Source organism: Ambystoma mexicanum, chromosome 4p, assembly GCF_040938575.1.
Source record: "Ambystoma mexicanum isolate Mex_15411 chromosome 4p, UKY_AmexF1_1, whole genome shotgun sequence".
Taxonomy (NCBI): Eukaryota; Metazoa; Chordata; class Amphibia; order Caudata; family Ambystomatidae; genus Ambystoma; species Ambystoma mexicanum.
Genome location: NC_090927.1, coordinates 1140055722 through 1140127810, shown reverse-complemented (window position 1 = coordinate 1140127810; position 72089 = coordinate 1140055722).

Sequence of the window (72089 nt, the reverse complement as noted above, 5' to 3'; positions counted from 1 at the left end):
CTCTGAAAACTGTCTTTTTGGTGGCAATTACATCAGCCCAAAGGGTGAGTGAGCTACAGGCTTTATCCTGCAAGACTCCTTATACTGTCTTTCATAAAGACTGAGTGGTACTAAAAGTGAAGCCTACTCTTCGCTCCCAAATTGTTTCTGAGCTTCATATTACTCAGAAGATAACATTGCCATATTTTTATTCTCCACCTCATCCGGGGAAAGAATAAGAAAGACTTCACAGGCTTGACCCTAGACGTGCACTGAGCTTTTACATCTCTAGATTGGAAAAATTGCAGCAGAATGACCAATTATTTGTGGGCTATTCAGGTCACAAATGAATACTGGCCATCACTGAGCAAACCATCTCCAAATGGATTATACGAACTATATCAGAATATTACAAACTGGCAGGTAAAGACCCTCCAGAACATCTAAGAGCTCATACGACCAGGGGTGTTGCAACTTCATCTGTGTTGCAGAGGGGAGTTTCGATAAAGGATATATGTGCAGCTGCCACATGGTCGTCTGTGCACACCTTTACTAAATACTACAGTTTAGACTCTTCCACAAGCCAAGATTCTGCTTTTGGGAAAGCAGTGTTGCACTCTGTGCATACATAACCACACTCATTTCTACTCCCTCCTCCAAATTATGTAAACTGCTTTGGAAGTGTATCAAACATAAAGAACACGTGGAAGGACACAATCCATTCAAAGAACAAGTTACTTACCCACTGTAACGTTCTTTCGACTGGATGTTCCTCCCAGACCCCTCCCAACCTACCCTGCAGTAGAACATCCCTTGCGGTTGCAGTCAATGCTCTCTCAGGGGAGTAACCGCTGAACACAAGGCAAAGCTCCACTCATCAAAACGGAACTGATCCCAACGGGTGCTGCTCGTGCTATATATATATACCTGGGGTGACGTCGACGTCGAGACGGAGGCGTCCGAGGGACATCAACTCGACCAGGCATCGACGCACAGTGCCCCCTGCTGAAAATAATTTTCAAAGGCAGCAAGCTGGATATTGGAAATATCTAAGATAAGGAATACGTGGGAGGAACATCCAGTCAAAAGAACATTACCGTGGGTAAGTGACTGTGATCCGCCCCATGTTGCATTGCCACACCTACCCATGTTCATAAGATGAATCCTGTTAGTATTTCACGGAACAACACACCTATGGCCCATATGTCAAGACAAAACCCTCATGTCCAACTCACCCTGTATCTTACCAGCTCACAGAAAGAAAAGCATGTATATCCCCATCTGTACTAATTAACACTTCAGGATTTGCAGATCACATTTGCTCTGCTCCACCAATCCCCACCTTCCTCCATTTCAGTACGTAATGCCAAGAAGCCACCGAAATAGCTTAAGCCACATCATACAAGATCCATTTACCACACATTGTTATAAAAAATCTATGACTTTAACATTGTCGCACATCATCTCCATGCAGATGGTAACATTTAAATGATCCTACTCTACCACAAGAATTTAATAGCACCCTTATCAAACAAATGATATCTGTGAGGACTAAAACATCAATATAATCAAATACCATCTCTGTGGGGTCTTCAAACTCATTTTTATCACACACCATCTCTTTGGGGACTTGAGCACCCTTATAAACACACACCGTTGCTGTGGATACTTGAACATCACTATATTCAAACACCATCTCATTGGGTCTTTAACAGCATTATCATCACACACCATCTCTGTGGGGACTTAATCATCACCATTATCACACACAATCTCTGTAAGAACCTTAAAGCCATTATAATCACATGCCATTTCTATGGGACTTCAACATCATTTTCACACTCAATACATGAACTGAACTGTGGTCTTCAATGGTGAACCTTTTGCATTTTGGTGGTTTAATTGCATGCACATTTTCTACAAAACTGGTGTGGTTGGGGTCTTAGTGTGTTAGAGGGTGAATCAAATTCAAAACCAGCATTGTTGATGTGTGGAGGCCAGAGGCAGTGCCTGAGTCCTCAATGCCTGTATTGTTCGGTGTGGTTTCTGACAGTGGCACTTGGATTTCTCTTTTATCCAGACAGGAGAGCCCAACATCTATTAAATGACAGCACTGTGACTTGATTTTCCTCTTCCTTAGGGGGTAAGTCAAATAAATAGAGATTAGAGCTTTGGCAAGTCTGCATCAGGTTAATTTGGTATTAATAGACATAAGGCTGCCATGTGTGGGGTGGAATATGTGTGTGTAGTGTAAGGTAGCAGGAGAAAGAGGGGTATATCATTTTAGATGGGGAAGGGGTGGTGATTCATTAGGACAACCACTGTGTAGTTTAATACTAGACTCAAATGTTTCCGTTGCAGTTGTTTGTTGACCTCTGTGTGGCCCCTGGGTGGACTGTAACAATATTTTTATCACACACCATCTATGTGGGGACTTTAGTGTTATCATTATAGCATACCATCTCTGTGGGGACCTCAACATCTTAGAAATGACACAACATCTCTGTTGGACTTTAGTGTTATCATAATCACTTGCCATACCTGTGGGGATCTTGTATTATATTTATAAATGCTTAGTATTTTATCTAGATATCTATAGCGGCTAATGCCTGAGTACTTAACAGCATCATAATTACACACTGTCTCTGTGGGGACTTCAATATAGTCTTACTCACACACCATCTCTATGGGGACCTTATGATCATTGTAATCACACACCATCTCTGTGGGGACCTTATCATTGAAATCACACACCATCTCCGTGGGGACCTTATCTTCATTGTAATTACACCCCATCTCTGTGGGGACCTTATCATCATTTTAATCACACACCATCTCTGTGGGGACCTTATCATCATTTTAATCACACACCATCTCTGTGGGGACTTTAGTGTTATCATAATCACTTGCCATATCTGCGGGGACTATATTTTCTATTTGTATTTTTTGTATTATATTTAGATTTATATAGCGGCTAATGGCCAAGGGCTTAACAGCATCATAATTACACACAGTCTCTATGGGGACTTGAGTATAGTTCTAATCACACACCATCTCTATGGGGACCTTATCATTGTAATCACACACCATCTGTGTGGGGACATTAGTGTTATCATAATCACTTACCATACCTTTGGGGACTATATTTTCTATTTGTATTTTTTGTATTATATTTAGATTTATATAGCGGCTAATGCCCAAGGGCTTAACAGCATCATAATTACACACAGTCTCTATGGGGACTTGAGTATAGTTCTAATCACACACCATCTCTATGGGGACCTTATCATCATTGTAATCACACACCATCTGTGTGGTGACTTTACTGTTATCATAATCACTTACCATACCTGTGGGGACCACATTTGGTATTTGTATTTTTTGTATTATATTGAGATTTATGTAGCGGCTAATGCCCAAGCGCTTAACAGCATCATAACTATACACTGTCCATGTGGGGACTTGAGTATAGTCCTAATCACACACCATCTCTATGGGGATCTTACCATCATTGTAATTACACACCATCTCTGTGGGGACATCAACATGATTGCAAGTACACACTGGGCCTCATTCCGACTTTGGAGGTAACCACGCCGCTATTTGCGACATGGCTGCCTCCAAAATCATTCCGACTCCGCCCTGGTGAATGGAGTAATTACCGGTCCATTCCAAGGTTGGAGGGACCGGTAATTCCCCATTCACCAGTGCCCTTCGCCATTCCCAATTGAGCCCCCATAGGGCTCAATGGGAATGGGGAAGGCGCTAATAACGGTACCGTAAATTACGGTACCGTTATTAGCACTAAAGTCCCTTTGCGGGTCCCGTCCTTAACGCCTGCTAAAAGCAGGCGTTAAGGAAGGACCCGCAAAGTGAACTCATAGTAGAGCGGTAAGGGTTTAACGGCACTGGTCTCGTTACCGGTGACCATTAACCCTTATCGCCCTACTCGGAATGAGGCCCACTGTCTCTGTGGGGACTGTTGATTATCACACACACTCTCTGTGGAAAATGTAACTTTTCTAAAATCAAACATGAGTCCTATAGGAAAGTTAATTCCACTATTATTATACACATTCCAAAAGATGAAAGCAACATCATTTCCATTAAACCATTTCTAAAGAGGAGATATGAGTTTGCTGGGTAGATGATGCCTGTGAAAGAATGAGATCTGAATTTGAATGTTTTTTTTCGTTTTCCCCACAGTGTGTCAGCCTGGGTCAATCAAGTCATCTCCTGTGTCGCAGTTATCTTTTCTGGAACATTTTGAGTGCTTATAATAGTGTTTAATGCCAGAAAATAAGTACCTTTTTAAGTTTCACATGCAAATAAAAAATCTTGTGGGAAATGCCAAACCAGCAAAATCCATCTGGTGTGATGCAGGCAGGTACTCACATGTAGCAATACAGTTGTATAATGTATATGGAGTACTATAAAGTAAGCATTTTTCCATTTGCTTTTGGAGCAATCAACCCAAGTAAGAATAATAAAGTAAGTCCCCACAAGGATGGTAACACGCGTTCAAGTCCCCGCAAAGATGGTACCGAACACGCGAGTAAAAATACACATTTTTGCAAATATGAAGTTGGATTCTGTATTATGAATTTTTTCTAGATATAGTTTTGCTATTAGCCCATTTCTAAAACATTGGGAAGGGTTAGTCCCCACAAGGTAGGTATCCACACATAGTCCCCACAAGGTAGGTAAAACGTGTGTGTGTGTGTGTGTGTGTGTGTGGGGGGCCTGGGCCAACTGAGCTGGTTGGTCTTCAGAAGGGCACAGGGAGTCAGGAGGGAGGGGCCGCGTGCCGGTGGCACTGTCTGCAGACTGCGGTCTGCACACAATCTTCATTGCAAGGTAACACTAGATGTTACCTTGCTTTGATGATTGCATCTGCATCATAATTCATGATGCATGCAGATGCATGTGCATAATTCATCACGGACATGGCCCACCGGGCCGGAGACCCTGCCGCCACTGCAGGGGGCCGGTGCCTTGTGTGCTCGGCTCGCGCTCCATGCTCGGGCCGGCGCCGCAACGGCGAGAATGTTACTTTGATCTGTGGGAGGGAGGCAGGCTGAAGCAATTGACACTACTAAAGCAATTGTAACACCTGCTTCCCCCTCCCTCCGAGTCCTGACCCTGGGTGGGGCTGAGGGGCAGGCAGCCTTCCTGCAATGCTCACACTGCAGAGAGCTGTGCCAGACTGAAGAGGGAGGGAGGAAGGAGGCAGCAAGGCGCGCAGCCACAGCACTACTGCCGCTGCCGAGCACTAACACAGGCCGGGAAGGACACTTGCGAGAGTCTGGTTCCCGGGAAGCGCAGCCAGGTGCAGCCAGGCACAGGGGGACATCGAGCCACAACTTTGCACCGCTGACCAGGGAGGCCGAGTGAGTCCTGGACCGAGGACACCTCTCCGGGGCAGCTGGCTGCTTCTATGAGTCGCTGCCCCGCAGCACCCTCCGGGCACCATCATGAGCCCCTTGACGCTGCCCTGAGAGACCGGCAGCCCGAGGCGAAAGGTAAGTGGCCTTCTCATGAGTTCTGCGTGGTGTGCTGCCTGGCCTGCTGGCTGCTGGTGGTGGCAGGAAGCACCAGTCCGGTGAGGCGTGAAGAGACTGATCATGCTGTTGTGGTGAGCGCATGCAGTGCCAGTCGGGGGTGAAGTGTGGTGCAGGGGTGCAGAGGTAGGCGACTGAGACACACTGCACTCTGTCAGGACTCTGTGGTGGTGTGCGGTGGTGGCAAGTACAGCCATTCCTGGGTGGCGCGGTAGAGCCTGCGATGGTGCACTGAGGTGTGAGGGTAGCATGGTGACACACTGGCAACTCCTGAAAGCAGGTGGAGGGGGCTGAGTGTGGTGCGGCGGAGTCGGGGCAAGGCAGCCAGTCGCGCCGTAACACTTATACCCGGGCCTCCCTTCTGCAAGCCCCGTGGCCGGTATGAAGGGTCGGTGCTTCCCCGCCACCCCCTCAGGGGAGTTGGAGGGCGGTCGTTACGGGATGTCCCCGCAGATGAAGTGATGTTTTGATACCTGATTGAACCCTCGGCCCCTGTGAGTGTTCCAGCTTCTGGCTGCCCCCTCAACACCGCACATCTGCTTCTCTTGTGAAAGACTGTCCGCTCCAGGGCGAAGGCTGCACGCTTATAACGCGTTCCATATAACAGAGCTTGCGCAGGGATAGCGTGACTTGCCACCCTTGTGCAATTCACCACAATAGTGCAATGCCTTGGCAACGCAGCAGTGCCCCTCTGCGCTGAAATAGCCAATACCGTGATTGTTGTTACAGCAAAAAGCCTAACACCTTTGAATGTGTTAAAAAAACACGAACATCAGTAACTTTGCAGAAATCTGGGAAATGGCGTGACTTTCTGCACACACGTTTTACACTGCAATACACGGGTTGAAAACACGCTCCTGAAAAGGCCATTGGTGCGTGCAGAGGGGTCTTGTGCCCTACACACGGCCCTCTCGTCTGCGAAGCGTCTGCCTGCCGCCCTGCCCCCAGGAGCCTCCCTTTCCCGGGCAGCCGAGGTCTAGGTTCCACGCTGCCCCATCCCAGCTTGGCATGAGCCATGAGAAGCTCTCGCGCCGCCACACCTGGCCTGTCGCCTTGGCTAGCTGGTGTCTTGGCGCTGCAGGGCCGAGGGGCGAGGGCCTGAGGCTGAGCTGGGGCCGGCAGAGTGACATATTTCACACTAGTTGCTTCACTTTGCAACTGCTGGCTTCAACTTGTGCCTGGGGGCTGGGGCAGCCTCGGACTGGCCTGTAGGACAATAGGCCCAGGGCCAGGGCCAACCAAAAACACAAAATGCTGGTGTGGGCACGTTTTTTTGGCCAAAGTGGGACCCTTATTGGCCCATGTGGGCCAGTTTGATGAGTTAATTTACACTGCAACTAGTAGTTTTGACCAGTGTTGCTGAATAAATATTCTTTAAAATTTACAATTTGCATGTCACTTTATCTAAAAGCTCCCCCTGGGTACTATTCAAACAGTATCACGAAAGGAATGAAAAGCCATTTGCAACTGCGGGCCACTTTTTCTTTGGTGCCTGAGACAATTGCATGGCCCAGCCTGACCCCGGATGATAGCTAGCCTTTGTTGCTGACTGTGTGCACTTCGGAAGCCCCCCATAGTGTCTTTGTCGAGGGCATAAGGGCATTGGTATCCCGAAAGGGGCCAGGGACAGGCGGTGATGTGTAAGTTGGCTGTAGAGGCATTGTCTGGAGGGAGGGGTCCGATGTTACTCTGTGAGATGCAGTAGTTGTTCTTTCGAAGAGTGTGATTGGATGTGAAGTGTTGGGGCACACAATTAAAATAGGGTGCCAAGGGGAAAAACTAGTGGCACAACCATTACACCAGGGCAATGAATTCATACAAGCCCACATCAGTAGCCCACAGTTTGGGATCAATCCGGATTCCTTCTACCGCTATAGCCCTCTCAGTCTTGCCCGGCCGACACAGTACCAAACTTTCTGCTACTGCAGGAAATGTGGAACACAGGGAAGGCGTTTTTTGGTGTAGTACCTCAGGCTTTATTTATAATTTTTTTGTATTTATTTTGCATTTTTAAAGCGCTCACACCCATGGGGCATCGAGGCGCAGGCGCTGTTAAAGGAATATGTCTCTTAGTTACGTATTTATAACGCGCTTAATACCCGTAGGTTTCTAAGTGAGGACCCGGGGATCGAACCTGTGTTGCTTCGTGTGGTCTTGTTTCCAAGGCGGGGTTGCTAACTTAGTAACCTCTCACTAAACCTCATTCTGGTTTCCCTACCACCCCCTCCTATCCAACCATTGTCACCCTAACCCTCCTTACCTTCTGGGGTTGCGGAGCCCTGTATAAGCATTGACTTGAAGCAGGCCCAAAACCGCAGTGAGGGTGGTTGGTTCATGCCACTTCTGCGCCTCGGAGCTGTGGACGGATGCTGTCACAGAACTGCATGCAAAGTAATGTTATTTTATGAGTTGTGTTGTAATGTAACAGACACATGAACCCTCCATACGTAGCATTTTCTGACCTCTCCCTAAACCTCATTCCGGTTTGGTTACCCTCCTCCCCTCCTGTCCAACCATTGTCACGCTAACCCTCCTTCCCTGCTGGTGTTGCGGAGCCCTCTATAAGCATTGACTTGCAGCAGGTCCCAAAACCGAAGTGGGGGTGATTGGTTCATGCCACTCATGCGCCTCGGAGCTGTGGACGGACCCTGTCACATAACTGTATGCAAAGTAATGTTATTTTATGAGTTAGTTGTAATGTAACAGACACATGAACCCTCCATACGTAGCATTTTCTGACCTCTCCCTAAACCTCATTCCGGTTTCCCTACCCCCCTCCCCTCCGATCCAACCATCGTCACCCTAACCCTCCTTCCCTTCTGGGGTTGCGGAGCCCTGTATAAGCATTGACTTGCAGCAGGCCCAAAACCGCAGTGGGGGTGGTTGGTTCATGCCACTCCTGCGCCTCGGAGCTGTGGACAGACCCTGTCACAGAACTGTATGCAAAGTAATGCTATTTTATGAGTTGTGTTGTAATGTAACAGACACATGAACCATCAATATGTACCATTTTCTGTAAAAGTCATGAATTAACGCGATTCACGGATGATGGTCTGAGGGCCACTTTTTTGGAGGCGAGGGGTGGGCCACTTTTTTGAGGCGAGGGGTGGGCCACTTTTTTGTTGTTGTCCGGGCCTATTTCTTGTCCCAGTCTGACCCTGCTCTCCAATCTGATCACCTGCTCATCTTGTAGATGTACGTGCCTGCTCCTCACTGAGTGGTCGATCAGTTGGACAGGTCGACCTGTTTACAGGGTCTACCAGTCCAAACTGGTGACCACTTATTTAGGAGCTGCTGCAGCAATGAGCAGTTAAGGCAGAGCAATAGATCCAGTACCGTGATTTCACAATCAGTGTGGAGCAAGACAGGTCTACCAGTTCCAGCAGTCCAGCCAGGACAGGACTGTGACAAGGAAGAAATGGCTATGAGAATATCCCCTTGACCTTCACACTCCAGGCAGCTGTTAAGTCATGCACATTGCATACACTACATACCTTCCCTATCATTCATTAGATTACCATTACATCAATGTTCCTCGTAGAATATACTTATGTCCTATAGGTTCTTTAGGTAGAACCATGTCAGCTTTAGGGAAAGCAATTCAGTCAGGGACAGTTACAGTAGCTGGCAGTGTGGATGTAACTGTGCTAGAGGTAATAAAGCTTCTACAACCAACTTAAATCCCTTCAGTGTTACCCCTGCAGCTGAGCCGCAAACCTCGCTCCTCTCCCAGCCAACCAGCAGCCAGCAGCTCACGCATACACACACACACACACACACACACACCCACCCCCACATGCTCGCACACCCAACAACAAAAGCATGAAGAAAGGAGGTGTGGGAGTTAACAAGGAGTACAAAACCCACATGGACCAACACTCAGTATGGTGTCATCACAGACCATTTTTCCAGTTAACAGTAATTTTTAATGTGCCACAAACAACAACTTCAGTACCCCCTGTTTTCCAAATCCTCTCCTTGATGTTCCACGGGCACGTCAGCCTGCTTGGGGCCTTTAAAATCATCAAATGCTCGACCTTCAATGGTTGCCACAAGACATTGAATAGTCAGGATTTGGTGATTGATTTGGTAGGCTGCACCCAAACATGTGGTTGGGGAGGAATTGTCAGGGCCTGGAACTGGGACTCACCTGTCAGTCAGGGAAAGGTAACATTGCCATGGGTAGTATAGGAGTACTGGCTCGTACATAAATGTATATTCCCTTTCCTGATGATTCTGTCAGCAAGTGCCTCTCTCTCGACCCAGAACCTTGGAGGGCTGAACGCACTGGTAAGCATGTACTTGCTGGACCGTTCGGCCAAACTGACGATGACGCAGCCCTCACTTCTGTTGCTCCACTCTCAGGAAATGCCGGACCAATTGGAACCCTCCTCCTGCCTCTTCCAGCCCTGCTTCATCCACCTCATTTGAGTAACACACCCTCCCAAATATCTAGCCCTCACCCATCTCAACCCTCAACCCCCTCTACATCCCACAACAAAGAACATCATGCATAGCTCATCCATGTGAGTGAGTCAATTGAATACCAAGGGGTAGTCCAGCTAGCATCCTTGTAACCTGTGCCTCATCATCAAAATATCCTGAAATGGTGCAGATCTAGGGCAACAAGCAGCATGATTTTACATTGGCACTGCTGGTATATATTATTAATGTAAGTGTTTTTTTGGGCACAGTCACCATGAACGTATGTTTTCCATTGGCAATGATGGCATATATTGTTGAATAAGGCATTAGGATATTGTTACTCACCACTCTGAAATAGGCCCAAGATGTGGATGAGTGACCTTGGAGATGATGGTTGTACAAGAATCGATATTCAGGCTTCCATCCCAGCTCTGCTGAGTACAAGACTCAGGCTTCCTCAAAGAGGGGCTCTTTTCTACAATGTACCCCTCTGCTGTTTCGATTGGGACGGACAGAGGTGTCAATTGAATAGAAGAGCAGGGAGAACACACACCGCCAATACCAATGCTGCAAAGGAATACAAAGATATTAGACAGTGTTGAAAATAAACCAAGTAATCAGAACAGTTGTATTTTACAGGAAAATACCTAGGTAAGTATTGGAGTGGAGCTTCCCTGGGGTGAATCTACAAAAATATGAATAAGCACAATGAGTGGGAATAATTCTAAAGAGACTTCCTAAAGTATCGAACCAATAACAACTAACCTGAATATGGATATTTTGAGGATGGAAAGTAGTCCATGAAACAGAAGACAACGAGACGAGAAAATAACAAACAGGAATGTTAGTATAGGGAAATAGCCCCGAACGGCACGAGGGTCGCACCAGTGCCGGGTTGGTGCAGTTTCAGCAAGCGTTTATATGCACTTGAAGACAAGTTCACAATATAGTCACTCAATGTCCCAGAATCCAACAAAAGGCAAAGATCCAAACAAGGCCGTGGAGAAAATTAATAGCAGAGTTGGAATTTCCAATTACAAGTATGTACCTGAGCACACAGATAAGGCATAGAAAAGTTCTGGATGGTTGATAGCAAGTCACCTGCGAGGAAGGCAAAGTGGTTCCGCGTCCAGTAGCAGCTAGCTGGAATAAAGTACCGCAAGAGACAGCAGGAAGCAGGATCCAATAACGTTCCGGGTCAAAAGCCAGACGAGCACGACAGAAATAAAGGAGGAGGCAAGCCAATCCAGAAGCCAGGCAAGGGTCAAAACCAGGTAAGCAGATTAGGAATTTGTGCGCAGAAGACACGAAGGAGTAAACGGATGTAACCGCTGTAGCATGCAACGCTAATTAGCAGCAACGAGCCCCTTGAAAGACGATGGTTTTAAAACCGTATGGGGGCGTGTCTTGCCGTACGTCTTCCACGTACAGGACGTGTCAGCTGACACGGACTCCGTCGTAGTTTGTACAGGCGCCATGGCAACCTGTATCTGGTCCACAGAGGGGCTTGGAAAGGAGTCGTATTCTGCAAGGAAGCCCGAAGTGTAACAGCATCCTCCCCCAAAGACACCGGCAACCCCCTGGTGGAATGGAAACTCCTCGGAAGCTCCGGACAATGTAAATTGGACAAAGGCTCCCAGGTACGGTCCTCAGGCCCATAACCTTTACAATCCACAAGGTAGAACAACGTACCCCTAGACGCCCTGCAGTCCAGGATGCGGGAAACCTTGTACTCCTCCTCTCCATCCACCAAGATCGGTGAGGGATGTCAAGGTAGACGAGTTCCCTGGATGAAAGGCTTGATCAGGGAGACGTGAAAAACTGGATGTATATGCCATAAGCGCGGCAGGGAGAGCTTGACCGCCACAGGGTTTATAACATCAGTAATGGCATAGGGTCCCACGTATTTAGGCAAAAGCGAACGTTTGCCTGCAATTCGTAAATTACGGGACGACAACCACACCTTCATGCCGCTCCGATAGACCGGTGCCGGGGATCGATGCACATCGGCATATTTTTTGGCACGGTCTTGAGCTCGGAACAAATGACAGTGTACATCCCGATGAATCTTATCGAGATCTCTCATGCAGTCTCTTGCTGCTGGGTTGACAGCCGGCAATACCAGATCAAGTGGGAGTGCCCTAGGATGACCACAATACAGGCCAAAAAAGGGAGAAACCCCTGTTGACGTATGCATAGAGTTGTTATATGCAAACTACGAGTAAAGGCAGAGAAGTAAACCAGGACTGTTGGAACTGAAGGCATAAACAGCGTAGGTACTGTTCGATAGTAGCGTTAGTTCTCTCAGTCAGCCCATCCGTCTGAGGATGGTATGCCGAGGAATACCTGTCCTCGATGCCCAGGGAAGCTGTGAGAGCCTTCCAGAATCATGAAGTAAATTGTGTACCACGGTCGGAAACAATGACCGAGGGTAAGCCAAAGAAACGAAACACATTCGTCATGAACAGTCTCGCCAATTCCGGAGCCGAAGGCAAGCTGGAACAAGGTATGAACAGTGCATATTTTGTGAAATAATCCACAATCACCCAAATGGTGTCATGACCCTGGATATCGGGGAGTTCCACAATGAAATCCATTGACACCATCTGTCAGGAACTTGGATTGGAGGGTCTGGAAACGCTGGAGGCATTGATCGCCGTACGCGCGTTTCAGTCCTCACCCAAGATGGCGGACGTGTCCTTAAATGCTGACTCCTCCCACCAACCGACACGTTGTATCTGTTTACCAACGCTACGGTTCGTGTGGAAACTTCGTCCGTGAATTTCTCTTGCCTCTTCCCTTCTTTTGCCTTTTCAGCCCTCCTGTTCCTTCTTCGTCGGAACGTCTACTTCCCTGCAGCCTTTTGTAGCCTCTATTCCCTGCTTCTCCCTAGTCCTCATCTGTTGCTATCCTTGCCGCCTCCTGACTTTCCTGCCTTGTTATTGTTTCTTACTTCCTACTTTTCTACTTCCTCACATCCTCCTTTTCTGTCCGGTTCTATTCCTACGTTTGTTTGGCCACTATTCCAGGTTTTCTGTCTTCTTGCCTTATATTTTGCTAAGGGTTACTTTATTTTACAACGCCCTTGCTATTTCTGCAGCCGGTCCCGGCACCTCAATTTCATTTACTGAGCAGTCTTCTGCTCCGTAAGCATCTTCCTGTCGTCTTACCTTATTGCTTCTAGTTCCGTAGTTCTACAAGTCCTGACTGTCTCTCTCTAAACCACATCCTTGTCACCTTCTCTATCGGATTTTTCTTTGGCTCCTTTCTATTTTTTGGAGCCTCCATTTCCAGCAATTCATCAAACTCCTGTCCTAACTCTAAGGATTTTTATGGCCACAAACAAACATTCCCTTGAATTCTACCTACGCCGGCTGGCTTCCGGTCATCAAGGAAGCGAATTACAGCCAATTGAACCCATCTGAACTTACAGGGTTTTTTCCGCCTTTGTGCTTTTTCCCTGGATTTAGGGCTGGCGCCCCGGGGTTCCCCACGGTTAGGGTTCTTTCTCTGCCAAGGTGGCCTCCGGAGGGGCCAGACCCTACTTGCACAAAAGAAGATCAGGACACCCAAGAAAGAGACTCCCACTACACGGAAGGAACGAAAGAAGACCGAGACCATCCCAATAGAGTATACCTCTGAGGAGCCAGGTGAGGAGGAGGGGGAGGAAGTTCTTAAACTTGACACCATCTGCCAAGGTTTGTACGGAACAGGCAGAGGTTGTAATAAGCCTACCATTTTGGCTCTAGAGGTCTTACATTGAGTGCATATGGAACAGGTCAAAATGTAGTCCTTTACATCGCGAGCCATGGAAGGCCACCAAGCCCAACGCCGTAAGGCCTCAAGAGTTTTTTGAATTCCTGGATATCCTGCAACCAAAGAATCGTGGGACCACTGGAGAGCTAAGGTTCTAGCTTGACCTGAGGGTACATAGACGCGCCCTTGGATAAATGGCATACCCTGAATTACTTCTAGGTTGAAATCAGCGATTTCTTTTGGATGGGTTGAGACCCAATCAAGGATGATTGAACGCAAAGAGGGCTGAACCGAACACCCGCAAACACCTTTGTTCTGTAGGAGAGGAAGTGCTTCGACCTGTTGGGACTGGCCACCCGCATGGAGGCGAGAGAGAGGAGTGTCAGCCGAAACTTGAGCTTTAGCAGGACGGTATGTGATAACAAGTTGGTACTGTGAAAAGAATAAATGACACCTCGCCTGTCTAGCTGTAAGGCATTTCGTAGATTTGAAGGCTAACAGACTACAGTGATCCAAGTATACTGTTACAAGGTGTTTGGCCCCCAGAAGGTGATGTCTCCATTCCAAGAATGCGTCTCTGATGGCTAAGAGTTCGCGTTCCATGATGGAATAATTCCTTTCGTAAGGTGTCAATTTACGAGAGAAGTAGGCAACAGGATGAATCTCGCCCGAATGAGGACAGGTTTGTGACAACACTGCCCCAAGAGCATAACCCGAAGCGTCAGCCTCAACAAAAAAAGGGAGATCGGGATCGGGATGTTTGAGGACAGGGGCGGAAGTGAAGGTGGATTTTAATTGACCAAAAGCCTTCTGAGCTTCAGAAGACCATACAAATGGCACCGTGGCACTTGTCAGGGAGGTAAGAGGTGCAGAGATTTCAGAAAAGCCATTGATGAAGCGTCTATAGAAATTTGCAAATCCCAGGAATGATTGCAAAGATTTGACTGAATTGGGCACAGGCCATTCCAGGATAGCCCTAATTTTGGACTGGCTCATGCGCACCCCATTGTTAGTAAGGTCATACCCCAAAAATTCCACCTCTGAGGTGTGAAATATGCACTTTTTGGCTTTTACAAACAATTTGTGATCCCTCAGACGTTGGAGCACTGTTTTGACATGTATTTCGTGGTCTTCCTGGTTTTGTGAATAGATCAAAATGTCATCCAGGTAGACTACAACAAACTGGTCAAGGATGTCATAAAACAAATCGTTCATGAATGCCTGAAAGGTGGCCGGGGCATTACATAGCCCAAAGGGCATAACAAGGTATTCAAATAGACCGTAACATGTTTTAAAAGCAGTCTTCCATTCGTCCCCCTGTCTCATACGGACCAGATTATAAGCTCCTCTGAGATCGAGCTTAGTAAATACTTTGGAGGATCCCAACTGATCAAGGAGGACAGAGATCAAGGGACGAGGGTACCGGTTTTTTTATGGTAGCTGCTTTCAATGCACGATAATCAATACAGGGACGTAAATCCCCTTCCTTCTTAGGAACAACGAAAAGCGGTGATGCAATTGGTGATTTGGATGGACGAATAAATCCCATGGCCAAGGCCTTGTCTATGTACTCTTTAAGTACTTCGTCTTCTTTGAGAGTGAGTGAATACACCCTGCCGGATGGTATCTTTACCCCCGGTATTAGGTCTATTGGGCAATCACAGACTCTATGTGAATGTAGAGTCTCTGCCATCCCTTTGTCGAAGACATCCGCGTAGTCGCATATTGAGAAGGTACCATAGAGACAACGTTGTTAGAAACGGCTCCAATATGCATAGTAGGAGAAACCAGTGTCCTGACAGGACTATCCTGGGTAATTCCAAGCAATGTAGTGCATCGGGTATCGCATATATTGGAAGGGAACTGAATCTGAGATGTCGACCAATCGATGGCAGGGTTATGAAGCTTCAGCCATGGAATACACAGAATGACTCTGTAGGCCGGCGCTTTGATGATATTATCTCTTCAGTATGGCCTTCGTCGGTACTCATATGTAATGGAACCGTCTGGTGAGTTACCATTCCAGATACAAGGATTGAACCGTCCACTGCATTCACTGTTTTAGATATAGCTTTGCGAATCAGTGGTATCCCTGACATAGAGGCAAAGCATTGATCAGCATAATTACCCGTTGCTCCTGAATCAGTCACTGCTGTTGTCTGGAATGAAACACCATGATTCAGGGAAAACGTAACAGGTAGGCAAACTAGATGGCTCGGGTTCTGTACTGTAGAGTCCAAAGGTGAACTTCCCGACGTAGGGACTCTGTCTACTGTCGGGATTTGGTGTTTCCCGCCTTTCTTTTGGGTTTTTTGGGACATTCGGGCAGTAAATGGTCAGAGGCCCCACAATACATGCAGAGATTGTGCGATCTGCGATATTCTCGTTGAGCAGGGGTGAGTGGTCCCCTAACCACACCAACCTGCATAGGTTCTGGCACAGGAAGTGAAGAAGACGAGGCCTCTGCTGGAACCGTGCTGAACAAAGCAGGTTTCTTTTCGCCACGTCTTTCAGATTTACGGGCATCAATCTGAAGGAGTAGATCTAGCAGTTCCCCAAATGCCGTGGGGACTACAGGAACAGTGGACAGGATGTCCTTTAATTCATCTGAGAGGCCTTGATAGAAGACTGTAGTTTTCTTTTCTTCGGGCCAGTCAGTTCGTGCTACCAACTGATTGAAACGGGCCAAATAAACCAATAGGGAGTTGTTCCTTTGTCGATGCTTTAAGAGTTCCAGGTCAGTAGCTTGAGTAGTATAACGTGTATCAAATACTTTACTCATCATAGCAAGAAGGGCATCACAATTGTAGAGAACATGACTGTTGGATTCTAACAATGAGTTAGCCCATGCGGCTGCAGTGCCTCCTAAATGTGACAAAACAAAAGCCGCTTTAGTAGTAGAAGTTGGAAATGAAGCAGGACGGCACAAAAAATGCAGTTTGCATTGGTTAATGAAGGTTCCGTATTGTTTAGGATCGCCTAGGAAGCGTTCAGGAGGAGCTAGAGGGAACTGGGTTGTAAGCATAATAGGGTTTGATTCCTGCTGTGGAGGTGGAAACCCTGATCCTGAAGCTGCAGCACCAGCACCAGCCATCTGTGGCGCTGGTGTGGTAACCAAGGCCTGAATGGCGTCCAAACGTTGGCGCAGTGCCTCTTGTGCATTGGTCAAGTCGGTTCGTAGATCCGTGACCATTTGCACGATTTGAGTCAAAGCATCACTGGCCTCCATGGACATTGTTCGTGGCTGCTAATTGTGTTACTCACCACTCCAAAATAGGCCCAAGATGTGGATGAGTGACCTTGGAGATGATGGTTGTACAAGAATCGATATTCAGCCTTCCATCCCAGCTCCCCTGAGTACAAGACTCAGACTTCCTCAAAGAGGGGCTCTTTTCTACAATGTACCTCTCTGCTGTTTCGATTGGGACAGACAGAGGTGTCAATTGAATAAAAGAGCAGGGAGAACACACACCGCCAATACCAATGCTGCAAAGGAATACAAAGATATTAGACAGTGTTGAAAATAAACCAAGTAATCAGAACAGTTGTATTTTACAGGAAAATACCTAGGTAAGTATTGGAGTGGAGCTTCCCCGGGGTGAATCTACAAAAATATGAATAAGCACAATGAGTGGGAATAATTCTAAAGAGACTTCCTAAAGTATCAAACCAATAACAACTAACCTGAATATGGATATTTTGAGGATGGAAAGTAGTCCATGAACAGAAGACAACGAAAGGAGAAAATAACAAACAGGAATGTTAGTATAGGGAAATAGCCCCGAACAGCACGTGGGTCGCACTAGTGCCGGGTTAGTGCAGTATCAGCAAAGCGTTTATATGCACTTGAAGACAAGTTCACAATATAGTCACTCAATGTCCCAGAATCCAACAAAAGGCAAAGATCCAAACAAGGCTGTGGAGAAAATTAATAGCAGAGGTGGAATTGCCAATTACAAGTATGTACCTGAGCACACACACATCCAGATAAGGCGTAGAAAAGTTCTGGATGGTTGATAGCAAGTCACCTGCGAGGAAGGCAAAGTGGTTCCGCGTCCAGTAGCAGCTAGCTGGAATAAAGTACCTCAAGAGACAGCAGGAAGCAGGATCCAATAACGTTCCGGGTCAAAAGCCAGTCGAGCACGACAAGAATAAAGGAGGAGGCAAGCCAATCCAGAAGCCAGGCAAGGGTCAAAACCAGGTAAGCAGATTAGGAATTTGTGTGGAGGAGACACGAAGGAGTAAACAGACGTAACCACTGTAGCTTGTAACGCTAATTAGCAGCAACGAGCCCCTTGAAAGACGGTGGTTTTAAAACCATATGGGGCGTGTCTTGCCGTACGTCTTCCACGTACAGGACGTGTCAGCTGACACGGACTCCGTCGTAGTTTGTACAAGCGCCATGGCAACCTGTATCTGGTCCACAGAGGAGCTTGTAAAGGAGTTGTATTCTGCAAGGAAGCCCGAAGTGTAACAGATATTCTTTGCGCCCAGGCAGCATGAACATTTGATTTACGGTAATGGCGCTGGCATATGCTGTAGAGACATAACTCATGATTTTCTTTGGGCACAGCATTCTAAATTGTGCTGCAGAATGATCCAGTGAACCTTTGGTGACCTGGCCTCTAACATCTATTGAAGGATTACAAGAATTCCCATCAGAACTGATTATACATTCTATGACTTTTTGTGCATTTCTTTCGGAAAATGTTGCTGTAAAATGCACAATTGTGACTTGTCATTTAAAATCTTTTCTGGGTTGGTGATTCCTCAGTGCTGACCTAGTTCATTTGGGATCATTTTGCCCACTTCTGGTGGATAGCTCAAGGCCACCATGCTCATCTTGAGAACACAACAATGCTGTGCAGCATTGAGGCTCAATCCCTGGTTGGGCAGGAGGAGTCTGGCATGAAGTGCTACATAATTCACAAATAAAAATGATAATAAAAACATTTAAGCTCCAGTGCTTTAAAAATGCATTCTGCCACTTAAGGTTATGCCTATTGCACTGCCACAAGAGCAGAGGCGCAGCCAGGATGGTCTAACAAGTGGGGCCTGAAGCTAATGTAGTTGGCTCCACCGCACTGACATTAACACCTGTAAATGCCCAAGCAATGCTGCAGATTTTGGGTGGGCCTTGCCCACTCAGGCCTACCCTGTCTCAGGCTCTGTACAAGAGTGACTGGCTGACTGTCACCGAGGGCAAGAGGTGCAAATCTGATAGCTTTCCTTTGAGTTTAAACAAACCCAGAACATAAAAACAAACAAGCAGGAATTCTTTAGCAGGGAAGGACAGATGACAGCTCATGGTCCAGATTCTGTTTAGGGCAAGCTCAAGACTTGTTAGGTTTCCTTCAGCCACAAAGAGATACAGGAATACACTGGGTCAGCAATTTAGGGTATTGAGTAAAACAGGACCAACCACCCTGAATAATCAGGAGGGAGTGGAGGCAGTCAATGGGGGTCATTACGAGTTTGGAGGCAGCTGGGTCTGGGTCCGGTCTGGCAGAATGGGGACTTACCAGGATATTCCGACCTGTGCGGTCCCCATTCAGTTTACCATCCCCATTCCCATCTGAGCCCCCATAGGTCTCAATGGATATGGGGAAGGCAGTAATTGCGGGCCCGTTATTAGCTCCAAGGTCAGACCAGCCGTTCCTGCTTGGACCCGCTAAGGGAGCTCGGAATAGGGTGGTAAGGGTTTACCGGCTCCGGTCTCCTTACCGGTGCCCGTTAACCCTTACCGCCCACCTCCTAATGAGGCCCATTGTTATTTTGGGACAAAGGATGCGAAATGAAATGAAATTCTAAGCAGTGACCTTCACCCAGCATCAGAAAGGGATGGATCTTCCAAAGGTATCCAGATTTGAGAGGAGAAAGTACACATTTGTGGAGCCGTACCTTGCAGGGGAAAGTGCGTAGTGAATACTTGTCTTTCTGTCAGGCCACATCCAGGAGGAAAGCTATAAGAATCCGCTCCCGAGAGTTTGCTGGAAATCCTTGCTATCGGGGAGCTCAATGGGGGAACTTATTGTGATACTACCTCCAGCAGCCTTCCTCCAGTCATTCCACATTAAGACAGCCAGGCAGCTTCTGCATAAACATGCATTCTCTCTCTGATTTGCCCATGCAAGAGCACACACAGCTCTGGATACAATTTAACTCTGGTTTCTCTTTCAAACCAAGTCAACAGGAAACTGAAAACCACTCTGTTACAGTAAGATTTAACAATACATAAAAGTATGCAAATTGTTGGCTGCCACTGACTAAATATATGCTTGTAAGCTGTCAGAGAGTTAAAGAATACTCTGGGACAAGACATTGCATTTCCTATTGAAAAATACTGGTCTCTAATTGGCAGAACCTGTATTTGTGCATTCCAATGGAACCACACAGCTAAATGTTTTGGGAACCTTTAGCTTGGGGACTCTCAGGGCCACCAGCATAGCTTTATCTATTTGTGCTGGCACGGCCAGCATGACCGCCCACCACTGTCACCTCCTGCCTTATTGTTATTCATCATAATGGGTGACTAGCGCAGCAGTGCTGGCATGGCTCACACTTGCTGTTTTTTTATTGTGCAACTAATACTGACTGAGAGTTAGTACAAATACAGCTGCCAAAACACCACATCCTAATTGAACTGAGCCAGAGACAATAAGTGTCAGTGCTCGGAAATTAGTCCCTGATTGAGCCCTGGCAAACACCCCACAATTTAAGCACTGTTTTGTGACATTCCACAGTGTTAGTTAGTGGATGCTCTGCTCCTGTAATATTTCCTGCAATGTAGCACGTTTAAATCATGCTTCCAAATTGTTTTTCATTATTGCCCTAATTGCTTCTGAACCCATTACTGTGAATATGTGTGACATTATTCTTGCCTGCTCCAATAGACACTTTGGAGCTCATTACAGTTTTGCCGGTATCCCACCGGTAATTCTGGCGGGATACCGGAAAAACGGACTTACTTTTTCCACCGCCCGATATCCTGGTATTACCGGGATATTACAGGCGCAGAGACACTGGTAAGATCCCATTACATAGAACCCTATTGGACTCAATGGGATGGGATTGCTGGAATTACCAGCACCATTTGTGGCAGTGATTCTCGCATTTATTTTCCAGTAGGGGCCTGATCTACTGGCAGGTCAGGCCTGCCACTCCAACCCGCAAATTTGTGTTTCCCTGGTCTGGAAAAAATGCTGGTGCCTGTATTACCTGCAATTTTACCTGCATTTTGCCCACACCAGCGTCCTTGTAATGAGGCCCTTTGTGCTGTTAATTGATTGAGGCAACACCATTTTAATTCCTTGTTGGCATGTTTAACTTAGTCATTTTAGGCAATTAATTTGAGCCATGTGCAGTGTATAGGCTACTAGAAGGTTTGCTCTTGCTAATACAAACAACCTGATATTTTATTGCCCTTGGAGGGTAATTTGGTAGATCTGAGCTTAATACTTTAAGGTTGTCTGCTCGTTTAGCCATTCTCTGTGTTTCCGATTTGTATATCTTTGCTTCAGCTTTGCCTTGGTGTGGGTTAGGTTGTGGTTCATTGAGGTGGCCTTGGCAGAGAGCAAAGGGAGGTGTATGCTGCCAGGTCTAATGGAGCTCACTGCCTATGGAGCATTGGTAAGTTCATCTGCTAGAGCCACTGCAGGCCTTCCGTTATGGATGGGGTCGGGGAAGGCCCCAGGAAACAGTATTTTGGTACGCACACATTTACTTAGGGGAGGGATTGTATGATTTGGCAGGAAACGTGACACACAAACCACAGGAGCCAGGCGGGGCCAGGACACCAAGATGGTGCCCAAAACTGAATGTAATCTGGCACAGCACAAAAGTCTTTCCAACTCCTTCCCTTTTCCCTGCAACACATCGAGTTGCAAGCCTTGCCTTGCTCTCTCATTGAGTTAGCATCTTATCCCATTTGCACTTTCCTCCTGTCCGTTTTATGATGTTGTGTACAAACTGTTTTGTTTTTAGTGTGTGCCTCCTCTGTGGACCTCTGCTCTTCCCTTTTGCTTCTAGCCTTGGTTTGCATCTAGTTTAGTTTCTCCCCACATGTTTCCATTCATTGCTTTAAACCTGTGTCTAGAGAGCTCCATCGCCCCATGCATTCAGTAATCGGCTCCTTTAGGCATTTGCTAAGGTTGCGTTGCTCTCCTATTTCGCATTACGCCACTGTTTCCATCTCTCCTCCCAATATCCCGTGGGCCTCTGAGGAGTTCACCTGTAGCCTCTGGCGAGACTGTCATCAATGTCTCTACTACAGAATGAATAGTTCTAAGCCTCAGGCCCAGTTAAATCCACTATAACATGCATTGACATTGTGTGGTGGGGTCTTTGTGGGATCAGCAAGGACAGAAAAAGGCCATGATGCTCCATCGCGTCGAATGCAGAATGGTAAACAAGTCAAACCAATTTAGGTGAATTGGGGTGTGCCTTTGGGCAACATTTGTTCTTCCCTGACAAAAATGTATTGATATAAAAAATGATAAGTGATCCAGGAACCCCTTTGTCTCAGATCTCAGCACAATTTAACTTTTGATGTCAATATTTTTTTAAAAAAACATTTTATTGTGAAATATATTAATACAATAATTTTTCCACATAAAAATGACACATATGTACAAAGAAGAGAAGCAAGATTAACATTATCATAAAACAGTAACAACTCAACATACACATTCTTTTCAGTTCAGGATGATTACAAAAGGTTTAAAACCATTCATAAAATGCATAGAAAAACCCAAGTAACTCTGCCAATCCATATTCAATTAAACAAATCCTTCAAAAACCAAAGCGCTGCTAGACCCCAACAGTTGTTCCCAGATGTCATAATTTGTTGGCAAACAAACCAACAGAAGGAATTTTAAAGGCACAAAGGTCCTCAAAATGTATAGTTCGACGTGCATTTAAAAACTCGCACTCTAAAAGAACATGTGCAATAGTTTCAATCATTTTTGCAGACTTGCAGAATCTGCAAGTTCTAAGACTCTGCTCCACTCCCACCCAGGCACCTATAATTTATTTTGTCTGGAGCAGATTAAGCTGCAAGCGTAGAAATGGAGATCTCCAGTAGGGGAACGGTAACTTATAAAAGTGTGTGGGAGCGATAGGCCATCAGGCCCCTCGCGTCCTCTACTTCTCAGTACAAAACTCGGACCAAGTGCCTCCAGCAGTGGGTTCGCCCCTTGCCCTTATGCAATGTTAACCTTGGTTGACTTTCGCGTAGAAGGGACCACTGAGCAGGACACGGGGCATCCATTTCTGTACCCCCTTTCGACTCCATCTTGATGACTAGGCCTCACTGCGATAGTACAAAAACACTTCTCTTCCCTTTTCTCGCAGCAGCCCGGCCAGGCGCGCAGGGCACAGGGCCCCCACCCCCGTTCTCACTCTGACTGGAAAACTTTGCAGGTCCATTCTCACGCTGAAGCGGGAGATGCTCGCAACACAATAATAAATGTAACACATCGCTCTTCCTCTGAGATCACTGTCCTGCATGTGAACCAGCATGAGCAAAGCACATAGCTCGTCCATCTCCACAAACATGTCATTGCCCCTCCCGCACCCTCGCCAGTGGAAACTTACTGCCATTGTGACCCTGTGTCCCTGCAAGCTATTCCATTCATGTGCCAGACCACTGACCATGCCATGATGCCCACCCAGCAGATCCCCAACTAACATTAGACCCCTGCTGCAATATATCGTTGCCTACCACTAACAAATGCCACATACCAGAGATTCTTATGTGTACGGACCCTAACTTCAACCAGTGTATTATAGCGGTCAGGACCCTTAACCTAAGACTTGTATAATCCTATGTTATTGATAGTATAGCTATATGTGTGACTTTTATAGAGACATGATGAACTACTGAAGGTCTTTTGAGCAATTATTATTTAGTGCATGCATTCTTTGAGAATATATTATGTTAGCTTAGATAGTGACCATCCTACCTCCCAGCGACCTGACCTTCACCCATGCGGAGCACAGATGACTGACGTCAATCCTCCCGTCAACCAAGCGACCAACCCGGATGAAGAGATGCCACCCCAACTGAGACATCAAGTGAACTGACCAATCCGGGACCAACGTAGTATCCTATGTTAGTTGCGTCATTTACCCTATAATAAGTAATGTAATGATAACTTGTGCAGAGCGCTCTCAGATATCTTTTGAATACTATTCACCAGAGATAAAACCTTTTCTTGAACTCTTGCAGCCTGCTCTCTTTGCCTTATTCCCCATCAGGGGTGCGTTGTTTTATTCTTTTGCACGTGATTTGGAGAGGTGCCTCGAGGCCCACACCGAGCGGCGAGATCCGGGACGCCCCCCAGCAAAACCATTGCCTCTGTGGCCGACCAGCCTGTGCGCACAACGAGAAGGGGTCAAGGGTTCCCGGTTAACGAATACCCAACTGTAAAAGCTGCTCACCAAGGCGGGCCACGGCTTGGTTGGGATGCGGACCTGACTGGGGTCAGACCGAGATCGGTGACCCTCGGATTACCTGACCGAACACGTGAGTGCCGGTTGCGAAGGTTTCCAAGGAAAGGTAAGGGGGAAATGTAAAGACTGGTAGGGGGTGTCCGTACCTCTGCTCCCTATATGGTAGAAGAGAGGCACAGAAGACCCCAGCCAAGATTCTCTATTACGGTAGCAATGGACGAGCAATCAAGGCCTAGCTTCTCAGGAGGTGATGCAGGCTGGTTCTTAAGTACAGTGTATTCCCCAAGCCCCCACAAAGGAATGTCCACACACTGTATTACTGAAAACACAGTCTTTATATAATTAATTCAAAGGTTATGTACACTTATCACAATAACGCACCTTGTGCTCAGGAAAATCAATAATGGTAAATATCTACAATTCTAAAGTGGTACCACTAATATTAGACCTCATTAAAGTGCATCCACAATACTGTCAAAATGTCACACAGATCAATAAGAAGGAAACCAGCAATAGAGAGAGGAGAGATAACAGAGGGTTGAAACAATAGGCAGAAGACTGGCCCCTACCACTGGACACAGTTCTGTGTGGAGATCCCCCCACCTGGGCAACCTGTAATATAAAGATATCTAACACAAGCCCAGTCCATATGTTGTTCAATAGTCTTATTCTCTCCTACAATGTTTTTACCCCCCCAATGTACCTGGTGGAGTCGAGTTCTTCGAGGAGGCGTCGATGGATCCTTTTTGAGCGACCCCTTTTCAAGCGGGAGTCACGGATCGTCGAGGGGCGTCGAGAAACGTCGAGGAACTCGGGGTTCGGCGACGGGGAATCGACGGCCCTTCTTGAATGCCTTCCCTTTCAAGCGGGAGACACGGGGCGTCGAACGTCCGTCGACAAACAGGGTAGGATGCGTCGATGAGGCGGCAGCTTCGATCCAAGCGGTACTCGTCGACGACTGAGCGTTGACGTCCTGCAAGGCGGAGGCGTGCGGGGCACCTCGATGACAATTGTTCTGGACCGCAAAGATTGTGCAGACGGAGGCCCAGCAAGGGCGTCGAGTCGTTCGAGTCTTTGGGGTCTTCGGGTGGCGGGAAACCCACCTGCAGGTTTCTCCTCGGCGCGTTGGTCGTCCTCGACTTTCTCCGGCAGGATAAAGCGGTCGACGGTGCGGACGAGGGAGTCCTTCGATTCAAATGTTCTAGGCAAGGAGCGGACGGCTCCGGTCGTCGGCGGCACGGCGTCAAGTGGTTCCCACGGCTGGGCAACACAACTTCGACGGGCCTCCAGCGGTTCCACAGACCTGCGAACCCTGGTCGACGGCAATGGACTTCGACGGCGTCGATGTCCGGGTGCTTCACTTCGATCTCCTAGGCGGTCCCGTCTCGGGTCAGCAGCCTTTCGAGGGTCTGACTTCCAGGGCGCTTCGGCGAAGATGTAGCGGTGCTCGATGATCCCTCGGAGCACAGGAAGAGGGCGCCTTACCAGGTCCTCTCTCGGGTCAGTCCTCGACGAATTCGGCAACCTTCAGATCTGTCGAAGCAAATGCAGCAGCAAGTCTTCTTCTTCCAGCTGGACGTCGAGGATCAGCAGTTCCAGTTACTCTTGAGTGGAGACTCAGCTTCTGAACGCTTCTGAACGTTCCTGAACCTCCTGAACAGTGGTGAGAGGTCCCCAGATATACTATTCTGTCTCTCATCCACACTGCTGGCATACACTCAGCAGCCAATCATACAGAGGGGCATTCATGCAGTCAGTCAGCCAATCAGGCACACAGTGCATTCAGGCCACACTCCTCCCTTTCAGACACTCACAACAAGGAATGTGGATTGGGACAAGTACCCAGCCATTCAACACTACACACTGCATTCAGGCCAGTTTCGGGCAGGGCTGTCTCAGTCTTTGTCTCTCATGCCAGAAACCAGACAACCACAACAAGGAGTGTATATTGGTCACACACTCCATTCACCCAGGTCCCACCCACAGGAGGTACCCATAACATTCAGTCACTGGGAAGGCTCCAGTCAGTCTAGCTGGGCCTTCACAACAACACCATATATGGAACTTCCACCCAACAGCCAGTCAGGGGGAAGGGACAGAGTCAGGGCTTCCCAGGACTTTGGGAAAAACAAAATAACAGGCAATAGAAAGCAAGAGGCCACAGGGGCCATCTTGTTTCCTATCAGGAATCAACTGATCCCAATGGCAGGGCCGGGGTATCCCAAAATGGAGGACACCCAGAGCACCTGTCAAATTCAGCATGGAGCTGCCACCAGCCCATACCCTGCTCTGTGGGCCACCCACAGGTGCCCAAAAACATACACTAGGGGCACAGGGTTGTACCCCTACCCATGGGTGCCATAAGGGTATCCCATGGGTCTGTTCACCAAACCAAAAGAGAGAGCTGCACTGCCTAGGAGTCCCACATGGACTCCTGGGCAGAAAACACGACAGGACACACGATAAAAAGCAGTAAAGGACAAGGATTCAGAGGCCCTGTCCCTCTGATGCATTTCCAGCATCACAGTCGCCCCCCCCAGACTGAGGTGGAGGGTGTCTAATCTCCCACGGGATAGACACCCTCATCCAGACGGTCAACATACCTTCTGGAAAGGCCATCTGCATTATCGTGGCTCTTCCCTGGTCTGTGCTCTATGGTGAAGTCTAGCCCTTGCAGGCTAATGGACCACCTGAGCAATTTCGGATTCTCACCCTTCATCTGCATAAGCCACTTCAGGGGCTTATGATCTGTTTGGACCTTGAAGGTAGACCCCGTAAGGTAGGGCCTAAAACGCCTAAGGCTCCAAACTATGCTAAAACACTCCTTTTCAACAGTAGCCCACCTAAGTTCTCTACCCTTGAGTTGTCTACTGATGAATATGATAGGATGTTCTCTCCCTTTGTCATCTAACTGGGACAAGACAGCTCCAATTCCGGTGTCGCAGGCATCCGTCTGGACGATAAAGGGTCGGCTGTAGTCAGGTGCACACAACACAGGTGCCCTACACAGACTTTCTTTCAAGCCATCAAAGGCCCTCTGACAGTCTTCGGTCCAATTAACCTTCCTAGGCTGTTTGGGTGAAGTTAGAGCTGTCAGGGGTGCAGCTATGGTTCCATAGTCTGCCATGAAATTGCGATAGTACCCAGTGAGGCCCAAAAAGGCTCTCACCTGGGTTTGAGTAGTGGGAGTCTCCCAGTTCTGTACATCCTGTACTTTACTGGAGAGAGGTTGGATTTGACCCCCTCCTACCTCATGACCAAGATAGGTAACTTTCCCCTGAGCTATCTGGCACTTGGTGGCCTTGATAGTGAGGTTAGCCCTTTTCAAGGCCTGCAACACCTTATCCAGATGTGTCAAATGCTCTTCCCAGGTGGAACTGTAGACGGCAATGTCGTCTAAGTAAGCCACACAAAAGGCTTCCAGCCCACTGAGCGCATGGTTGACCAATCTCTGGAAGGTGGCAGGGGCATTCTGCAACCCAAAAGGCATGACCCTAAACTGGTAGAGTCCCTCGGGTGTTGAGAAGGCCATCTTTTCCTTGGCATGGTCCGTCAGAGCTATTTGCCAATAGCCTGAGGTAAGGTCAAAGGTGCTCACAAATTTGGCAGCACCTATGGTGTCCACGAGCTCATCAGCCCTGGGCAATGGGTGCGCGTCCGTTTTGGTGACGGCATTGACTCCTCGGTAGTCCACACAGAACCTCCAATCCTTGGTACCCGCCTGGGAACTTGCCTTGGGGACAAGGACCACTGGACTGGACCAGGGACTGGTTGAGGGTTCAATAACACCCAGATCCAACATGTTGGCGACCTCAGCCTGGATGTGGTTTTTGACTGTATCTGACATTCGATAGCACCTGCTTTTGACAGGCACACTGTCACCAGTGTCAATTTCGTGCTTACACCACGGTGTAAGGCCCGGTGTCAGTGAAAACAGAGAGGCATACTGCTGGAGCAAAGCCCTGCAGGCCCTCTGCTGCTCTGTTGTCAAATCTGGAGAGAGACGTACTCCCTCCACTGAGCCATCCTGAGGGTTGCTATGCAGCAAATCAGGAAGGGGCTCACTCTCATCCTCTTCTTGCCCTGAAGGTAGCAAGAGACATGAGACCTCTGCTCGCCTGTGGAAAGGCTTGAGCCTGTTGACATGGAATACCTGGGGGGCTACCCCAGAGGCTCCCATGTCAACCAGATAATTGACTTCGCCCATCTTGGAGATGATCCTGAAGGGTCCAGTCCACTTGTCTGCCAAAGCTCTAGGCTTGGTAGGCTCCATCACAAGGATTTCCTGTCCCGGAGTCCAATCCACTTGCGAAGCTTTAAGGTCATGCCAGTACTTATTCAATTCCTGGCTGGCCTTGAGATTTGCTGTTGCCTGACCCATCATTTGTGTCATCCTCCGCCTGAGGCCTAACACATAGTCCCCCACTTGCTTGGCGGGACCTGGAGGGGTGGCTTCCAAGCCTTCCCGGATCAAGGCGAGGGGCCCCCTCACGGGATGTCCAAAGAGTAACTCAAAGGGGCTGAAACCAACACCCTCTTGAGGTACCTCTCTGTAAGCAAACAGCAGGCATGGCAGGAGGAGATCCCATTTCCTCCTTAGGGGTTCTTCCAAAGCCCCTAGCATGCCCTTGAGAGTTTTATTAAATCTCTCAACCAGACCATTGGTCTGGGGGTGGTAAGAGGTGGAGAACTTGTAGGTTACCCCGCACTCTTTCCACATGGTTTTCATGTAACCAGACATGAAGTTGGATCCTCTGTCAGAGACAACCTCCTTGGGGAATCCAACACGGGTGAAAATGCCCAGGAGAGCCCTGGCAACCACCTTGGCAGTAACAGTCCGAAGGGGTATTGCCTCAGGGTACCTGGTGGCATGATCTACCAAGACCAGGATGAACCGATGTCCACCTGAAGTGGGAGGGTCAAGGGGACCGACGATGTCGATGCCCACCCTCTCAAATGGTGTGCCAACCACTGGTAATGGCTGCAGTGGGGCAATGACCCTGCCTCCAGTCTTGCCAGACAACTGACAAGTGGGGCAGGTCCTGCAGTGGGACTCCACCTCTACTCCCATCCGTGGCCAGTAGAAATGGGCAGAGAGCCTCTGCTTAGTCTTCTTAGTCCCAAGATGACCAGCCAAGGGCACCTCATGCGCCAACTGCAGTAGGAAGGGCCTGTAAACCTGGGGTACCACCAACCTCTTGAGGGCACCAGGTTCAGGCTTAGTGGGCTCACTAACAAGGAGCTCACCCTCCCAATAAATCCAGAAGGTCCTAGGCACTTCTCCTTGTGCCTGGGACAGGGCCTGTTTCCTCAGACCCTCAAGAGAGTGGCACTCCCTCTGTCCCCTACAGAAGTCTGCCCGGGAGGGTCCCCCTTCAGCTAGCAAGCATTGAAGGTCGGGATGATCCTCCGGGTTGAGAACCTCTCCCACAGGAGAGTCTTCTGTCTCTTCTCCCACAGGAGTTGAGTTTGGGTGTTCCACTGGACCCAGCCCGTCCGGAGCATGGATCCCAATGGGTGCTGTCGGAACAGCAGGAAGAGAAGGTGTTCCCTCCACAGAGGTGGCCTTCTTGGTCTTCCTTCTTCTTGCCTTGGGCCTCGCCTTTGGCTCGGGTACCTGACTCACAGCCAGACCCGGTGTCACCTGTGACCTAGTGACTGCAGCAGCAGTCATGGGAAGATCATCCGAGATCAACCCCAACTCTACTAGATCATTTCCTAACAGAATGTTAGCAGGGACATTGTCCTGAACCAGGACAGGAAGCTTTGCTGTCTTGTCTCCAATCATGAGTGTGACTAAGGCTACAGGCGATAATTTGGGAGGCCCACCAGCTAACCTGGTGGTTCTCAGAAGAGCACCTACATAGTCCTCTGGCTTGAGCAGGGACCTGTCCACCACTGTCATGCTTGCCCCAGTGTCTCTCAAACCAGTAGAAGGCTGGCCATTCAAGAGGACACTTCTCAAAAACCTACGGGTGTTCTGTGGGATAGTCGCCAGTACTTCTGCATACTGGTCCCAGGCCCCAAGGGACACTAAGGAAATCTCTACCGGAGCACCAAATGTGATCCCGGTAGAGGAGGGGAGGACAGTGGCCTCCACCTCAGACACGGGGTAAGGGTAGGTCAGGCTGACAGCCTGTACTCCAAGTGCCTTACCTTTACACTTGGAGTCACCCCTTTTGTGATCCAGAGCCCCACAGTCCCAACAAGCGCCAGGAGTGCGGGGTACGGTACTGGAACCACTGGGAGCCTGCTTTGCAGCAGGTGGACCACTACTCTTATTCCCACCCACAGATGACTTATCCCCACTAGATTTTTGGGTCTTGGGAGAGGAAGGTTTAGGTTTACCCGACTGTGGCTGCTTGTGGGACTCCTCAGCCTTCTGAGAGGCCCCCTTTTCTTTGTCCTTGTCCTTCCCACTGGAGTCCTTAGGGGACACCCGGTGGGAGACCCACTTGTCAGCCAACCTAGCCAGCTTAAAGGGGTCCAAAATGTTCTGGTCAGCCACATACTGACGCAGCTCCGGTGAACAGGCTTCAGAAAAATGCTCAAAAAACAAGAGGTGGGACAACTCAACAAAAGTTTTCACCTTGTAACCATCAATCCACCCCATCATGTTCATGTGCGCAGTACTCACCCAGTCAACCCAAGACACATTCTCTCTTTTCTTAAAATCCCTGAACCTTTTAAGGTATTGGGTAGGTGTCTTGCCAAACTTGGCAATCAAAGCAGCCTTCATACACTCATACTGACCCCTTTCTTCCACACCCAGCTTCAGAATACAGCCATATCCAGTTTGAGGCACTCTGCTTAACAAACACTTAGCCCAATCTCTTTTATCTACATCATGAATTGCACAAGCCATTTCAAACGCTTCAATCCATTGGAGGATATCTGAACCCTCCACAAACACACCAACCAAATCTTTCATAAACTTGGTGGCTGGGGACCTGCCACTCTCAATTGGTCTAGCTGACGTCTCCACTCTAGCTTTCTCTAGCTGGATTCTCTGACATTCAGTGTCCTTGTCTTTGAGCGCAAGATCCCTATTCTTGAGTTCCACTTGCTGTGCCAGTTCCTCTTTCTTAAGCTCAGCTTCTATTTCCAACTTGCGATATTCAAAGGCCAATTTCATCCTTAATAACTCAAGTTCCATGGAATTGCTGGGGTTTGGAACAGAGGCAGCAGGAAGGGTGGCATTCCCAGAAACAGATTCAGCGACAACCCCAGGGGCAGAGTCCTCATTGGTTGCATCCCCCCCTTCATCAAGAGTTTCACCATCAGTCTGGTAGTCCACCAGGGCAGCTATCAGCTCAGCCCTAGACTTATCCACAAAGTCTAGCTCCCTGGCTTCACAAGCACTCTGGAGAGCCTCTAAGCTCATCCGAGTCAATTTACCATTTGCAATGGGCTCCATTGCTTGTAATGCAGTTATTTGGTACACACCCAAACCTTAATCTAATAAAGTGCGGATATTTTGTAAGTGGCACGGTTATACACTGAGTCTTAAAACCATAAGCATCCCACCGCTGCCACCAGCTGTAAAGACTGGTAGGGGGTGTCTGTACCTCTGCTCCCTATATGGTAGAAGAGAGGCACAGAAGACCCCAGCCAAGATTCTCTATTACGGTAGCAATGGACGAGCAATCAAGGCCTAGCTTCTCAGGAGGTGATGCAGGCTGGTTCTTAAGTACAGTGTATTCCCCAAGCCCCCACAAAGGAATGTCCACACACTGTATTACTGAAAACACAGTCTTCATATAATTAATTCAAAGGTTATGTACACTTATCACAATAACGCACCTTGTGCTCAGGAAAATCAATAATGGTAAATATCTACAATTCTAAAGTGGTACCACTAATATTAGACCTCATTAAAGTGCATCCACAATACTGTCAAAATGTCACACAGATCAATAAGAAGGAAACCAGCAATAGAGAGAGGAGAGATAACAGAGGGTTGAAACAATAGGCAGAAGACTGGCCCCTACCACTGGACACAGTTCTGTGTGGAGATCCCCCCACCTGGGCAACCTGTAATATAAAGATATCTAACACAAGCCCAGTCCATATGTTGTTCAATAGTCTTATTCTCTCCTACAATGTTTTTACCCCCCCAATGTACCTGGTGGAGTCGAGTTCTTCGAGGAGGCGTCGATGGATCCTTTTTGAGCGACCCCTTTTCAAGCGGGAGTCACGGATCGTCGAGGGGCGTCGAGAAATGTCGAGGAACTCGGGGTTCGGCGACGGGGAATCGACGGCCCTTCGTGAATGCCTTCCCTTTCAAGCGGGAGACACGGGGCGTCGAACGTCCGTCGACAAACAGGGTAGAATGCGTCGATGAGGCGGCAGCTTCGATCCAAGCGGTACTCGTCGACGACGGAGCGTTGACGTCCTGCAAGGCGGAGGCGTGCGGGGCACCTCGATGACAATTGTTCTGGACCGCAAAGATTGTGCAGACGGAGGCCCAGCAAGGGCGTCGAGTCATTCGAGTCTTTGGGGTCTTCGGGTGGCGGGAAACCCACCTGTAGGTTTCTCCTCGGCGCGTTGGTCGTCCTCGACTTTCTCCGGCAGGATAAAGCGGTCGACGGTGCGAACGAGGGAGTCCTTCGATTCAAATGTTCTAGGCAAGGAGCGGACGGCTCCGGTCGTCGGCGGCACGGCGTCAAGTGGTTCCCACGGCTGGGCAACACAACTTCGACGGGCCTCCAGCGGTTCCACAGACCTGCGAACCCTGGTCGACGGCAATGGACTTCGACGGCGTCGATGTCCGGGTGCTTCACTTCGATCTCCTAGGCGGTCCCGTCTCGGGTCGGCAGCCTTTCGAGGGTCTGACTTCCAGGGCGCTTCGGCGAAGATGTAGCGGTGCTCGATGATCCCTCGGAGCACGGGAAGAGGGCGCCTTACCAGGTCCTCTCTCGGGTCAGTCCTCGACGAATTCGGCAACCTTCAGATCTGTCGAAGCAAATGCAGCAGCAAGTCTTCTTCTTCCAGCTGGACGTCGAGGATCAGCAGTTCCAGTTACTCTTGAGTGGAGACTCAGCTTCTGAACGCTTCTGAACTTTCCTGAACGTTCCTGAACCTCCTGAACAGTGGTGAGAGGTCCCCAGATATACTATTCTGTCTCTCATCCACACTGCTGGCATACACTCAGCAGCCAATCATACAGAGGGGCATTCATGCAGTCAGTCAGCCAATCAGGCACACAGTGCATTCAGGCCACACTCCTCCCTTTCAGACACTCACAACAAGGAATGTGGATTGGGACAAGTACCCAGCCATTCAACACTACACACTGCATTCAGGCCAGTTTCGGGCAGGGCTGTCTCAGTCTTTGTCTCTCATGCCAGAAACCAGACAACCACAACAAGGAGTGTATATTGGTCACACACTCCATTCACCCAGGTCCCACCCACAGGAGGTACCCATAACATACAGTCACTGGGAAGGCTCCAGTCAGTCTAGCTGGGCCTTCACAACAACACCATATATGGAACTTCCACCCAACAGCCAGTCAGGGGGAAGGGACAGAGTCAGGGCTTCCCAGGACTTTGGGAAAAACAAAATAACAGGCAATAGAAAGCAAGAGGCCACAGGGGCCATCTTGTTTCCTATCAGGAATCAACTGATCCCAATGGCAGGGCCGGGGTATCCCAAAATGGAGGACACCCAGAGCACCTGTCAAATTCAGCATGGAGCTGCCACCAGCCCATACCCTGCTCTGTGGGCCACCCACAGGTGCCCAAAAACATACACTAGGGGCACAGGGTTGTACCCCTACCCATGGGTGCCATAAGGGTATCCCATGGGTCTGTTCACCAAACCAAAAGAGAGAGCTGCACTGCCTAGGAGTCCCACATGGACTCCTGGGCAGAAAACACGACAGGACACACGATAAAAAGCAGTAAAGGACAAGGATTCAGAGGCCCTGTCCCTCTGATGCATTTCCAGCATCACAGGAAAATACGGGAACAAGGGAACAGGTGATAGTGGGTTAAAAGCCAGAAGCAGGGACTGTGAGAGTGATGTTGAAGCTTTTCTGATCTGTCCTTTATATGGCCATTAGGTTTTGTGAAAAAGTGAGAAGAAAAGCAAAAGAGGTATCCTAGCCCAAACGGGGTAGAAGGCGGCGCCGTGTAGCATTGTCTCGTCCAGTGCAGATAAATAAGTGAAGATAAAGAGAAAATAGTAGGGGTCTCGTATATTGAGTAGACTCGGAGTAGTTATTTAGAAAATAATTTTTCCGTGTAAGCAAGGTCTCTTTGGGAACAAGTAAGAGGGTGTAAGAGGTGGGGAGTGAATGAGAAGAGTAGGTAAAACTGGGAATGGGAAGAGGTGTTCAGTAACGGGAACAAGGGAGAAATAGAAGCACGCAGGTAGTGCATGTTATGTGTTATATGTTTTTGTTTTTTGTCCATTTTGCGTCGCATATGCTGAAATACTGAAAATGATTTGTTGGTAAAAAGTCATACATGCTAAAAGTGAACTATTGAAGTTAGAAATGCAATAGGTACAAGGGTAACATTGAATATTGGTACACAATAATTGCCTATAATTGAGAAACACTTGACATTGCTGATCTGTACAAGGGGCCAAGTGGTTGGATGGGGGGTGATTAGAAGGGAGGCTCAGGTGCAAGTGCACGTACACGTGAAGGGAGAAATATCATCATGGGAGGAATAACACCACTAGCCCATATTTGCGAACACCTCCCGCTATATAGTGATAGAATACAAAAATACCACGATCAGTGGGTAACAGAGATAAAAGGGGACAGCGTGACACCAATTTGGCCAGAGGGCGGGTCGTTCGACAAACGGATGTTAGATTTAGTTTCCACGCACTTATTGGCGAGATATAAGGGAAAACAGTTGCAGAACAGAAGGGAAGTGCTAGATCTGTGGCAAATGTTTGAGGAAATAGCCCACACAGTAGAGGTAAGTACAGGGAAGGAAATTGAAAAGGAGAAAACGCAGGACGGGGTAAGCGGAACACCGAAGGGCGAGTGCACAACAACCACAGCTGAGAATGACACACCCAAAATATACCCCTTAATGACAAGGCCAGCAGTAGGATACTGTACGGCCCAACGAGCGCGCCCCCAGTAAATTTAGCGCGATTAACTGGAGACCTAGACCGCCAGCTAACGCATGCACAGATGGAAATAACACGGCTGAGAGCATTGTGTGATAGGGGCCAAATGCTGCCGGGAGGAGGCGAAGTACCACCCTTGACTATGGCAGATCTCACACCCCCGCTAAGTGCAACAGGGGAGTTAGCTCCAACCACACCAGAACCAGTGCAGTCGGTATTGTCCCAGGGAACACCCACATCACAAGGCGAGAAAAAGAATGGCGATCAGGAGAGTTCCTGTTCCATCTGAACGATAAACCAGTGAGAATTATATGCCCAGCCACCCCAGAAAGCCAGCGCGGAGAAGGACAAGAGGAGGATGGTGAGCAAGAAGAGGAAGTAGAGGAGGTGTGGAGCGACCTAGACGAATACGAGGATGGAGTAGCAGACCACAGGACCAGTGTTATAACGAACCCCAAATGCAACAGAGACAGCCACCCCCACAGCCACATCACAGTGCATCACAGCCCATGGCACGACAAAACACTGTAGGGAACACCAGCAATAACAGCTTTACAACGGCTGCAAACGGTGCACCTGCCCCATTCCGTGGTGTAACAGTAGTTGGAGATAATGTAAGCCCTCGGTGAAAGGGCGAGTACTGTGCTGTTTTGCTGTGGAAGTTATTGTGGAATACCTTCCTGTGTCCCGCTTTCGCTGCGGAGTGTCAACGTGGGAAAACAACTTTTTGGAGGTGCGTGTGCCTTTAAGTCAGCAGCAGGATCAGCTGACTTTAAAAGAGCCGCCTCCACGCCCTTGCGGCGTAAGCCCTCGGTGAAAGGGCGAGTACTGTGCTGTTTTGCTGTTCTGCGTGGTTCTGCGGTTGGAGACTCTGTCGGATTGCACGAATTAAACATCACGCCTGCTGCTGCCTTGATGTACGCCGAGTCCCTGATACAATCTATCCCAGTAACACCGACTCTGATGCATCTCGCTAAGACACGCGCACAAACCAAGAAATGGACTTCAATGGATGCACACCCTGGCTCCGAGAAGACGGCTGTAGCTCTCTGTGGGGAGCGGAACTTAACAACCGTAAGTACTCTAAGCACACAAGTCATCGCTGAGACAGGCGATGCCATTCGCCCAAAGGTTGAGGTCGACGCCAACAATGTTGACACAAACATTGAACCCGTTTATGATGCCCCAATACATATGGCCTTTGAACAGTGTCCACCATACAACTTAACTAATAGCACTGACCCTACATCAGGGTCAGTGTGTTTAGATAGCTTGGTGAACAATGCCTGTCACGTCAACCACGGCTCAATGGCAAACCCAAAGCTCGATCTTACGGAAGAAATACTTGTGTCAACGCCGGTCGATGTGCACATTCACAAACACAGCGTTATAGACGAAAGTCGTCTGATTACACTGTGTTCTGCGGACTCTAACACTGGAGACACTGGTTTAACGAACCTCAGGGAACTAGACGACCGCAACAGCAAATCGTTCGTAACATACATCAACTCCGAGACCATGGTCGACAGTGATGGAGGGGACTGTGTCATCACGAACCCACTACCTTCTTGCAGTATGCCCACTGATGCTGTAGCTTTACTCAACCACGACGGCTTCCTTGGCAATAATGTACCGGTTACACCAACAACAAATACATCAAACACTTCTTGTGCCGAACTTCCTCAAAGACACGATCTGAGCAGAAAGGTACTAATGCTTTCTGCAGTACCTAATTTGGAAGCTCGCACTGAGGTAGTTATAACACAGGGACCTGGGAACCGTAGACCTTCACTAGACATCGCTAATAAGCTAATTACCGATTTAGCACTGATGACTAAACTCCAACAAAACCGACATGTTGAAATAGTGAATCAAGGTCACAAGACGTTCAAAAATGAACGGTTAGAACAAGTGATCAATGAAGCGACACAAAGCGGCTCTCAAAGTGTCACACGTAGAGCAACCGTTGGAGCTAAACGCAGTTGGATTAACACAGACAGTTTATCACCACTGCGTTGCTCTCAGGTAAAAAAGTCAAAAGTTACCTCCACTTCAGAATTCCACATGGATCAAACGAGTCACGAATCTTCCTCAGCTGAATACGCTGAATGTTTTAAAACCGCTAGACACCAACACTTACAAAATATTTCTGTCTCAGAAACTTCTTCGTCTGACTCCTCGATCATGGAGCGTCCTTACCCTAAAATCAGATCTTGCAGACGCTCAAACTCCTCAAAACAAGTGCGTATGCCCAATAAACAAGAGGTCCCTCGAAATGTACCTGTCTCTAAAGACCTACAGGCTGTTATCATAGCATCTATGGGAATTTCTATTGCGCCTTTTTTGAAACTCTACGAGCAGATGAATGAAAACATAAAAGATCTTGCAACCTTAACTGCGCTTCTCAACACAAAAATAATTGAACTAGAAAGGAAAGAAACGAAATATCAAACTAACCTAACCTCTACAAATGACAAAATTGACTGTATTCTAAACTCTGTCTGTAGCTTTACTGCAAACAATAATGAAGACAAAAAATTGCTGGCAGAAGTAGCACGGGAAGCCTTAAAACTTTTCAAAGAGCACCCTGGGAAGTCGGTGTGTAACACAAACTTGGAAGCAACTGACTCAGTTAAGGCGCATAGCGACACAGATAGTGCGCTTGACGTAACGGTCACAACACAGCAAGTAAATCGAAATTTGACGAGCTATACTTTGGCCACCCAAAAACAAAATATAACGACTCAGTTGGATAAGAACGCAGACAAGACTGGTAGTCCACACTCACAGAAGGAGTGCGTTCTCCCTGTGCATAACGTGTGCGATAAAGACTCTTCCTCACAAATGTTAGCCACATTTGATGAGATGGTTGAAATTAGTAGCCAGCCATGCAATTCTGCAATCGCTGACCCTCAACCGGCATCATCTTCAAGAAGTAAACCTGTCCCAAAGCAAAAAGGCGCAAATGATGATATAACACCGACAAGACGGAGTGTTGTGCCGACCTCCGCTAGTGTGGAGGTATACGACATCTTTAAAAAAAACAAACGGCTGTCAAAGCCAGATTCTACACTCTCTGTTGGGAAGTCTGCTGGTACGAGATGCAATTCCTCCGACCTTGCTAACTCATAAACCCTCCAAAGAATTGGAAACACTAATGACAAAACCTGTTCTCACGAAAGTATTTCAGATGATGACCTGGATTTGGTAAATCTATCTATATATGATGATGATGAAGTAAATCAAGTAGACGAGCTTCTAGATCTTGCAAACGAGAGCTTACCTACACAACATGTAGGAGTGGAAGCCTCTTATCCAAGCTGTAACATCGAGAAGGCTCAGTCCGACGTCTTACTTGATATTCAAAAATCATCAAAGACACGACGCACATGTACTATCGTCAGTGCTGTTGACACGATCTCTGAACGGAATAACGATCCAGATACACCATTTGTAACAATGGCTGAAAGACGACTCAAACTGGCGGCCACAAGCTCCAAGGATCTCAAACCTGTAACATGCCAACTAATGGACTCTCACATGTCCATAAAAAAGGTTGCTCCCACGATTACCGAAGCGAACGGTAAACCAGACTCACCTTTCGAAACACTGGCTGAAAGGCGGCTCAAGCTGGTGTCGAAGAGTATGAAAGACCTTGACTGTGATAGCAGTCATGTGGAAGTCTCCGATAAACCCACAGAAATTGGAAAAAGCGGTTCGACTATCTCAAGACGCCCGAACCATCAACGCCAATTTGTATACAAACAGCTGAAAGATGAAACTAAACCAAGTTCTAAAAACACGATGCCTAAATTAAAAACAACAAAAAAGGAATCCTCTTTTGAAAAATTAATTCTGGAAAGACTTGACTCTTGTGATAACTTGATTCTAAATCGACAATATCTATCCAAACTATTTTATTTGATACCGAGTCTGCGAACACTCAATTCCGACGACGTGAAAATAGTGGAGTTTCACTGTGAAGAAAGAAATGATATGGTGACTCTGCACCTTGCTTCCAAAATTATTCGCGAGATACTGCTGGACGCGGTACCTGCACTTTTGTCCCTAGGTTTCGACTTATATCCACAGAGCCTAGTGGACAAAATTCCTGAGCCTTTTTCAAACAACACACATGATAAAAGCCAGGAAAATCCAAAGAAAGGAATAACTCTGAGTATAAAATCCAAAGAATATAAAGACACGAAACCCGGGATATCAACTCGAAACAAGATCAAACCAAAGGACACAGAAACAACTCAGTTCTACTTAAATGACCAAATCCAAATAGCCGTTGAAGGTCTGAACAAAAACATTGGGCCAACTCAAAAGAATGACGCAGAAAATGGAAATTGGGCATGGTTAGCTGCAAACCTAAACAATAAAAACCATGATTAATGCTTAAATCAGAGTTCACCACAGTGTCTTAATTTCGGATCGTGGAACACACAGGGTTTTGTTCACCTATTCAATTCCCCTTGGATGAACAACTTAGATCTGATTTGTCTACAAGAAACTTGGCTGACAACCTGCCCGTTGTCGCCTGCCTTTGAGATAGTGGTAAATCCAGCGATTAAACCACCCAAAGGTAGGCCTATGTCTGGCCTTTTGATAGCGGTCAAAAAAGATCGCGGACTCAGAATTATCGAGACAGAAAATGTTTCATCATATATACAAACTGCTAAAGTGAGTTTTACCTCCCTCGACAAATCAGAGTCCATGTACATAATTGATCTCTATTGCAATCACACTATAACTGACGCTGTTAAGTTTATAGACCAGGTGACCGCTACACTGGACAACCTAATGGAAAACTCAAGCAGACCATCGATTGTTCTTTGCGGTGATCTTAAGATAGACTGCTTGAATTTGAATACTGCGTCAAAAATAAACTCCTTGAATCACAAGGTCAATGGAAAAACGGGACAGCTCTGGATGAACTAAATGAATTTGAGAAACCTTACACTTTTGAATGGGAATACACCGGGTGATATCCCGGCACAGCCCACATGGAGACGTGAAAATCAATCTTCAACTATAGACTATCTTTTCGTGTCTGAAGACCTTGCAGCCAAAGTACATCGGCTCGAGATTACCAAAATGAAACATAGTGATCACGACATGCTAAAGATGTCGTTCAATACCTATGGCCAGACATCCCAACAATTATGGCTCCACGACACCACGTACCGATCCGGAAGAATTCGTCTTAACTTTAAAACCAAAGATATAAACTCGGTAACATATGCGTTGGAGGACACTCCAGGTGAGATTGAATATCAACACCTGTTGATTCAATTTGTGGAATGCAAACAAGGCCTTAAACAACAAAAAACACAGCATAAACATAAGTTTGATCTACAAGTATTGCAACAAAAACGAACTCTACGTAAAGAAATAAGGATGATACCTAGAAGTAACAAAGAATTATACGACGCAGCTAAAAAACGTATAACGCAAAAATACAGAAACTGGAGAAATAACCATTATGCTACAATCTTGCAGAACGACTCCGAAGAGATGATGCGCAATCTCAAAAATAAAAACTCAGCTGAATTTTGGCGTGTAATAAACAATCTTGCCGCCCCACAAATAACACTACAAGTATCTCCAATTCACCAAGAAACTTGGGTAAAACATTATACGAACCTGTTTAACACATTGGAAGTGGAAAACAAAAGTACAACCGAGCACAAACTCCCGTGGACACTGGAGTTCGACATAAACGACATTACAAACTCAATTAAGAACTCCAACGCATCAAGAGCTCCAGGGCCGGATGGCCTCACGAACTACACAATGAAACAAAACCCGAAAGAATGGGCAAAGCTCTGTCTACTCCTCTTCGAAAGAATAAAAACAAAACGAGCTACCCCAAGATCTTGGAAAAATGCCATAATTGTGCCGATTTTCAAAAAGGGGAACAGACTGGACCCGAGTGACTATCGTCCTATCGCCTTGTTAGATGTAATAGGAAAAATCTATGCAACTCAACTACAACAAACCTTAAAATCGTGGGCACTTAAAAATCACCGTAATGACCCACGACAAGCGGGTTTTGTTAAAGGCGTAGGTTGCGGTCTGAACACCCTTCTTCTGAATCTCTTAAAAATGGAGTCAATACGAACTAACACTGCCATCTATGTCGCATCTATTTACTTTTCACACGCTTTCGATAGTGTTGACCGCCACATTCTGTGGGAGAGACTCAAAGCTTGGAAGTGTCCAGTGGATCTTATAGACGCAATAAAAGAGCTCCATTCTAATACCACTGTGCAAGTCAGACTCGACCAAGGAGGATCCTTATCTCCTTTGATTCCAACTTATAAAGGAGTGAAACAAGGATGCCCCTTGGCTGCAATTGTGTTCAACCTCTTTATCTCCGACATAGGGGACGCATTAAACGAGGCAACAGCATTTCCACCTAAAATTCATGGCTCGCAGTTGGGTTACTTGTTATACGCTGATGACCTATTACTCTTGGATGTCACACCGGTCGGCCTACAACGAAAACTAGACGCCTTAGAAAGATATGTAACGAGAAACAAGCTTTGTTTAAATAAGAAGAAATGCGAAATCTTGATACTGCGCAACTTGTCAGCCTATAAAAAGAGATCAACCCAATATGTGTGGTACCTGGAAAAAATACCGCTCCGGATCTCTACTTACATAAAATACTTGGGATCCATAATAAGCGCACACATAAATGACAATCCTTGGGTTGAGACCACCAAAAGGAAATGTCAACAACTGGCTTGCCAGGCCGCGATCATAAACAAAAAATTCGGGAAATTTTCTATAAAACCTGTGATCAATTTTTACAGACAAAAAGCAATACCGGCCCTGATCTATGGTGCTGAAAATATGTTCGGCTGCTCACACGAGTTATGGAACACACTTGAAAACAACTTTTGGACCAGAGCGTTACACATCTCTAAAGGATGTCCGACTAGCAACATAAGATTTGAACTGGGACTGACTTCCATACAAGCGAGAGTATGTTGGAATGCTTTAACTTTATACAGGAAGTCACAGCTCTCCAATGCAACCCCTCCATTCAAAATAATACATAAGCCGGACTCAGCGCCCAAATACACAATGCTTGCTAAATGGAATCGGCAATGTTCTGAAATTTTGGACGCAAATGACATTGACATTACTACTTTACTTGAAAATCCTGACAAGGCCAAACGTAAACTATGGAGTGCGGACTGGCATCAAACCTGTATCAACAGATCTAGCTCTCGTCTCTTAAGAGAAGTACCACCAGAAGCAAAAGAGCTAGACAAACTACAACCGTATCTGACACAATTTCCTGATCAGAACTCAAGATTACTATATCTGCACTTTCGACTTAATCTGTTCATGACAAAAGACCGTACAGGTACTTGGCTATGTAAGGAACCTGTCGATTTAATCTGTCGATTTTGTAATCATTCGATAGAGACACTAAAACACTTGACGTTGTTCTGCCCAGAATTTCGCTCTTTGCGAACAAAGTTATTCGGACCGCTCTTTGAGGCACGAAGTACCTATACGGCTGATGACTGGTGGAAAGTTATGTTTGAAGGTGCTGATCTAAAAATTATGTTTGGCTTAGTTCAATTGTTGAAGGAATTGAAAATCCGTCTAAAAGAGCCGATTCCGACAGTAAGAGGGGACGATTGACAAATCGTCTAACAACATATGTTTGGTGAAGAAGTAGGAAGTAGTGTATCTTGTTATCTGTTTTAAAGGTTTTCCTTGTAAACCATATAAAACTAATAATAATAAAAAAAAAAAAAGATAATGTCTTTTCAGTGCCAGGACAAGAAAGGTACGCAGATTAGGACAGCCCACAGGGAGCACTTGCGTGTCCAGTCCTATCTACCACCCTACGTGCAGAAGAGGAACCACTAGTGGGGGCAGAGATAGGAAATAGGCAGTTTATCTTCATGGTAGACTCAGGAGCAGAAAAATCATGTCTTATGGAAGTGCGGTTTCCGCTCTCAGGCAGGGATTTGGAAACGCAGGGGTTCTCTGGGGCTATTTTGTGATATAACGGTGGGGGGAAAAACAGTGCGCGCACCCTTACTGTACCACGAAGACGCGCCAATCAACTTGCTGGGAAGAGACTTGTTAAGCAAATTGAATATGACCATTTCATTTACAGACGGGGAATAATGTGTTCCACCCCAAGAGTGTGCCCAGTACGAGCAATGTTGATGATCAGTACAATGATGAATGAAGTTGTAGGGCGAGGGGTACCCATTGATATAGACATGTTTATCTATGGCATCAAGGTGTTAGCCCGAGTAGTGCCTGAAATAACAAGAAAAGAGTGGAGGAAACCATCAGACTTTATATTTTGCCCAATCACAAGTGTAGATGTCGTGCCAGGCACGATAATGTCCATAGACATTGAGGCAGTTCAGGTATCGACTAAACGTATTGTGGTCATAGGCCTGGACAGGCATGGGTGCGAGTGGAGAACTGTGCTATGTATAGATCCCAACATAATGCTCAGAGACATAACTGATGAAGAATTATTCACTGATAATGAAGACGATGGAGAGATAATAATGGAAATAAGCAAACCATGTGACATTATGATCCAGTACAGAGAGGTACACAACCCGCTTATGGCCAGTGTTAGTGCCTCACCAACAATATTTAAGGAAGACATGGCCAAGGTGGCGCCAGAAATTTGGACTACAGGCCCCCATGATGTAGGGTTACTGCATGAAGTGACACCCATAAAGATAAAACTCAAACCAGGTGCCATACCGCCGAGAGTGAAACAATACCCAATATCCAGAGAAGGAGAGGAAGGAATTAGGGAAACAATAAATGCACTCCTGAGCCAAGGTATCATAGTGCCATCAAACTCCCCATGTAATACAGCGATCTTCCCGATCAAAAAAGCAAAAGGAGGGGCGTGGAGGATGATCCAAGATCCCTGCCCACTCAATGACATCATCCAAAAAGAATTCCCGTTAGTGCCTAATTCGTCATCAATACTGTGCAGTATACCCAAAGAATCGACATGTTTTACTGTGGTTGACTTGAAGAATGCTTTCTTCTCCATACCACTTGATCCAGGATCACAGTACCTCACAGCATTCACACTGGGAAACAACAGATATGAGCATCGCAGACTCCCACAGGGGTACTGCGAAAGCCCCCGCATTCTTAACAGGGTACTACGTCAAGATATTGGGAACATAAATGTAGAGAGCACCATTATACAATACATAGACAATCTACTCGTCTGCAGCAAAACAGAGGAAAAGTGCAGGGAAGACTCCATAACACTACTAAACGTGTTAGCTGCAAAGGGGTACAAGGTGGATAAAGGGAAATTACAATACTGCCTTCCCGAAGTTGTATACCTCGGACAGTTGATATCGAAAAAACGGGAAACGAATACCCCCAGAAAGAGCAGCTGCTATACGTAACATAATCTTACCAAAAACAGTGAAGGACATGCAAAAATGTCTTGGCATATGTAACTATTGCCGAGCATGGATCCTTGATTACGCAGCATACACACGTCCATTACTGCAAGCATTAAAAGAAGTGCAGAAGAACAGAACCCCAATAAAATGGACACATGACATGATGACCCAGTACTTTAGGCTAAAAGACCTCATTGCAGATGCTCCAGTCCTCGCGAACCCAGATTATGTGAGGGAATTTTTCCTGTTCTCACACTGCAATGGAACACTGATGACAGCAGTACTGACACAAAAACATCATTAGGCCACAAACCATTGGCCTATTACAGTGGAACAATAGCCGCAGTGATGCAAGGTCACTTCGCATGCCAACAGGCCCTCGCAGCTGCGGCCTTCGCCATTGAAAAGAGTGCCACAATTGTGATGGGATGTTCAGCAACACAATATGCCGAGCATTCATTATTGGCAATTCTCGAGCGGTCAAAATCGACACTGACAACACAAAGAGCAACAGCATATGAAATAATAATTTCTAGCCCCAATGTAAATGTAGTTAGGTGTAAAACGGTAAACCCAGCAACGTTCATAACAGAGCCATGCACAATGGAGGACATGCAGGAACATGACTGTGCAATGTATGAGGGGGAGGGTGATGATATTCCCAAAGCAAGTGAAAACACCCTGAAGGAAGGAGAAATATACTTCATCGATGGCTCAGCATCAGTAAATCTGGAAACAGGGGAAAAACATGTAGGGATAGCAGTAGTACGAATGGAAAAAGATAGCTATGAAACCATCGTCCAAAAGCGCCTCCGGTCCCATTACTCTGTACAAGCAGCGGAACTAACTGCATTAATTGAAGCATTACGCACATCCAAAGGATGCACAGTGACAATATATTCAGATTCAGCATATGCAACTACCACTGTTCATTCAGGACTATCGCGTTGGCGTAGGAGAGGGTTCAGACGAGCAGATGGCTCGCCAGTATAGCACGCTGCACTATTGAATGAATTGATAGATGCATTAGCGGAGCCATCGGGAGTGGCAGTGGTGAAATGCCAGGCCCATACCAATAACACAGATGCAATCTCATTGGGGAACACGGCAGCCGACACAGCAGCGAAGGAGGCCTTGTATTTCAATACAACACTAGCAACAGAATGCATTATAAAAGCAGCTACTACAGAACCACTAGAAGAAGCTTATAGTGACACACCCATAGCACAGCTAATAGAGCTACAAAAGAGAGCATGGGTGTGTTGTTTTATTCTTTTGCACGTCAAAGACGGGAGGGCACAAACACAAATAAGATGGCAAAACACCCAGAGACCTGATGTCAATAATAGCAATATATGCAAAGAAATGGGTATAGACTTGTGTCACTTGTTTGCGGTTCTGCATTGGGCAGGACAGGGCATCATGGTCTTAATTTACCCACCAACAAATAAAAGAAACAAAAGTACCCTGTTTCTACTTGAATCGAAATGGAAGAAGCAGGAGTAGTGCGGTGGAGGATGTAGAGGGGCTAGGCGAAGACCAGGGCGGGATCTGCACAGAAGAGAGGATCAGTTGTAAGACGAGCCACTGCACACCACGAGACATAGTACAGGATGACTCTTTGGCATCATTGTGAACTCACTCCTTGCCTACTGAAAAACTGAAGAGCCAACACCCCACAGATTGCTTGCAACTGTGCACCAATACCAGAGGTTATTGCTTGAGTTTCGAGTAAGCAGATTGGCTTCGAGTCACGTCTATGGATCTAATAAATGTAACTCATGCTAGAAATAAAATAAAATGCAATTGCAAAAGAAAACTGCTGACAGAAAAAGATGTATAGCTGCCATCTACGCTCGAGTAACTGATTGTGGTTAGCAACTAAGGGCCCCGATTCATGAATTGTTTTGCACGGTTCAAAGTGGAACTGTGCAAAGTGTATTTTTGCAGTGAAATGTCAGTGCAAAGTCAGTACAAAGTCAGTGCAATGTCAGTACAAAGTCATTTTTGCAGTACAAAATGACTTTGCACTGCACAAATACACTTTGTACAGTTCCATGAATCAGGGTTTGTGTCGGCAGTGCAAAGTCACTTTGAACCGTGCAAGAAATGCCATGAATCGAGCCCTAAGAATCTACCTCTTTTAGGTGCTAGGAATTTGTTCGGCAGAGTTATCAGTCCGTGTTTCATTGAACACATATTCTTGGTGTGATTTACGATTCCCAAAGTATGCGTATTCATCCTGTATTTTTGTATTTGTATTTATTTATTGTGGGTGCAGGTTTTTCCATCAGTAACACGTACAGAGGCAATTACAGTCAGCAGGGGAATGCTGAGCAAGGTGCCATACAGAATAGGGAGCCAGAGATGATTTCTGGCCAGTGGTTGAAGGTGAGCGTGTTACATAATGTTAATGTTAATTTTAAAGGACATTTGTACCGCGCACTATCACCACCGAAGTGGTCCCCTGGCGCTCTGGCGGTTCTGAAAAAGGGGAGGAGAAGGGGTGGGTTAGTGAGAATAAGCTGGAAAAGTGCAAGAGAGCAGTGATGTGCTGTTGGCAGCCTCAGCCCGGTGGGTCCGTTGGCTGGGCTTGGGGTGTTTTTTGGTCTGTAGTCATCGTGTGCTGTTGTGCAAGTCTATGGGCCTCATTACACGGTAGGCGCTAAAAAAAGTGATTTACCGTCATGGCGCCATTAGCGTGTCCGCCATCGTAGGAGACCGCTAATAGCGTCACATTACGAGTTAGCGGACACGCGCATAGGGCCATGACGGTAAATGACCCCACCGCCATGGCGGAAAAGCACCTTACCGGCTCCGACCAAAGTGCTGATAGCACCTCCGCCCTCATGCTGCACGCTATTAGCGGCCACCGCTGTTAGCGGTCACTGCTATTAGCGGTCACTGCTATTAGCGGTCACCGTAAAACACCGGAACCGGAAATAGCGTCATCGCACCGGAACGGGAAAGAGCCCGGCGGCCATCTTTAAAAACACAATCCATTGCCATCCCCTGCACTCAGGACCTGCAGCAACACCACGACTGGCAAAACCACATCCCAGAAGAACAAACAATGCCCAAGGCCCTAAAGAAAGCCGATGCGCGCCAGCGCAAAGAACGCTTCTCAAATGAGGAATTGAAAATGCTGGCAGACACCCTGGCTGCAAATGCAGATGTAGTGTTCGCTAGCGACATGCGGCGCCCGGCACTCCTGAGAAAAAAGGAAATCTGGGCTGAGGTGGCGCAGAAAGTCAGTGCGGTGGGCTCCACCCCCCGCACCGTAAAGGACGTGCGCAAGCGGTGGGATGATCTGCGCCTCCGTGTACGCAGCATTTTATCGGCCAACAGGAATCTGGCCATGGGCACAGGAGGCGGAGGTGGATCCCCGATGAAGATGCAGGAGTGGGAGGAGACATGTGCCAGCACCATTGGCATAGAATCCATCGAGGGAGTGGGCCGAATGGAGTGTGGTGTGGCAACAACGTCAGACGGAGGTGAGTGACCACGCAAGACACAGCAATGCCAAGCATGAGTCCCTCCCCTAAATGTGAATTGGGAATCAGCTAATGGATGGGGTCATCACACACACATGTACACAACCCTGCATATATGCCCTGCACATCCCCACACAACCACATGCATGCAGCACCTCACACACGTGTCACCCTGACACATGTCCGGATGACCCACCCATCTGGCCAACAACCTGCAGGCCCAAAGTAGATGTCCAAATCCAAAGAACTGCAGCAACAACAACATATGCATGATGCACGTTGACCCATCACTGATGTTATCCCTGTTTTGCTCCCCCACAGGGTCACAATCTGACAGTGAGGAGCTGGACGCTGCAACGCAGGCCCCACCACCCAAAAAGCAGGCCAAGGGAAAGGATGCAGGCACCAGGCCCAGTACATCGAGGGGCACTGGGATATCTGGAGTGGCCCAGCGTACAAAAGCCACCCACGCAACGACCACACCAAGGGTCGAAATGCCATCCGACACTGTGGCAGCACCCCCACCACCCACCCCCACCACTCAGGAGCCAGTGCCAGAAGGCACGCCGTCCGCAGCCAATAGCTCCGTTGGGGAAGCAGCAGCCACGGCACCTATGAGTGATGTGGACGACCCATGTCCGACACCGGAAGGGCAGCGTACACCCAGCCCCCAGCTGTCCCCACTCCACAGCCCATGCAACACATCCAATGGCAACATCCATGAGGTGCATGCCGGAGATGCAATGGATGGGTCATTCAGTCCCGTGGCGAGCTCACCTGATGTCGGCCACATGCAGCAAGCTGCGCCGAGGAGTAACAGGGGCAGGGCCGCAGACGACACCATGAGCCTGATACGCCAGCGCCAGGAGGAGCTCAATGCCCTGGTTGCCCGGCAAGTGAGCGAGGCTGCCTCGACCAGGGAGGAGATCCGGGGGTTGTCAAGGGACATGAAAGCTGCCATGGACAGCAACACGACGCGCCTATGTGAGGAGATGGCCGCTGTGAGGCAGGTCCTAACGCGCATTGCTGAGGCGATGGAGAGCATGCGTCACTCACAGGGAGCAGATCAACCAGCCACGCCCTCGTCTACTAGCTCCGACCAGACAACCATCCTGCGCAGGTCCAGCCGGTCCTTGCGGCGGTCAGACTCACAACCCCCCAATGGTGGTAGTGGAGGAGGGAAGTAGGGCCAGCCTGTCCCTGTTGACACTTGGGAACTAATGCAGCACTGATGTGCACACCATGTTCGGTGGAGTTGTGGGGGAAGAGGGGTGAGGGTGTTTGGGGGAGTTGTGGGGGGAGGGGGGTGAGGGTGTTTGGGGGAGTTGTGGGGGGAGGGGGGTGAGGGTGTTTGGGGGAGTTGTGGGGGGAGGGGGGTGAGGGTGTTTTGGGTGGAGGGGACATGCACGTTTGAATGTCATAATGCTCAATACAGACGTAATGGCATGGTTAATCACATGACTCGACATTGATAATTGTGTATGTGTGTTTTATTGTTGAAGGGTGCACTGTGATTATGTCCTCCATACACCCCGTGCCCTGAGCTGAACACCAATTGCACCCTCCTAATCCATGTGCATCAGAAACAATGGTCTATCAGGTGCTGCCGCACAGCACGTCCCTCATGGGCATCGACACCTGCATGACCTGCAGCCCCCTCTCCTCCATCCTCATCCCCGTCATCATCCTCAGACGGTGGTCGCAGTTCTATGTCAGGGGGCATTGGCACATTCCGTCTGATACACATATTGTGAAGCATGACACATGCCATGGTGATCTTGGCCACCTTCTCATGCCCGTACAGGAGTGCCCCGCCCGACCTGCTGAGGCACCGGAAGCGTTCCTTCAATAGGCCGAATGTCTGCTCGATCACCACGCGGGTACGGGTGTGTGCATGATTGTAGTCCTCTTCGTGCCTGTTCTGTGGGTTCCGCACAGGGGTAAGGTGCCACCTCTTCAGGGGATAACCTGCATCACCTGCATGGGTGCAACAATGGGTATGTGTAAGTGTCTACATAATGTGGAGCGTGCACATGTCACACAAACAAACATTGCATATTCAACGACATCCACTGATCCAAGCACGCATGGCAATCAGGGTAACTGCAATGTGGGAAGGTGAGGTGGTCCTTGCAAGTGGACATGCACCATGCATGCATACAGCAGGGATTGCCATGTCCCGCCAGAGTTTAAGTGATTTGTGTTTCCTGGCCCTGGCAACGTTAGTGCCACACTGCTAGTACACTGCCATTCCTTAGTTGATGTCCCCATGCTGTTTGATGGCAATTCTGTGGTGGGGTACGGGTGTGCCTCACCACAATGGCTACAGGGGATCCATTTGTATGCACTCATGTGCGCGGACCATTTCTGATGTAGTTCAGCGTACATTTCAGTTGTGATTTTGATATGCATGTTGCTGATTTGTGTAATGGGGGAATGGTGTGTTGTGCGGTGTGCATGTTGTTTGGAATGGCCTGTTTGGCGTAATGGATTGATATGTTTGCCGTGGCACTCACTTCCGGCATGTGGTTTTGTCTCTGGTCCATTGTGGGCTGCCTCACTGTACAGTGATGCAAATATGTATGTCCATTCTTCTCATGACACAAGTTCACGCACAGTTGGAGTATGCATCTCCCCCCCCCCATTCACGGCCAGTTGGAGTATGCATCTCCCCCCCCCACTCACAATCCACATCACACTGACATGTGGTCAGCCTGCTACTCACCAAGTAGCCACGAACGTTGTCCAGCATGTCGCTCCATGTATCGTGGTAGTGTCGAGTTCCGCAGGACCATTGCATCATGGGTTGAACCGGGATATCGGGCACAGCAATGTGTGATGATCTTATTGGAGTCACATACCATTTGGACGTTGATGGAGTGGTATTGCTTTCTGTTACGGTACACTACCTCATTGGCATGTGGGACCAGCAGTTCTACATGAGTACAGTCGATGGCCCCGATGCAACTTGGGATGCCTGCCAGTGAATGGAAGCCAACTTTGGTGTTGGAGATCTCCTGGGCAGTCCGTGGCATGTATATGTGTTGACTTGTGTGCTGCAGGAGGGCATCGAGCACCTGGTTCAGTGTGCGTGAGAATACTGGTTGTGATATGCCATGCATCTGACCTACCGTATGCTGGTAGGTGCCTGTGGCCAAGAAGTGGAGCACTGTTACTACCTTCAGTAGAGGGGGGATGGCAGTACGGATGTCAATGAGACTCACAATGTCGTTGTATATCATGTCTACTATGGTGGTGATGGTATCCCAGTCCAGACGGTACAGGGTGTGTATCTGCTCAGGGGTTAGGTTGACTGGACTGGCTCTGATCCTGGGAATTGGTGGCTGCCTCTGTGGTATCACTAGGTGCACTGGTGGTGCTTGCTGCGCCTGTCTTGCCCTCCTCCTCCTCCTCCTGCGTCTCCTCTGTGCTGCCTGTTGTTGTAGCTGCTGCACAGCAATCATGTCCTCTAGCCCATGTAATGCTGCTAGTATTGCATCCATCTTGGTGTGGGAATGGGTGTGGGGAGGGGTGTGGTGTGCTCTTTTGTGCTGCCAGTCTCCATTGCCTCCACCTGTGCTGATTTTGTCCACCTGTGGCAGGTTGGAACTCTGCTGTGCTCTTTTAACGTGTGGTTCGCGATGCCGGTATTAGCGCCTTGCCGGTAAGGGTTCTTTGGGTCTAGTACATGCCGGTATTGCCATGTACGCATGGCTCGTGATGCCGTGATATTAGCGCTATGCCGCTATTTCCGGTCTGAGGGGCCGCGCGCTCACGGACTTGCCGCTAATAGTGCCACCGTACTTTGCGGTGCCGCTAATAGCGGTATGTCCGGGTCGTGATTGGGGAGGGGATTTACCGATATCGGTAATCCCTTACCGGTAACGGTATGTCCCTACCGCCTACCGTGTAATGAGGCCCTATATGTGGTTTGTTTTGTTGTTGCATTGTTGTGAAGTTTGTGCGGATTGCTGCGTTTTAGGCTTTTGGTTGTGTTTGGTTATAGTGTGAGAGGTGTATGCAGAGGGATGGAATTGTTAGTTGGTTGCTTAGTTGGCATTGCTGTCCTTGCAATTGTGGGATTCCATCTAGGTGCGGTACATGCTAACAGTCACAAGTGTGGTGCATACTAAGAATCACATTTCTATCTAGATGCGACGCCAGCCAACGTTCAAAATTCCGTACTATTGTGGCACATGCTAACAGTCACATTTCCATCCAGATACGATGCGAGACAAAGTTCAGAATTCTAAGTGTAGTAAATGCCAACAGTCACACTTCCACCTAGATGCGATGCAGGCTAGATTCAGAATTCTAAGTGTGGTGCATGCTAAGAATCACATTTCTATCTAGACGCGACGCGATCTAAAGTTCCGATTTCCATACTAGTGTGGCACATGCTAACAGCCACATTTCCATCTAGATGTGACGTAAGCTAGGTTCAGAATTCTAAGTGTGGTGCATGCTAAGAATCACATATGCTAACAATCACATTTCTGAAATTCCATCTAAGTGTGGCACATGCCAACAATCAGATCTCCTTCTAGATTTGGCGCATACTAAACTTGAGAACTCCATCCAAGTGTGGCACATGCTAGCAGTCACATTTCCGCCTAGATTTGGCGCAGAGTAAACTTGAGAAATTCCATCTAAGTGTGGCACATGCCAACAACCACACTTCCGTCTAGATGCGACGCGTACCAAACTAGAGAATTCCATCCAAGTGTGGCACATGCCAACAATCACACTTCCGTCCAGATTTGGCGCAGACCAAACTTGAGAATTCATACAGGTGTGGCATATGCTAACAATCACATTTCTATCTAGATGTGACGCAAGCTAGTTTGAGAATTCTAAGTTTGGTGCATGCTAAGAATCACATATGCTAACAATCACATTTCTGTCTAGATTTGGTGCAGGCTAATCTTTGTGGTTCTCTCTGGGTATGGTACTAGTTAAAACTATACTGCAGGCAGTGTTTGCTGTCCAGCCATGAATAGGTTTAGGCTGGTGGTCACATATCTCTCTAATAATGCATGGTGTAGGTCTGTAGCAGTCTAGGCCATTGAAAGGTAAGTTAGAGTGGCAGGAGCTTTCTGGAGTAGAGTAATTGCTCTACCCCCCACCCATGCCAGCACTTACAGTTTTGTTGGTGTCTGGTGGCTTCATTGGCTGCCCCTGCTGACACCTGCAGACACATCTTGGAACCACCAATGTGGGAGCCGCCCTTGTCCCAGGGCCCCTAGCCGCAGGGGCTACCGGTCAGTGGGCTGCCCAGGGGAGAACAGGTAAGGCCAGGGAGGCAACCAATCACGGGAGGGGGAGGGCTGGGAGGTGGGCTTAAGGCCGGGGAGGAACGACGGGGAGAGCCGGGGCTACAAGGCAGCACGTGGGGCCTAAGGGCAGCAAAAGGCAAGGCCCAAGATTTTGGAGGGCCAGGTGTAGCAGAGCACGGGCTCAGGGGGTCACCCACTCACCTGCACTGCCTGGAAAGGAAGTGGCGTGGGTAGCAGGCAGGGGCTTGGGGGCTACAGGGGCATGAGGTCAAGGCCTGGAGGGGCTCAGGGGGTCACCCACTCACCTGCACGGCCCAGATGGAAGTGACATGCAGGTCGCGGTGGGGTAACCACACGGGGATCTCTGCAGCCTATCAGGGCCAGTGGGAAGGAGCGGAGGCGGGCACAAGGGGAAGCTGGAGGGGACGTGGCCTGCACTGGGGAGCGGGTGGTGGCTTGGGCGCTACAGGGGCACATGGTCAAGGCTTGGAGGGGCTCAGGGGGTCACCCACTCACCTGCACGGCCCGGATGGAAGTGGCATGCAGGTCGAGGTGGGGTAAACACACGGGGATCTCTGCAGCCTATCAGGGCCAGTGGGAGGGAGCGGAGGCGGGCACAAGGGGAAGCTGGAGGGGACGCGGCCTGCGCTGGGGAGCGGGCGGGGGCTTGGGCACTACAGGGGCATGAGGTCAAGGACTGGAGGTGCTCAGGGGGTCACCCACTCACCTGCACGGCCCGGATGGAAGTGGCGTGCAGGTCGAGGTGGGGTAAACACACGGGGATCTCTGCAGCCTATCAGGGCCAGTGGGAGGGAGCGGAGGCGGGCACAAGGGGAAGCTGGAGGGGACGCAGCCTGTGCTGGGGAGCGGGCGGGGGCTTGGGTGCTACAGGGGCACGAGGTCAAGGCCTGGAGGGGCTCAGGGGGTCACCCACTCACCTGCACGGCCCGGATGGAAGTGGCATGCAGGTCAAGGTGGGGTAAACACAGGGGGATCTCTGCAGCCTATCAGGGCCCGAGGGAGGGAGCGGAGGCGGGCACAAGGGGAAGCTGGAGGGGACGCGGCCTGCGCTGGAGAGCGGGCGGGTCTTGGGTGCTGCAGGGGCATGAGGTCAAGGTCTGGAGGGGCTCAGGGGGTCACCCACTCACCTGCACGGCCCGGATGGAAGTGGCGTGCAGGTCGAGGTGGGGTAAACACACGGGGATCTCTGCAGCCTATCAGGGCCAGTGGGAGGAACGGAGGCGGGCACAAGGGGAAGCTGGAGGGGACGCGGCCTGCGCTGGGGAGCGGGCGGGGGATTGGGTGCTACAGGGGCACGAGGTCAAGGCCTGGAGGGGCTCAGGGGGTCACCCTCTCACCTGCATGGCCCGGATGGAAGTGGCGTGCAGGTCGAGGTGGGGTAAACACACGGGGATCTCTGCAGCCTATCAGGGCCAGTGGGAGGGAGCGGAGGCGGGCACAAGGGGAAGCTGGAGTGGACGCGGCCTGCGCTGGGGAGCGGGCGGGGGATTGGGTGCTACAGGGGCACGAGGTCAAGGCCTGGAGGGGTTCAGGGGGTCACCCTCTCACCTGCACGGCCCGGATGGAAGTGGCTTGCAGGTCGAGGTGGGGTAAACACACAGGGATCTTTGCAGCCTATCAGGGCCAGTGGGAGGAACGGAGACGGGCACAAGGGGAAGCTGGAGGGGACGCGGCCTGCACTGGCGAGCGGGCGGGGGCATGGGCGCTACAGGGGCAAGAGGTCAAGGCCTGGAGGGGCTCAGGGGGTCACCCACTCACCTGCACAGCCCGGATGGAAGAGTACCAACAGCAACCCTGTACACGTGTTTCAGCCTTGTTGGCCATCATCAGTGAGGTGGAACTGTGCCTCTCTAAGAACAGTGAGCAAGGGGTCCATGTCTGGATTCCCCTGGTAACTTAGGGTGAGACCCAAAGTTACTTAATATGCAAAAGAAGGGGGGTTCTGTGAAACCCTCTACCAGCACGAACACAGCCCATTGACCTGCTCTTGGGTGGATGGCCCCTGGGAGAGACTCTACCAAGTTTTTAGCTCACTGTCCCTTTCACAGAGGAGAAATTTCCCTGCATATCAGTCTCTGTCCTGCCCAGGGGCAGTCCAGCACTGAAATGCTAGGCAATTCTCCTCTGAACAACAGTACCAACAGCAACCCCATACACGTGTTTCAGCCTTGTTGGGCATCATCAGTGAGGTTAAATGTTAAATGTTATAGGTATTAGTACCGTGCACCGTCACCAACGGAGTTGGTCCCTAGGGGCTCTGGCGGATCTGTAAATGAGAAGGTGGGATGGGTTAGTAGGTTAAGCAGGAGTAGAATAGTGAGAGGAGTGGTGTTCTGTTGGCAGCTTCAACTCGGTATACACCGGGTGCTGAGCTTTGGTGCGAGTATTGGAGTATTGGGTCGATGCCAGTCCTCGTGTGCTGTTGGTGTTGCTTGTGTGTTGTTGCGATGTTGTGAAGTGGTGCGGGTTGTTTTGCGAGAGATGCTTGTGTGAGATTTTTGAGTGAGATATGTTTGCAGAAATGCTGAGTTATTTTGTTAGAGGTGGAGCTGTGTCTCTCTAAGAACAGTGAGCAAGGGGTCCCTGTCTGGATTCCCCTGGTAACTTTGGGTGAGACCCAAAGTTATTTAATATGCAAAACAAGGGGGGTTCTGGGAATCACTCTGCCAGCACAAACACAGCTCATTGACCTGTTCTTAGGTGGATGGCCCCCGAGAGAGACTCTACCAAGTTCTTAGCTCACTGTCCCTTTCACAGAGGAGAACTTTAACTGCATATCAGTCTTTGTCCTGCCCAGGGGCAGTCCAGCACCGAAATGCTAGGCCATTTTCCTCTGAACAAGAGTACCAACAGCAACCCCATAAATGTGTTTCAGCCTTGTTGGGCATCATCAGTGAGGTGGAGCTGTGCCTCTTTTTTCTTCTTCTTCTTAATTATCAGATGCGTGGGCGGACCCACGCAGGCGCTTCCGCATCCTAAAGGATGTTGTGTGCCTCTTTAAGAACAGTGAGCAAGGAGTGCACGTCTGGATTCCCCTGGTATCTTAGGGTGAGACCCAAGGTTACTTAATATGCAAAACAAGGGGGTTTCTGGGAATCCCTCTACCAGCACGAACACAGCCCATTGACCTGTTCTTGGGTGGATGGCCCCTGGGAGAGACTCTGCAAGTCTTTAGCTCACTGTCCCTTTCACAGAGGAGAAATTTCCATGCATATCAGTCTTTGTTCTGCCCAGGGGCAGTCCAGCACCGAAATGCTAGGCCATTTGCCTCTGAACAAGAGTACCAACAGCAACCCCATACACATGTTTCAGCCTTGTTGTGCATCATAAGTGAGGTGGAGCTGTGCCCCTCTAAGAACAGTGAGCAAGGGGTCCACCTCTGGATTCCCCTGGTAATTTAGGGTGAGACCCAAAGTTACTTACTATGCAAAACAAGGGGGGTTCTGGGAATCCCTCTCCCAGCACGAACACAGCCCTTTGACCTGTTCTTAGGTGGATGGCCCCTGAGAGAGACTCTACCAAGTCTTTAGTTCACTGTCCCTTTCACAGAGGAGAAATGTCCCTGCATATCAGTCTTTGTCCTGCCCAGGGGCAGTCCAGCACTGAAATGCTAGGCAATTCTCCTCAGAACAACAGTCCCAACAGCAACCCCATACATGTGTTTCAGCCTTGTTGGCCATCATCAGTGAGGTGGAGCTGTGCCCCTCTAAGAACAGTGAGCAAGGGGTCCACATCCGGATTCCCCTGGTAAATTAGGGTGAGACCCAAAGTTACTTAATATTTAAAATAAGCAGGGAAGGAGACCGAAAAATAAATAGGACACAACGGGTCAATCATGTACATATGATAGAGGGCAGAAAGATCAGGTAGGATGAGTAACGTAGTATTTGACTGCTACAGTTCTGAATCATGAAGTAAAGTGCAATGGAATGCGTCATTTCCGGCATCCGTTTCTTCTGTGTCTGGTCTTCCATCTTGCAGCCCAAGTGATTGGCCCTCCCGGAGCTTTGCCAGTATTTCTCAGCCCGTGATAAAAACTCTCATGGAAATCAAACTGTCAAAGCATGAGTGTTTTTAACATTTAGTATTTAATATTTCCAACCGTGATCTAGAGAAAGCAATGGAATGATAATGACCGTCACTTATACCCAATCGATTCTTACCACGCACCCAAGCGTGCAAATAGCTGGCTCCTGACCTGGCCCCACGTGGATGCAGCCTGTTAATGATTATGCAAATAGATGCTGGCTGTGGACTGGAAACCAAAAGTGGCCCTGGAATTTTTCAACATAGCGCCATATTACACAATATGAGTAAGCCCATCCCTCTTACGGAAGCCCAGGGGGGTTCTCCCATTAGAAAAAGGTGGACAAATTGGTCTACTACTGAATTTTAAAGAACATGTCCATATAGAGGAATTAAAAAGTAGTTAAACCTAACAAAATACTGACATATAGCATTTGTGAGAGTGAGGAATGACATACCGGATGTTTTACCACAAATTCTTTACATCAAAGGAACATAGTGGATGCGCATGTATCGTGCTGGTTGCTGGCCATCCAAGCAGCGTGATGACTCTGGAGTGCCGTGGAGGTGAACCCAGAGGTCCTTTAAGGCGAGGTAATAGTATCGGAGATGGATGGGGATGCCAATCTTCCTCATACATCAATAATCAGACCAGCTCAGGAAGTTTGGCAAAATCACGACTGTTTTATTTGCAAATTAAAACAGGTAGTGCAATGGGCATTGACGGATGCCGCACAGCATTCTTTCTCAAGAATCTCCCTCTCCAAGCATTACATGAAAAAACAAAACTTTATGCAAAGAATTCATCATAAGTGACGTCATACTACGTGGCAAAATAAGAAAACATATTAGGGGATGTGATAGGCTTAAAGGGAACATCTAAGTATACTTTCTATAAGGGCGAGGATCGTGTTTGGGTCTCTAAGGTCAGGTGGACAATTAAGCCCACCCCAAGTGCAAGTCATCTTCCGTGTCAGACTAATATACAATGTTCTATTGGCTTCTCAAACTATAGTGCTCCTTGCTACGTGGCCTTCTATAATTGGTTGGCACACTCGTACCCTTTGGCAATATTCCACTCGCTAGCAGCAGGCAAGCTGGCACCCCAGGTGCTACGGGGTTGGCCTGGTCATGCCTCCCCGCTCAACCCAACATACATCATCACTCCTGCTGTCTGCCAGTCAATTAGTCTTTGAACTCGACCTTGCAAAGGCTCACTGTTCCTGAGAATAAAAGGGAGTGAAGGCATGGTCTTATCTTCTGGTTTCGGTGTAGCTCGCCCCAAAGACTATTTTCATCTGACCATATGACTTGAGACCACGTTTTGAGCTCCTTTGTTGCATTTAATACTATTAAATGACAAAAACCTGTCACTTCTAGTGTTTTTCCATTACACCTCAAACAGGAGCTTGGTTAATTTCTCACGTTCATTGTATCTTCTCAAGTAGATAACCAGGTTCTTCGTGACCCTGACTCTTGACACTGGGCCAGGCAAGCATTCTCAAATCTTCCTTTGACATCAGCTAATCTATTCTGCTGTGCCACACTTCCAGCCCCTTCATTCACGGGGTCTACGTTTGCTAAAATGCGTTGTGGAACATCCAGATTCTATACACGCATATACATATATTGGCGGCACCGCCCGCAGTCTATTCACTACGTATAGCCAGCTTCATGATTACTTTGTCTTCCTGCGTTACTGCATCTGTACATTTGTGAAATGGCTTTGCATTTTCTTCAGTGCTTCTCCGTACATGGAATCTTCATTCGCCCATGAAATGTTACTTAATTCTTTAATTCGCCATCAGATTCTGTAAGGTCTATATACTCTTTTCATTGGCATCTCTTCTGGTTGTGTCATTTCTTCTTCATGTGACATCACCAGTCTTCTTTTTCATTCATCTTCACACTTCTTCCGGAACTTCCTTCAGAAGACTGTTATTTCTTCGTACATACATATAGGGTTTTCTCAATGGATATCTTGTTTCAAGAACTCTTCGGTATAGGTACCATTATTGACTTTGCGCGTGCCACAATTTCCAGCAGCCAACATATAGGCAGAATGGGGGCGGGACTCCCGGTAGAGGTACTTGGCTCCTCCTCTACAGAGGCGTGAGGGGTAATTCAGTATCCTTGAAAGAACTGATACATCACTCATTTGGGATCCTGGGAACTGGTGCAGTGTAATCTGCAAGGTTTTTTTCATGGTTAGCATGAGTTGTATTTCTCTGGAAAGTCTGTGTATGGCCAATATCTTCTCCAATTTGGGTAGGACAAAATTGGCAGTTGGTGAAGCTCCAATCCAAACTCCATCTTCGGATAACAAGAGTTCTTGTCCATGATGACTAGTAGGCGACATCCACAGGGAAGACACAGAAAGCAACCCTGATCATTTTCCATGGGTGTTGATACTTAGTGATTCTGGTATGATCAGGAATGGGTGATTTGTCCCTGCTTTCTATGATCTGGCTGGGGACGCATGCAGCTAATTTAGCCTCTATTTGGGCGCCAAGGTCGGGATCCATGTATTCTACTTTATTCTTTTTTTAATCTTGACCACCCTTTGGTGTCCCATGTAGCCTGATGGGTAAGGCTGGGGGGAAGTTTGATACTAGTATCGTGCGCAGGATCCTGTGTTTTAACGCTGATAGTTCATGCATGACCAGGAGGAGGGATTGGATGGTCTTGCAAGCTTCTGGGTTCTGATAGCTCTTTTAGCTACAATGACATTCCATCTTCCGAAAAACCAAACTCATATGGCAACCTATACTCATTCTTCCTCCTGCATGGTCATTCTGATATCTTCCACTGAGGAAGATATATGCACTTTGGTCCGTGGGCTTATTTTTCTTCTTCCGCTGAGGATGTCTCAACAGGTAGTTTGCCAGACTGTTAGCTCTTGAGCAGAACTAATATTCTCACAGCTGAAGAGTCGTCAATCCATGGTGAAGTCTGAGGAGCGGCTCTAATGAAGAGTAGCATCATGGGCGTAGGATCTAACATTTCAGTAGAGGCGTGTCCATAAAATTAGAGATTAAAGTTTTGAAACCTGACAGTATGGCTTTACCTTCTTCAAATTGCAAATACCTCTTTTCCATGGGACATCCCTGCTGGTATGGGCGATGGGCCGAACTGCACCATTGGAGTTTTTTTTAGATGGCACAGACCCCAGTCCATATGCTTGGTGTATCAGAGGGGATCAAAAAATGCCATGGCTGTTTCAAGTGATAAGGCTTCTTTAGTGTGATAAAAGGTCTCCTCCTGAAGTTCATACCATGGCCTTGTCTGTTGTCTTTCAGTAATTTCCTTAGCAGCTCAGTGACACTGGCCAAGTTGGGTATGAAACATCTGCAATATGTCATGCTGAGAAAGCTGGATTCTTCTAGGACATTCCAGAGTACGTTTGCTTCCAGAGGACGTTTGCTATTTTTGCATCCCGTAATTTCTTCGGGTCAGTGGATACCCCTTCATGGAAAAAGACATGTCTGAAGATTTATTTTTGTGAAACTCACACTTATTTTGGTGGTGCATGAGTGCACTGTCTTTCAGTTGGCACAGGAAGAATTTTAACCTGTAGTGATGCTGTTTTTGTTTTCTGGAGAGATTTGTATGTTGTTGCTGGCATTTATGATGATATTGTCTTCACTGATTAATCCACTGATTTAATTCTAAAACACTTTGGCTGGGGACAGTACCCCAAAACATAGGGAGTCATTACACGATTACAGGTATCCTGCCGGTAATACCAACGGGATACCGGCAAACTCACCTACCGTTTCCGTCTCGTGATATCCCGGTATTGCCAGGAAAGTACATGCGGCTGAAAGGGCGGTAAATCCCCATTCCATGAAGTCCCATAGGACTCCATGGAGGCAATTGCTGGTATTTCTGGCATCAGTAATACACTGTTAATACCAGTGCCAAAATTACCAGCAATTTTACGAGCAATTTTCCTGGATCAGCATACTTGTGATGAGGGTAAATGGCCATGAGCCTATGTGAAATAGAACGTGGTGATCTATAAAGAGTGAAGGAATACAGGCCCCGCTCCAAGGTCCAGCTTTGTGAATCACTTTGCTTCACTTAATTCATCTATGAGATCGTCAATCATGGGGGTTCTGTTTCTCTCTTGGAAAAAAACCCTTGTTTAGGGGTTGCATATCTAGGCGTAATGATACCGCCTCAGGTTGATTTTATTTCTTAGTCACCACCACCGGTGACAACCAAAGCATTGGCCCTCACCTTTTCTCGAAGATTCCTTCTTGTCCCTTTCTTTCCAACTCCCTTTCAACTTTTTCCCGTATGTGTAAGGATATTCTGCGTTGTCGCAGTGCCTTCGGCTGTACTTTTGGATCAATGTGAAGCACTATCATCTTTCCTTCCAGACCCCATTCCGTCAAGAACTGTCAACAAAGATTTCAATAAGTCATTGAGCTCCAGGTACGGGTGATTCTGGTGAGGTGTATCAGATGAAGCATCTTGGCTGTGTCGCTGCTCAGCAATGCCCCAGTACCCTTGTTGGTGATGCATATCTTGGTGACAACACCATGTTTACCATTCTTAATTTCTGTCTTGAACGTGCCCTGCACCAGAATCATGATCATGCTGACACAGGCATATATTTTAGCGTATTTTAGTGTAAGCACTAACCAAGGCTTAATTTGTCTAAATTGTTCTTTGATATAACGTTACCTGCAGCTTTGATATCTATGATCAGTGTTTTCCATGACAAGAATGTGTGCCTTGCACTTGCATGAACTTGCACTTGCTTGTCTTACCAGCTGCAGCAGGGCCATTATCTCCTGAACAACAGGGAGTGTTTGGCATCTGGGTCTGTCTCTTTTATGGCTTCCAGGTAGTATGTGAATCTGTGCAAAACAAAAGAGGCAATGGCAGGAAGGTTTGGAATTAATCCTAATTTCTGGCCTTGCTCTGGGCAACCGTCCAGACCATCATTGTTTACCTACCAAGCCATCACAAAAGGGGAAAGAGCATGTGCAAATCAAGCTTGGTCCCACCCTAAAAGGGGCAGTACAGCCCGAACTGCTTGCTCACATCCCTTCTGCACAAGACCACATGCATCCCCAAACATGTTTCGGCCTTGTAGGGCCTCATCAGTGAGGAGTAGCCTGAGTCTCTAGGCCCAGCAGTTTGTGAATCTGCCCATCCATAGTTTCCACATGGGGCCGTTAGATGCTGGTATTACATGGGCTAGGATTTGTGGAATCCGAGCCATGCACAAGGCCCCACTTCCACATGAACAGCCTTGTCTGACATCAATCGATTCTTATTTAAAATATGTTGTAATTCTTATATCTTGCTGTGTAGTCCGGCGTATCCGGCCACTCTTCTTTGGTTTTGTGTACTGCCTATGGTGGTCTGCGCCATGTGGGTGCCTCATGGCGTACAGTACAGGACTGAGGGACACTATGTTATTTGCTGTTTGGGAAACCCGCACATGTAGAGGCCTTCCCTGTTATTCGTTTCCCCATGCATCTGACCTCTGACACACAGAGAATGGTTGCACACATACAGGAATGAAAGTGATTTAGTGGTCTTGTTAAGGAGCCACACAATCCCCTACATAACAGTGGCCAGCAATTGGGGTCTACGACTGGTGAAGCAGAAGGTTTGCAAGGATGTTTCTGAAAGGGAGGACTGCTGATGGGGCTCAACTCAGGAGTGAGAGTCTGTGGGTACTGGAGGAGAATCCCTCCTTCACCACATGTTTGATTGGGGTTGTTGCTAGGAGATTGAGGTTAACCGAGCAGCGAGGTCATACTCAGACCGTAGTGTGTGATTTTGGTGCAGGGGTCCCTGGTCGGCTAACAATACACCTGAAGGTGATGCAGAGTGACCTCTTTCAATGATCACTTTTCAGGTGATCTAGCGCTCTCTTCGAGGTGAATGGTCATAGGGTGTTTTGTCATTATGTCATTCTGTATCTGTACAGTTAAATTTTGTAAATTCTGCAGTGTAGGTGGTATTCAGGAGGCCTGAATAGCAGCACATTGTTCAGCAAAAACAACGGTTGTACCACCCATTACATATGGGGCGGTGGTGCTAAATTGCGTGTCCTTACAGAAGAGGAATGAGACTCAATGCCCAGATGTGGATAAACATTAAATTGGCTTATCTAGGTGGTGTTCAGTGGGTGGAAGCTTGACCCTCAACGGAGAGGAGTAACTCGAAGCGCCCTCCACTCATTCGTGTACATTTCAGCTTGGGAATAAAGTGAAGCTCTGGGTGGAGCTGGCCCTGTGGAATGGTAAAACCAGTCACACAACCAACATTGCCTTCTACCTGGGGACAGGAAGAAATCTGTGTGCAATCAATTTTCACTTAGATATTCTACTACACAGGTGGAAATAAATGCCACTTTTCGTGGAAGGAGATATTCCAATTTACCTGTTATTAAAATGGCACAGTAATAGATATGGGAAGACAAAGCATCACAATTATGTAAAGTCCCTGTAATAACACTGAATGACAAACATCTATAATCATAGCCAAACTCAAGCAAATCGAATATGACGTCCTTTGCAACTCGCTTCCTGCTTGAAGACATCCACTGGTGGGTAGGGCATTAGGAGCCACTATGGATGAATAGGGGAGGAGGCTGGCCTTCATATTCCTTCTTTATCGGGTAGGGGGATGGGTCCAAGAGGATAGGGAACAGCATTTCAATTTGCACAATGCAACCAAGTGGGAAAGTGAGCTGTTGAACAGGTCAATTGAAATTTCAACAGGATATTAATGCCAACAATTGTATGAAGAATAGGAGCGGAATTGAACCAATGTTTTCAAGGTGAGATATTAACATGGAAAATCAGGAATATAATTTTAGGCTCTCCTTATTAATTTAAGTACCCTAGCCTCTTCAGTTTGGCCATGCTCTGTTCTCGGTATACCAAAGAAGAGAGAGGACAGATCAAGAAGCGCCTGCAAGTGATTTGGTTGGCTTGCGCGCCACACATTAATTTACTGAATTTTCAGTGGCCAATCCTAGACAGAACTTCAGCCAACTACGTCTAAGTGAGAATTATGATCCAACTCAAATGGGGACGGGACCTTGCATGAGTGGGATGCAGCTCGGACACAGCGGGGGAGATACCTTCTGGATTTCAGAGTCAGACGGGAGCCCTTGAAATGTTATCTAAAGGAGACTTTGAAGCCGTTGAGGGCGGGAGTGATAGGTTCGAAACATATTTCTAGAAAATTGCTCAGACGGCAGAGCTTTGTATGTATTAGAAGCCTTGGGTAGCCCTTGAAAAGACCAATTAGCGGTACATTTTAATAATTCATAAGCGATCAAAAGAGCGTACTGGTGATTATGCTGATTTGGACAAGAAATGATTGCATCTTAGGTTTCCAGCAGCATCATTTCCAATAAATAGCGTTTATAGCGTCTCCTTGTAGATTTCTGAACATTTGATCTCTTCAATCACCAGTAAATCAAAGTAGAATTGAACTTGAAAGTGCAGGAGTGCATTTTCCATCTTTTAATGTTTGCTGGTTATAGCAATTCCAAAAAGGGCACATTTCTGTATAACTGATATGGATAGACGTTTTAATCATCTACATTCTGACACAGCTGAGAACTTGGATACGGACTCTTTTTGTTTGCCTGTTGTATTGCAACCAAATAGATCATATTGTGTGACTATTAGGTCATTTATCTACCAAGAATGGAGTACACAGTCACACCTTGCAACATACAAAATCGACTGGCAATGAGTATGGATTTTTAAATGTGGATGGAGCGATTGTCACGTAAGAGCCCAGAGGACAAAAAAGCTGTGTACTCTAGTTTGCAAAGCCAGGCGTATTGACCCTGCCAATGCAAATTATAATTTTTAAAATTATTTTATTATTTAAAGTGCAGACCTTGCTCAAGAGCAGCAGAGCGCTGCACAGGGTATGGGTAACCATCGTTTGGGATGGCGTATTTTAACATTAGTTCAGTACTGAGAGATGCGGACTGTGCGGACAATGCGTCCATTGGGATTAGTCCTTGGTCAGGTGTTGTTGAAAAAGCTATGTTTTAAGAGATTTGCAAAGTTACAGAGCGTGGGTGCGTGAGAAGAGAGGAAATATATGCAGGCCCGTTCTTTGCGGGCGAGTTGTGATTCGACCCGGTTGGTCAGTTTGATTGCTGAGGAGCATGTGCCAGCGGATATGTGGAGCTTAGCCGCCAGGAATACTGGGGTGCTATGAGGGACTGCTTTGTAGATGATACATGCAGTCTTGCACATCATCCTGGCCTGGACAGGAAGCCAATGTAGTTTGCGTAGGATGGGTTAAGTCAAATTTTCACAAACCCATAATACTATGTGCTGTGGCGTGGTGGACTTCTTTTAGGGGAGCCAAGTTAAAGCTTGTGAGCTTCATCAGGTGGGCATTTCCCCATCGATGTGTGTGATGCGAATAACTGCATTACGGTATGGAAGTCCTGCAGCGGCTTTGAGGGCCTTCTTGGGTATGTGTACATGGAAGGGCAGATTGCTAGCAATAGTGAAACCTAATGATGTTGCTGAATCCGAGAGTTGAGGATGAAATCCTTCTAGGCGCATGTCAATGAGCCATTGTTGGAGAAGTTGTGGTTTAGCCGGGGACAAATGAGGACACAGTCAGTCCTGGAGGGGTTACGTTTGAGGAAGGCTGTCGTCATCCAGCATTGTAGATGATTGTGGATTTGCCTTTGAAAGGAATGCCTAAAGCTTCCACTTCTGTAGTGTTGGAACATCAGAACTCAATTCAGCAGTATGTCAACAGAAAATCGTGCAATGACTGAAAATACAGAAATACCCATCATGGGAGCATACAATAGTATTGAACTGCAGTGAGAACCACAAATCACTACATTCATCTCGGGTCTCCTGTGCAGGTACACAATGGAGTCCTTCCTGTGTCTCCGCAACGGACATCTCATTCCCCTTTGTAATCACTGTAGGGACACTTACAAGATGATTCACAATGGTGCTCTTTTCCTTCCAGTAGACGTTGCCACGCTGATGTTGAATACGTCCACATGTGCAGCGTAAACACTGACGTGCTTACTTTAAGTTTAATTTACATATATTCGCTTCCTGGCCGGCTCCGACTCTGTTGTCACCAGAATCCCCTATTAAAGAGTGAGCCATGCATTTCTCCAACGGCTATTATGGAATGCACGGAGCGCTATGAAAACGCTCATCATTTTTCTTCTTTTTTTTAATTCCTTTTCTTGTCGCTGCATTTACCCACCAGAACGGACACAGAATGGACTTGCCTACTAGCCTGATACCTGAAACAGAATAAAGCACTTCTTCCTTTTGTACTCACGTGTCCTAGTGATCCTTGAGTCCCTCTAACCTGCCTTCTGATGACTCCAACATTACAACTTCCTAGTAGCTGCCAGATTGCCTATCTTAGTGTTTGCTCTGCACAGCGACAGCGATCAAATAGCCAGCCAAACTGAAATATAATTTTACAGCTTCTTTATTTTTATTTTATTCGTGGAGAAGGTGCACAGGTTGGACAAATACCTAGGAACTCAAACACACAGGGCTGTCTTTATCTGCTCAACCTACTAGAACAAGGAGAGGAGCCTGTTTCCTCATTTTTCTTCTTCCCCACTTGAGGTGGGTGCTCTATAGTCTTTCTAGAGCTCTAGGGATTCCCACATCATTCTCCTTTCGCTTTTTCCCTCAGAGTTAGGGGTTTACCAAACCCTGCTCCTCTGGTTTTCTCCTCAGGATGAGAGGTTCCATGAAAGGTTCCTCTTTGTTCTCTGGAGCCTGGTCTACTGTGTCGTTGGGGGTGTGGCTACAGATTAAGCCACACTAGGGATTTCACTGTTGCTACAACCCTAGACAGTCTGGTCAGGTTGTTCATTCATGGGAAAGAGTATTCCGGACAGAGGTTGCTGTAACTTTCATCGTCTGTAGGCTGAGTGATCTAACTAGGCAGAGCAGAGGCTCAATTACTGTACTTCAAGCGCTTCCTCCTGAGGTCCCAGCTCTTAGCCTTGTCACCCAATCACTCTGACATCCTCACTTCTCAGTTCCTGAACCACACTTGTCCCATTGACCATCACAGCTGGTTTATTTTGTTGTCCCAGTCATCTATCTCCCTGATCAATATTTGTATCAGCACTCAGTCCCTCTCTTCCAGATTCTTCTTCTTTCTTAAGCCTCTGTCCTCCCTTTGTGGAAGAGCTTTCTCCTAATGTAGGGCCCATTTGGGATCCTCCTCCATCAAAATCAATGATCCTTAATGACCTCCTGTTTCCTCCCACTTCATCATCCTTTTGTGCACCTCTTCAGTCACAAGCAATAATCTCTACTAATGTCTTGTCTCCTTCACCTACTTTACTCCTTTGGTCACCCCTCTACTAACAAGCAATATTCTCTACTGATGTCTTCTCTTCTTCATCCCTTTGGGCACACCCTTTTGAATCCTGGTTCTCTATTTATGCCATCTTCTGATGTTCACCTCCCTCTACCTCCTGATTCTTTCCTCTCTGCACCTGTTGGCATTCAATGTTCTCCAGCACCTGATATTCACCTCTGTCCACCTCCTGTTGTTGGCCTCTCTGCCCCTCCTGATAATCACGTATATCCACCCCTTGTATTCTCTGTTCTCCCCCACTGGCTATTTTACACTCTCCCCCCTTTGGTTATTCCCTGTTTCCCTCCTTGTCGTCAACATCACTGCTCCCTTCCAACTTGTGAGCCCCAGCTCCTCTCTGTAGCTCGTTAATGCTGCCTCCAGCATCAGCTTCTCCTGCTCCTTCCTCAAGTCTCCAAACACCCACCCTGCCTAACTGAGAACCTGGGCTATAACTCAGCAACCCCTCTTTCAGGTTTAGAGTCCCTATGAGGGGCTGCACCACTGTTGACATAATGTTGAGGGATTGGGCTTGGTTCCTCTGAGAGTGAACTTCCAGGTTTATTGTTGAGCTAAGAGGGCCGATCTACCCTTGAAAAGGTTGGAACAGCATCTCGCATCCCACATGCCTTTCATGTGGCCTGAGGGGGCCCAGGGGAGTGGTGGCATGCTGTTTTCAGTGTTTGTGTTACTTAAGTGTTGTAAAGAACCTGGGGGAACAAGTTTAACTTTTCCTGCTTCCACCTTTCTTATGTGAACAAGCAATATGAATGTTGTGGGCAGTGTCACCACAGTCTGAGTCACTGCATGATCTGGTGCTGCAAGCGCAGCAGGAAATCTCTGGCCGCTGCTGGTGTTCACGTGGTCTTACAGCCACAGTCGCATAGAACATTCTGAGGATTGCTGGCTGTCTGTGCAGGCTCTTGCACAAAGCGGTAATCGGCGCTAAATTCTATGACCGATAAGTCTGTGACTTCTTGCAGCACAGCATTCTTAAAGGGACTGCAACTGCATAATGGTATAAGTAAATGAGGGAATGGACTGAACTGGGTCCCTTGCAGAGCTGACTAGTGTCAGTTTGTGAACCTTCTTCAGATCATAGTGACTTTCTTATGCCTTCGCCTCCTGCCACTGCCCCCTGCTCTATGACAACCTCTAGTCCATCATCTGCTAGGTTGTAGAAGTACCCAGCCCATGTTGGGATCCTCACTAGATGCCCATAAAATTATACAGGGGTCTACATCACATCCCCTATAAAGCATGTTCAAGAAATAAGCCAGGTTTCATTTGCATGACCATGAATCCCTGCTGTTTAGATTAGACACAACAACTGTCTTCCAGTAAAGCATGTTATAGTTTCACAAAGAATAGAGTACAGAAGGTGGAGAGAAAAGAGTTGAGTGTGTGGACAGTGATGTGAGAATATACATGGTAGCCTTCATTTTGACATTATTATGAAATAGCGTGGTATTTCGCAATTTCCTCTACTTTACAAAAGCTTGTTCAGTGTAATACACTATCAAGAAGTCATAACTCATACCAGTTTTGCGGGAGCTTTGTAAAATGCAATGGAAAAAATTACAAGAGTGTTGTATAAGTGTTTTTTAGGCCTTTTGTCTTGGACAACATTTGTCACTTGAAAAAATGGCATTTTGAGGGTGTACATATTATGGCTCTTTTCTTAACATTGATACTTGTACTAGCTTGTTAAAAATTGCAACATATTCTGAGAGAAATGTGAAAAGATTTCTACAAACCCAATAGAAACATCTCCTAATGTGAGTTACATGAGAGTATCTAGCATATGGTCACAGACATAAACTGCACTTGATGTTATCCCCAAGCCTAGAATGTACTGCTGTCAAGTTGCAGCATTATCTGCAAGCTCAAAATGTAGGTTGTCTTCTCGAAGAAAAACATCAAGGTTGCAGGTACGGCAACTGTGGGACATTTTAAATTGCAGACTGAGGAGAAACAAGAGCAGATTAAATGAAAGTAACCTTCCTCCATTGAGCCTGTTGCAAGAAATAATTTTGTACACAACAGCCTGTTGCCGCCCACAGGTAACCCAATTGCACTCTTAACGAAATGAGTCCCTTTACAATTTAAGTCCAATGTACTTTCATAAATAAGTTGTACTTGTCTCAGTGGTTTATCACAAGACTTAAAAAAGAACTTCAAAGAATAATTTCAAAAAAGCAATTTATTTTTTTTGTTATATCAATTCTGTCACAACCAATTCCTAGTTGTTCAATTGATAGTACATCATAAACTTAATAAGAAACTTTTTCAAATCCAAAGGAAAGTATCACACTGTCACAACTTTTACGCAATAGGAAAAGGATACAGATTTTTAAAGGATACAAGATCAGCCTCCGCTTAGGGAACCTCTTCACTCTGGGATAACCTGGATTATAACCAAGATGGTTCTGGGATATCTTGAAACGTGATTTTGCACAAGACTTTCCCCCCAAGAGCGCAGCCTGTAGAAGGTAGTAACTAACAGGCCAGGGGCTTAAGTGGAAAGGCAGGAGCAGCGACAACAGAGCTAGAGGAACAAAGAAAAGGATAGTTTAAGATAGCAGCCAAAGGTACAAAATACAATACTTGTTCCCTTCTTGACCCCTCTTACCTGCTTAGATAGGTAGGAAGTCCCGTAACCTGAAAGTGTGTAGTAGGAGGTTGGCTTGATGGTAGAAAATGGAAGTCCCAGTAGAAGAAAGTTTGTGCAAAGATCCACCTAACCCGAACGGCACGAGGGCGCGTCTAATAGTGTCCAAAATAAACCCCAAATATAAACAGCAAAGCGTCCCAAATCCAGGGAGTGACCAGCAGAAACAGGAGAGCGTCCGTTTGGTCACTTCAGTGTGTAGAGCGTTGTCTTCTTGTGAGCAGCGCCGTGTATTTTCCTGTGGTAAAGAGTTCGTATACTTTCTGTGTAGGAAGTAGGCAAAGAACAAATCCAAAATACAAGCCAGGAGTTCGTTAACCAGGGGGAAACAACCGAGGGAGCCAGGAGCCAGAAATCGAGGGAAAAGACGTCAGAATAATCCTTGATACAAAGCCGGGTCAGGAATCAGATAACAGGAAGATAACCGTAGGTAATCGTAGATCGAGTACTCGAACTGAATAGTCAGTTTTAGGAGCACCCGTTACAAGGACACGCCACACTAAGTACTGGGATCTGTTTCAGAACGCAAGTCACGTTGTGGGCGTTTCCCGTGACTGCGAGCCGAAGGAATTCTGGACCTTGTAGTGCGGCGGATTCCGTGGGCTGAAAACAGTCTCCAGGGCAGTTTCCAACTGGAAGTAGATATCTGCAAGTGTCTTGAAATAGGAATGCGGGGCATGACAGTACCCCCCCGCAAAGGACGACCACCCCTGCGGGCACGCAGTCTTTCCAACCAAAAGGCCCGCAAGAGCCGGGGTGCATGCAGATTCGAGGCCGGTTCCCAAGTCCTATCTTCAGGACCGTAACCCTTCCAATCAATCAGGTAGAAACGTACTCCACGACGCAGACGGGAGTCCAATATAGCATGTACTTCATATTCATCATCACCCTGTACCATAACTGGAGCAGGGGCGACAGGAAGTCGAGTGCCAGGTACAAAAGGACGGAGTAGAGATACATGAAAGACTGGGTGAATCCGCCAATGGGATGGGATGTCCAAACGGACAGCAACCGGATTGAGACAAGAAAGGATCTTGTAGGGACCCACATAACGGGGCATGAGTTTCCTTTTACCCCGAATGTTGAGGTGTTTGGTTGCCAACCAGGCACGATCACCGGGGACATAGGAGGGGGCAGGCGACCGATGTTTGTCCGCTTGCGTCTTTGTCCGGAGTTGTGCAGCTTGTAGATGTAATATAACGGAATTCCGTATAGCAATCAGAGTGTCTCTCGTGGATTTTGCTGCAGGGATTTGATCCAAGGAAGGTAAGACAGGTGGAAGTATTCTTGGATGTAATCCATACAAGGCGTAAAATGGGGAACATCCTGTTGAAGTATGTCGAGAGTTGTTATAAGCAAACTCCGCTGTCCCCAGAACGGATAACCAATTTGTCTGATGCTGTAAACACAGGCAACGAAGGTATTGTTCCATGGTGCCATTTGTGCGTTCGGTTTGTCCGTCCGTTTGAGGATGATAAGATGATGAAAGCCGTGCATCAATCCCCAAAGAATGGGTAAGGGCTTTC